This window comes from Tetrao urogallus, assembly GCF_951394365.1.
Source record: "Tetrao urogallus genome assembly, chromosome: 7".
NCBI classification, from domain to species: Eukaryota; Metazoa; Chordata; class Aves; order Galliformes; family Phasianidae; genus Tetrao; species Tetrao urogallus.
The window spans coordinates 20480501-20536448 of NC_136820.1; the positions used below are offsets into that span (position 1 = coordinate 20480501).

General features: G+C 36.7%; 1 protein-coding gene across 4 annotated transcripts; it reads left to right on the plus strand.

Annotated features, from left to right (window-relative positions):
* Positions 1-9022: 9022 nt before the first annotated feature.
* OSBPL3 (oxysterol binding protein like 3) lies at positions 9023-52741 on the plus strand (the record flags this gene model as incomplete). Of its 4 annotated transcripts, XM_079538634.1 has the most annotated exons (22): positions 9023-9115; positions 19375-19491; positions 19736-19789; positions 19998-20111; positions 20669-20839; positions 24386-24512; positions 25258-25361; positions 25502-25594; positions 26203-26359; positions 28489-28619; positions 33269-33376; positions 36132-36266; positions 36930-37023; positions 39137-39387; positions 41444-41581; positions 44250-44313; positions 46581-46659; positions 47871-48015; positions 49568-49712; positions 50314-50440; positions 50979-51101; positions 52645-52741. In XM_079538634.1, the coding sequence occupies 22 exons, from the start codon at positions 9023-9025 to the stop codon at positions 52739-52741; spliced, it is 2667 nt and encodes an 888-aa protein (XP_079394760.1). The 4 variants fall into 4 exon arrangements, with proteins under 4 accessions (XP_079394760.1, XP_079394762.1, XP_079394761.1 ...); XM_079538636.1 differs by lacking the exon at positions 33269-33376; XM_079538635.1 differs by lacking the exon at positions 25502-25594.
* Between the last annotated feature and the right edge of the window lie 3207 nt (positions 52742-55948).

The following is a 55948-nucleotide window of genomic DNA, read 5'->3' on the forward strand; positions in this document are numbered from 1 at the left end:
TCCTACCAGCTCTGTTTGACTAGAGTTTTTAAAGTAATCCTAGGAAGATTCAGGTCTGTCTTCAGCAGCAGTGAACTGGAGGATGAGGTAGCAGTGGTTGCAGGGGCTTATATTGTTTTAGCCGGGGAAAAGAGAAATTTTATGGTCCCTTTCTTGAGTTTGATGTAGCCTTTTAGCCTAGTTGGAGACCTTCATCTCTTGCCTGCATCATTTCCTGCTGACTCAGCTGTTGCAATTGATTCTTTCCTCTGGTTTTCTTTGTTTGGGCACAAAACACTGCACATAATCATGTATCTCACATCTCCCTCTAGGTCTCTTTCAGTTCATCTTTATTCTATGCCACAAGGATAGTATTGCAGAAAACCTGATCTGTGGAGCCTCTTTCCTGGCTCCCACTGTCAAGGTGTTTGTTACGGTCATGTATATGAATGACCAACTGTATAATAATGACTGTAATAATGACCAACTGTATAATAATATACTAAGACAAACAGTGATATACATGTCTTCCAAGAGAATGATTCAGTCAGCAGCTGCTTCTCACTGTTCTTGTATCTGCATATGTGTACATGACGTGTTTCCAAGCAAAAGGACAGTCACAGGCATCGTTCAGTCTGTCCTGGAAGAGCTCCATCCCAAGCCTTAATATATTTAATTTTCATTTAAAAGAAACACATTTCTGTGTATGCTTTATACTGGCTTTTTTTTTCTTTTTTTTGATCAAAAGGTCAGAGTTAACGAGCTCTTCCTTCTTGGCATTAACAGCATCAATCCTTGCACTTGTAGAACTAATTATCCTCAGTATACCTTCTAAATGTTAATTGTTTCTTGCAACACTTCTCTAAAGTGTCAAAGTTTGTTCACAAATTGCTGTGTTCAGAAGCATGATGTAGAAAAGTGGCCCTCAACATAAAATGTTAGAGAAGGTGAACACTGATGCATTTACCAAGCCTGTTCTTTTGTCAAAATACTACACATCTTTGATGTTTCAAGCAACCTTAATGTGAAAGACAGTCTGTAAAAACCTAATTTCTACATAGGCTTTAGAAGAAAGCTGTAGCTCTATCTGCAGCAATTTGTAAAATTATGCTAAGTTGATCAGGAAACCTGACTTTTCTGTAGTCCACAGTCATTACACTTGGTAAAGTGTGCATACAAACGTGTCTTTATCTGGACAAGAACTGAGTCTTGTTGCCATGGTCATTAAAGTTAATGAGATTAAATTTTTGAGCTAATAGGCCTACTTAGAAAAGAAAAACACTAAGGGTTCTCAAAATGAAGTGTTGTTTCCCTTGCAATTTCTTTCGCTTAGAAATTGTGAGTACACTAAACATGTGTGACAGCATCATGGGAAATAAACAGGTATCTGCAAGGGAGAAATACTAAAAGCTTTTTTAGAAAGTATGTGATGCTGAAGTATGAAAATTTAAACACCACATCAAACAACAGAGGAGGCATGTTAGGCTCTTCTGCTCATTAAGGAAAACATCTAACTTTCTGCATAAGATTAGAGGATCTCTGGGTTGTGTTTGTTGTTCATACATACAATGTGACATCTTCCTTCAGGCCTCTGTTAGAATAGTTCTTGGGCCGCAAAAGCTCTTCTTCCAGTAATCCTAATTGCTGTTCTACATGAAACCACGGGTGACTGAAGTTTGCTTTTCCAAAGTTAAACCAACTAAGTCAGCTGGTTTAATAAAACATATTACATGATGTCAGCCTTGGTAGATTTATGCATCTGACAGCATTATGTAGCTTATCAGGTCATAAAGAGACAGTCTGGTGCAGAATTATATGGATGCCTGCAGTGATTTCACAGAAAAGTAATGTATTCTTCCTGATGTAGAGACAGCATCGTCTTAAGATAGTGAGTTACTACATGCTGGCAGACTGACAAGAAGGCTCTGACTTCCAGAACACTGTGCCTATCAGAACTGAATCTAAGAAAACAGTGTGTATTTCAGTAACATTTTATTAACGATGAGTGTTGAGTTTTGTATTTTGTTTTTGAATAAGCCTGGAGAAGTAGTGGAATATCTTTGTTTCGGTGAGCAAAGCAAAGTTTTAAATACCAACAGTAGATAACGGTAAAATGAGAGGCATCCGTGCTTGTGCCAAAGCTCTGATGGTAAGCGTTTCCTCTCATAGCAGCCCTGAGACCATTAGCAGGTGATCTTTTCCAAAGATTTAGTACAGACTGTGAAATGTTATTGAATGCCTGCTCTTTTTCTTACTGAAACAGAAAGCTTTTTTCTCACTCCCATTCCCTCATCATCCTTTGTCTTTGGGTTCCTGAAACCTTCTCTGCATGAATAGCATTTCCATCGTGAAGAGTCTCACTGCTTCTCTATTACTTGAGGTTGACAGCCCTCCCAGCGCTCATTAGCACTGCTCTGTGCAGTGTGTGTGCTCGCAGCATAGCGTTTGATCACAGCTCAGTAGCTTTTACTTTCCTGACAGGAAGACTGTGGACCTGTCTGTTCCAGCATTACAAAGTGGCTCCTGCGGTCCCCAGGCTTGTGGCATCTTGGTCATGTGTGTGAGTTGTACGTGGAGCTGGAAGGGGGCATGTGGAACCCCATTCCTTCTGGCAACCTGTGCAAAGGAGCACAGAGCTGCCAGCCTGGCTCTGGGCAAGAATCCCTCCAAAAGGGGCTGGGGAAGATGAGGAATTAATTACTTAGGATGTGGCTGTGAGCTAGGTCAGTTGTATTTGCAAATGCAGTCACATTCTCGACTGTGATTAGAAGCTGGGTTGAAAAGGTGGTATGGCAGCTAACCAATTAACATAATAATGCTGTCGTTGCTAATACTTATTTTGCGTAACATCACAAAGATTTTTTTTATCGTATCTGTCTAGAATATATATACAATAAGTTTCACAGAAATGCAATCTCTCACATCTCCTTAGGGAGAGGGGCAACAGTGTCAAGATTAGATGTTTAAAATTAATTATGTCACAAGCAGTATTAAAGTCAATTTCAACAGTAGATATGATGGAAAGGTGATATTTTTACTTATACTTACATTTTAGGATGCATATTAACCTATTTCTAAATTTAAGGTCTTTCTAATACCAGGTACTGAATTATTTGCCCCCAGAGTTATTGAAAATGCAGATACTTGCTTTGCTTTGGGAAAGTCTGACTAGACCTGACATTGAAGCATGTTCTTCTTGGTGTCTTACCTGTGATACATGGTAGTGGATTGTTTCCAGGTGGTTGAGTTTGGGGTTATTTGATGATTTTGTTGCTGCTGTTTTTATTTGTTTTCTTTATGCTTGGAACATGCAGGATGTTCTTTCACTAGGTGATGAATATTATACATGAAAAGTAATCCAATGTTAAATGTAGTATGTTTGTTCTTTGTCTGGTTTTCTCCTTTTCCCACCATGTGTCTCTTCTGATTACACAAGTAGGACGATTTTGTTTGAACTAAATTTTCCTCTCTTGGGCCATTGAGTTAGTATGATTTAATTACTTACTACAGTAGCCTCCTTAAGGAAGAAAACAAGATAGAGCTAACTGTTCCTTTGCATCACAGAATACCTCAGAAGATAGTATATATCTGTGGCCAATGAAAGTGTCTGCTCAAGTGCTGTGATTTGTATGGTGTGTAGGACAGCATGTAACTGAGGGAGGGTCTCAAAAGCTTCCTGTTACTGCTACTTTACTTAAGTTGTTCAAATTGTTGCTTTCAAAGATAGTTTTAATAACTTCTTTCTTTCTAACTACTTTATATGTGCAAGTTTTCTCTCTCTAAAGGAGATAGCCTTATATATATTTAAATATATATCTAAATATATCTATATATATCTATATATATTTGTGTACTCTCCCTTTCAACAGTATGAATGTTACAGTAATTCAGGAATAGCAACTACCTTCCTAAAAAAGACATTCGCAGTAGCTGTACATGGTTTATCTGTTGCCTATATATAATTCTTTCTTTTTGTTTTTGAGCCAAATGGGATTGTTGGATAGATTAAAGCTGACAATTTGAAGTATGACAGAGAAAGCCATGAAAACGTTACTTGAAAAGATTATTGCTTTCTTTATCCAAGTGGACATGAGTGAATGTAACCTAATAATTTAATAATAGATACAGAGCAAAGGTTTCAGTGTGGATTCTTTTTTAATTCAATGGAAGTCACTGTGTTGCTTGCAGCTCTGACTTAGATTGCTGTCTTGCACTTGCTGTGTCTACATGACTTTCATCAGACTTTCTGTTGTTCTTGTTCTTCTATCCACAAAATCTCTATTGTCTACAGTGATAGTATGAGATGTACTTTTGATGTTGATTCAGCTCTGAAACAGCTGTCTTTTTATTCTAAAGCCATAACAAAAATAATTGCATAATGTTGATTTAGTACTGCAGACTTCCAGAATTTTCTAAATTTCTGCCTTTCTTCTTTTGTGAGACATGGGATTTTGTTGTAAGCTTATTGCTTTGAGAATTGCTGGAAGTGAGTTATGATGCTGGGAAGTCATTTTGAACCAGTGCAAGTCAGGACAGCATAGGACAGTACATTTATATTTTTCAGGTCTTTCTGTTGTACATATGTCTACATTTGCCTTAATGGATTTTGAACGATAAGTCTCCTAGAAACAGATAATAAGTTCAGGAAAGTGCTGTTTATGGGTTTAAGATACAGTAGCTATAAATAATATTTGACTCTCTCTTTTCTTAGTTCTTTAAAGTGCACCTGCTGAGGTCATTTGCTGGAGCAGTCTTGGCCTACTTTTGCTGCAGTTGACTCAGTAGAGAAGAATTAGGCCAATACTTAGCACTTGTGAAAATTCCTGTCCTAAATGTATTTGAATTTGCCTCAGCCTTGCACTTCTGATTTGTCTTTTTGGAACAGAACAAAGTAGCTGGTGCTGTATGCTTCAGAGGAAAGGTGGGAACAAGCATCATTAGTTCCAATGTCATTTTGTGGCATGGGGAGGAGCAGAAAGCAGTGAACCTGAAGTAAATGGATCATAATGACCTCGAACCATGAGAGTCTGCTGCGATTTTAGCTTAGTTTGCATAATCCTGATGGTTATGCCTGCTTTAAAGTCTTAATTGCTCGTGTACCTTTGTAGACTTCAGTTCTCCAGGTAATGTAAAATATGAGTCATCCTAGAAAGGCTCAGTCATTGCTACTGGCAGCCAGAATATGAGAGTCTATTTGGGATGCAGGATCAGTTTTTTTACACCTTTCTGGAAGCACTGAGTTGGTTATTGTTGAAGGGCAGCCATGTCTTCTTTTTTTCTTTCTGAGCTGAAAGGGAATTTCAAAAAGGAGCACAAAGCAGTTGCTGGAGGACACAGCAGTTTTGACAGATGGATTGGGGTCATGTTCAGTATTCATATATAAAATTTCATGTTCAGATTTGGAATTCTCGAGGTAATAATTTAAATTAGTGTGAAACATTAATAAAATATTAATAAGACTTCAGACAAATGGCACACATCATTCTTGCCGTCTTTGGGGCCAGTAAAAAAAACAAAACAAAAACAAAACAAAAAAAAAACAAAAAACAAGCCTTTGTTCATGTAGTAAATTAATTTAAAGGAATACAAGAAAATTGGAAAGCCCTATTTTGGAAGTAGACTCCCAAAATACTTTGGGCATTCTCTGTCAGATTTATCCTACCTGTCTCCCACGGGTTAGGCAGCTGAGTCAACTCATTTGAATTCTAGAAATGTTCCCCTCTCTTGTTGATTACAGAAAGACAAATGACTTTGCCAAAGGAGATCTGAAGTGCTTGGCTGAGTGCCCAAAGTCTGTGTCTAGATCATATCAATGTTAGTGAGCAGAGCAGTGCAATAAAAGTGGGCCTTTTCAAGTGAGTCATTTGTGGTGAGTTGGCACACATTGGTACTGAGATAGGACTGGTCAGGATGAGCTTGAGTCTGGTGCCATGGACAAAGTGCTGTGATCACTGGATGCATTCCTGGAGCACATCTGCTGTCCTTTCTCCAAAAGGAATCTGGTGTCAGAAAACAAAAAGAAAAAAAATCTTACATAAATTAAAACGATGCTCTAAGACTGTCCTAAGTTTAACCCAAAATATGATCAGAGGTGGTGATGAGGAGGTTTGCAGAATAAGCGTTCTTCCAATCTGTTCTGAAATGCAAATGTAGCCATGCTTTTTTCTTTTTTTTTTAGATTCTACAGAAAAGAAATGATTATAGAAATATTCTAAACCCACCTGGATACCTACCTGTGCAACCTGGTCTAGGAAGCCTGATTTGGCAGGGGGATTGAACTAGATGATCTCTAGAGGTCCCATCCATCCCCTACAATTCTGTGATTCTGTGATTCTTCTGATTATGTTTTTGTATTAACACTGGTGAGACCTCCATTTTATTTTTCCATTATCTTCAGCTTTGAGGGTGTAACAACCACTTTGCTGTGTTCAGATGGACAAAGGGGATCTTGTAATCTAGCTTATCTGGGCATATGCTCATGAGGTACTGATGACAAGAAGTGCATTTTGCTATGATTTAGAGCCTGTTTCTTTTCATCAACTGTGCCAATCTCTGCCAAAATGTCATGTAGTGAACAATGAATAACAGGTGCGATATTGATTACCTTAGTCATTTTAGACATGGAACAGTGAAGAGGACCATGTTTGCATCTGGATAAGTAGTGAACACTAGTTAAACTCTTGCTGTGTGGCAATTTTGAGGGGATATTTGAACTATGAGTTTACAGAAAGCTTTTTTACGTTCCTATCATGAGTGTTTGATCTCTGCTCATAAATAGAGATATTCCATTAAACTGTTTTACTAAATGCACTTTGAAACTAATTAATAAAGTTATGGTTTATGTTTTCTCAATGGCTTAAACCTTTTAGGAGAGTTAGTCCTTGGTGAAATGTCACACAGAAATTTATCTTTCAGATGGGAAAAGTCCATACCTTCTCCAAGGCACAAGCTTCTAATCTCAGCAGTAATTTCAGTACAAAACTTGTGTGCAAGGCCTAAATCAGGTCTTGTTATCACATCACTGCGCTGTTCTGTTTCTTTTAGGTTCTTGCATCGTGATCACTGGCTTTGTGAAACAGCCTTAGCAGAGCTTGCTTTCTCACTTGATTTTTGGAAACTGGAGATTATTTCTAGTACTAGAGGTCACACTTCAAGTCTGGAGAAGGGAAGGCTCAGGGGAGACCATATAGCAGTCTACAACTACCTGAAAGGAGGTTGTGGTGAGGTGGGTGTCAGCCTCTTCTCACAGGTAGCAGAGATAGGATGAGAGGTAATGACCTTAAGTTGTACTGGTGGGGGAGGGTTCAGTTTAGATATAGAAAAAATTTCTTCTCAGAAAAAGCAGTGCTGCAGTGGCACAGGCTGCCCAGGGAGGAGGTGAAGTCACTGTCACTGGAGGTGTTCAGGAACCATGCAGATGTGGCACTAAGGTACATGGTTAGTGGGCATGGTTGGGTGGGTTAACAGTTAGACTAAATGATCATACTGGTCTTTTCCAACCTTTATGATTCTATCGTTTGTTACTTTGCATAGATTTACTCTAGGGGTAATTGAGTATTGCTAAATAGATAAAATAAATGCTGAGAGACCAGCTAAAAAGAGAGTAACTTGGCTGAACTGTGACAGCAAGCTGTATTGCAGAAGAGGCAGTGTAGGCTGCAAAATGTCTTTGTTCAGAAGTTGGGCACCACAGCCTACAACACTTAGGAGCATGGTTAACTCCAACATAGTGTTGTTGCTGTCTTAAATGCAGCACCAGTTTGTCATGGGTTTTTTTGCTTGTTTGTTCTTAAGACAAACTAGAATTTTTAAAACAAAATATTTTGCTAGAGGTCTTCAAATACTGCTTCTCTCTGAATAGGAGTTTGTGACCCTTCAAGAAAAAATGAATGGATAACTCAACAACCAGTGAGCTTAGTTCAGGGCTTTTCTCACAGTGCAAGCAAGCAGGAGGGTTGTGAAGTAATGCCTCCCTGTTTTGGAAATTAATTTTTTCTTACCTGTGGAAGTGTCTTACGTTCCTTACATCCTCAGTGATGGTTTTGCACTGTTTCTCCTGTGCGAATTCCTTGCCCAAGACAATAAAATCTGAAGTGAGAGACAATTCATAAAGCTCCTCCGCCACCCCAAGTTTTGTAAAGCATTACCCTTTTGTTATGTCCTCTGTTCCATTTTAAAAAAGTGCTGTTACCATGACAACTCTTGCCCACACTGGAAATCCATTATTAGGAGTTTCTGGCTTGGGTTTTATTTGCACATGCTGCAAACAGCACTGTTGTTAAACAGACTGCTGGTTGTTCTTCCAGTCACTGAGTTAGGTGGGTGATGTGACAATAGCTACAACTTTTTGATTGCAGGTAAGAGTAGTCATGAACAGCTCTGCATAGCTCTCTACTTCTGTGTATTGCTTGCATTGTATGTTAGTTTTTCTTTACAATCTGAAGCCATGCTTACTTGTTTAAATTATCAAATAACTTGGAAAAATGTTTTGTTTTTTTTTAATTTACTTAACATCCTTTTTGTGAGACATTTGATTAGATGCTTTCTCCTCATTTCAATAATGTTTTGATCTTTTTTTTTTGTATATTTGGTGTATTCTGTGTCTTTATTAGACTTCTTTTTGTCATTGGATTATGAATTTAAGTCTTAAAAATGATGCTTGATGCTGCACTTTGTCTTCTGCATAAATACTAAGTAATTCTTGCTAGTCCTGTTAGATAATAGAAAATTTATCGTGAAGTAATTTTTCTGTTAATTTCTAGTAGTGTATAGTAATGTTGTCAGCTTGCATTACCAAAGGCTATATTATGATTTCATGATTTGTTCTATGGGACGGCAGTAAAAGATTGTGTTGTATAAATTTGGCATTTTGTTTTTTTCTTTTTCATTTTAGGAATTTCTATGGGATGCAGATCATGCTACTGGAATGCACTTGGGTAAAGGATGTGTTCTGCATTTCTCTCAGGAGTCTTCCAATACATTTGCTTACTTACCTTTTAATGACATTCTAAGTGAACTGATGTGAAATAAATGACCTTGAATCATGAGTGAAGAAAAAAACTTTGGTGTATCCCAGAAAATGTTGTCTCCTTCAAGAAGCACTAGCAGCTGCTCCTCTAAGCAGGGAAGTCGACAGGTAATGCAACCAAACTGAACTCATTTACAAGATTGGCTGTTACTTTTGCTTCTGAATATTGGTGAATTGTTAAAATTCTGTTTTCCTATTTCTTGTTTTATTTGATCACTTCTTTGGTTTCTCTGTTTTTTGTGTGTGTTTTTTTTTTTTTTAAAGTTCCGTAGTAGCATCTTGCTTTTAGTGAAATGCACTGAACCTGTTTTACAAATATTACTTTTAAAATAGTGTATATAACCTACCTGAATAGCAGGCTCTTGTCAAACTGGAATGCTGACAGCAAATCTTTGTAATGAAATATTACTGCTGTGGAGGCTTGATCCTGAAATCCCAAGTCCTCCCTGCAAGATAACATTTCTGTGGTAGAATATTGGGTAACAGCTCTGCTTATTTCAAGTTTTCAGGGAAAGGTTTGCATGAAAGAGAATGCATTTTTCCGAAACTTGACATTGAAAATGTTCATGTGAGTGCCTGTGTGCTGGTTGTTGTAGTAGAAACGTAGTTAAGAAAATACATATTTGTATAACATAATGCATCTAGATGCCTGATTCTGTATGAAAAATGAAGCCATAAATTGTCTTCTGCAAAAGTGATCATTTATGCTATTCTTTCAGCCTTATAGCGAAAAGCTGATTGTAAGCATTTGTACTTGATAAGTGAGACTGCTGAAGACAGCAGCTTTTGCATGTGGGCAAGAATTATTGACCTGTAGCACTGCTGAAAATCAAGCTTAAATACACTCAAACCATGCTTGCAAAATGATGAGCAATACACCCAACGTACATAAACTTTTATTTGTACAGATGCTACTTTAGTGGAGCTCTTGGAGCTGCTTCAGGTTGAAATGTTAATTGGAATTGAGCATCCAAATCCCCTTACAGCTTTGGAGAATGCAGCTGCATGTTGAAAGAGCACCTGCTTTTCTGGGCCTTCTGACCCCACACCTACAGTCTGCAATTCTTGCATTTTAAAGTGCTATGCTTGTAAGAATTGCTGTGCTCTTCTCATGCACTAAGCAAGTAAATCCTTGATTTCATGACACTTTTTCCTTCAACATTATTTTTTATATCCTCAGTATGAGATTACCTTTAAAGGCATAATTTAAAACATTTGGTATTGTCTGTTCCAACAGCTCCAGTCAATCATGTGCTATCACATAGTATTTAAATAATAAGATTTGTATGAGTGTGTCTAAATCCCTTGGTGCATTACAAAGCCAGTACAATCACTGTACTTATGCAGGAGCAATTTATACAAGAAAATCACTTACTGCCATTTAACATGTTAGAATCTGTAGAAAAGCTGAGGCTTTTTATAGTATTGTTGGTGGATCCCATTTCTTACCCATTTTGTTCTCACCTGTACCCTTTGGAGGAAAGGAATAAATCAGTAAGGTTTATTATCATCTTGTCTGTCCCCAGTGTTTTGAACCTTCATCATCTGTACAAAAATGCAAGGTATGCCTGACAGGTGTGGCAGATAGAATTTACTGTTTTATTTGTATTCCAGGTGCATCTGTGCTCCTTGTCAGGCAGATGGCTAAGTTGCCTCATACACCTATCAGGTCAAGCTGAATGAAGGTGTAAAGTAGGTTGTTTCCCAGTCTATTTTGAAGGTAGTACAGTTCATCTTTCTTCATACCAGGCATGGTGATAAATATCTCCACTTTGATTAAAGTTTCAGTATTACAATTTTTATGGTCAGTCACTGCAGTACCAAGTAAGTAACTGGATTCTTTTGCATCTAGGCAACCTAAACGAGTCCAATGACTTGTCTATGTTTTCAGGAAGTGTTAACGATAAGCCAGCTTGCATGAGTTGGGGCAGCTCATGGGACTTGTATGCTGAGAAATAATAGCTAAGCAAGGCTAAAATTTTTGCTTGCTTGCTTTTCATATATACCCTGAAAATTTAGAAATATTTGTTTTTAGAAATAACATGAAATTTTTAGTGTCTTTATGATTTCACTTTTTTAATAAAGACTTCTTTGTATGGAAGTCTTTGATACTTATCTACCCTTTTTCTTATTAAATATAATAACTTCCAACCTCATCCTATAGCTTTGTTTGCATCTGCTGAAGTGATCATGAGGTCTTAAAATAGTCTACAATGCTAAAACAAACAAACAAATCTAAATTACAGTTTTTTTCAGGATTGTCAGTGTTGTATGGGAATTGTTAAATCACAGCCTGAAACAGTGATTGAGCACCTGGTGAAAGGACACAGCCAGCCCTGGGAGCACAGGTGAAAGCAGTTCATCTGTGCAACCAGAAGGCCTGGAACCTGGCTCCACCCGTCCTTAAGCCTCATGTAAGGGCTGGTTGCCATAAGGCAGGGATCTCTTCCAGGAGATCCCTCCTTGTGGAGAATTCAGTGAGCCCTGATCCTTGGGATAGGTAAGCAAACCTTTCTTTCTTTAACTGGATTGTGGCTATCATCCTTTTTTGGGTAATTTAGTACTGGTTATCTCCCCTTGTGTTTCTCTATACAGGCTTATGTGTGTAGCAGTGTACTGTTGTTCTTTATTTTATTGCCTGATGTTTTTTTATATTTTTCATGTGACTTTTTTTTTTTTTTTTTTTTACATTGGAGTAGTCATGCAGCTTACAGAACAAACTGCTTTGCTGGGGAAAGCAAAGATTTAAATAACCTGTGCAGTACGCACTCTGGATGTTTACTTGAAAATAACTTATGTGGGTCTTTTTTCCCATATGATTTTAAAATTCATTTGTTAATTATAATTTGCTTTGATAGAAGGTTTCAGTGAAAGTTTTGATGAATGTTAATCTCTGCTGTGTGCAGAAAGATGGTCCTTTAGGTCTAACAAAGTCAATCCATTGCAATACTTACTAGCCTGGACTCACTAGTGCTTTGAGAGAGTCTCTAGTCTTGCAATTTAGTAAGACCTGCACCTTCTTAAAGGGACCTTCTCTTTACTAGTGTAGATTGTAATATAATAACATAGAATTGCCAGAATCTTTCCATGACAATGTAGAGTTCAGTTGTTTTCAGTCTCTTCTCTCCTTTCTCGCAGAGGAGTTCTTGTCACGTTTCATTGAATACTATTGTTTTTATCATTAATTGCTCCATTTTCTTCTCAGCTTCTTGTACTAGTACAAGTTGGAGCTTTGTCGACTGTCCATAATATCCACCTCCTAGTAGGTGTTGTCAACCAGGTGCCTAACAAGACTGGGATGAATAAGGTCGCCAACTGAGAGTTACTTGTGCTTCTCCTCTGCATGTTAGTTTAAATAGAAGCAGAGGTGTACTGTGTAGAAAACAGAAGCAATCTGAAGTTCTATAGAACTTCTAAAGTATCTCCTGTATGAAATATAAAAAGTATCACACGTACAACATGTAGGCTTTGTTTTTTTTTTTTTTCAAAGCCCTATTAGAAGAACAGTATGATACTGTTAACTCCTGTATTAACAGTGTTTTGAAAGTTTAAGTGATTTTGCCATGTGCTCTGTAGAATGTGAAGTGAATAGTTGATTTTCATTTTCTTTCCTTTATCTACCAGTTTGATGGAAGGCTTTGTCAAACCTCTGTGTTCCTTTCAAGCACCATCAAAGCTAGGCTCATTACTTGCAAGTTAATGACAGATTTGCCTGGGTGCTTTTTTCTGTGCTGCTGACTTGACGTGGACATGGTAGTTCTTTTAATCTAGTTAAGTAAAAGTGAATGCTGGAAAAATCAGAAGGAGGGCTCCTTTTTGTTTGTTTCTTTTTTTCCCATAGTAGTGGGATCTAAGCTTCCCCTAGTCCTAAAGCCCATTGAAAGTACAATGGCATCAAGCAATAAGCAACGTGAGATTGGGATGTGAAACCACGGATGTGTAAGGCTGTCCCTGGGGTCCCAGTGGTTGCTAAAATGTAGTTGTTGCTCCTCACAGAGCGACATGCGTCAGCATTGTGGAGCATAAATGGAGACCTGTGATACTGATGGTAGGCTGCTGTGCCACAAGAGTTGATTGAAACAGACCTGCAGGACTTTGAGAGGCCTGCTCCTGCCTTTTGCTAAACTTGGTGTCCCTTTTCTGTCAGATGCAATGCATTTGCAGCGTGAACTGAAGATGCTAACAGTTAACGCTGTTCCACTCTGTGCACCTCACCTTGAAGCCTCATAATAGGTTAGAGGCTGCTGCCGCGTCCTATCTCTCTGCCTTTCTCTGTCAGTCACAGGAGGGCCTGTCTTCTACAAAGTTGCAGCTCAGACTGTTTTGTGAACAAGGAAAACTGGTATTGGTCATTACATTTGAACTGACCTACGTGCAAAAGAAGATATGTTGTGATAATAATTTCTAAGTCTAATATGCTAATGAACGTTTTAAATAAATACAGTAGGGAAAAGCCTTATGAGAGGAGAGCTGCTTAAAAATACTCCGTGTTCTAAAAAAGAAAATTGAGTAATTTCTGCCAATTTTATGAACCGTAACAAATGCTTTAGTTGCAGCTGATGCCAGCCCTTATCCTCCACAAAGCAAGCTTCTATTTTTGGCACTTTAAAATATTCGGTACATCTGACTGCATTTTATACTGGAAGAGAGTCTGACACTGTCATCTCTTTCATTTGGGAAGTAGTAAGTGCAGGCATCAGTCTGAGAGCCGTTCAAATTTGTTACTTCATTCTTTCTCCTGAAATAATTCACTTGAGGAGCTGTATGTATGCAATATTGCAGAAAACAAGAAGGCTTTTATTAAATATAGAAAATTACTGCAGTTACCTAATAGCAGATTTATCTCTAGAGACTGAAGTGTATGCGTGTTTGGTTTTTTTCCTTATCCATAGGAACCCTTCAACTATAGTGTGAATTCCTCTGCTGATCTAAAATGAGCATCTTTGAACCTGTGATACGTAACAATAGTGCTTCCTCCCACAACCTTGAGTGAAGTGTCTGCCTCAGGCGGCAAATGCAGAGTTGATCATTTTGTGCAGATACTGGTCCATAATAATGCAAAATCTTTGGTAGGGTTGTAATCTTTAAACATTACTAGTCTGGAACTGGGCGTTGTTAATGCAATTCAGCTGTTGTTTTGTTTTTATTTTTTCATTTCAGGAGGAGGTGGGTGTTGCAAAGCAGTAATGTTTTGTGGGTATTTGCCCTTAATTTAGCATGATGGTTTTGGGGTATCTTTTCCAGTTCTCTATGTATGGTAAGAATCAATAAAATAAACCATAATCTGAATGCTTCCAGTACCTTTCAGGAAATCCTGTATTTCCAATTTGCTCCTCAGATATTTCAGACAGATGAGAACAGATAATAACCAACCAGTTTGATTAATTTGTCTTCATTTTAGAGTAAGCAGTTGTTTGGGTGTTTTTTTTGTTTTTTTTTTTTTTTTGCTTCTGCAGCAGCTGATGCTTTTTACTCCTTAAATGTGGTGTCAGATATCTTGAAGAATTAAATACTGATGAAAATCCTGGTAGGGTTTAAAATCTGAACAGATCTTAAAAAAAAAAAAAAAAAAAAAAAAAAAAGTCACAGTGCAATGTTTTGGAAGCTGTGGGAGTTAGAGGCTCAGATGGGAAAGGTTCTAGCCAGAAGGTGCCAACAGAACCAAATGCTTGCTGTTATTGCAGTGTTGAGTCTAGTAGTTATCCAGTGGTTTTCCAAGCTGTTCTCTGAAATATTCATTGCATTTCCTTGGTTAATAAAGTTGATTAAATAGTCCTGTGCTTTTAAAAGTTCTGAACCTATATCCAGTTCATTTTATGAACTTTTAATGTAAAGTTTGCAATTGAATTGTGAGGTTCGCAGATTAACAGAAATGTGAGTAGGAACCTTGCCATCACCTGAGATTTGGCCAGCTGTTGGTCCTAGTCAAAGGGTGCTCCTACTTCTGCTTTTCTTTCTGTTTTCACACTTTTTCATTGTAAAGGTGCTTTTTGACCAGCTTGCTGACTAGTAGAAACAGTGAGAAATGCAGATTTTGTTCAGGAACAGGGAAAACCTCTTATGCCTGGACTGCAGAAGCTGCCCAAAGTAAACCTTATTTGAAATACAGGCCAGGAATATGCTCTATATTTAAAAGTTTTACCTAAACTATTGACACAGCATGTATTCCAGGTGGGAGTACTACAGCTCTACTATTTCTCGGCTGCTTTCTTTGTCTTTACCTCATATGCCCAATGTAGAATGGATCTAATTTCAGCAGTCTCTTTTTTTCCCAAATTTATCCCTATTAAAAAAGTGAATCTGGATTCTTGCTTTTTTGACTGTGCTCAAATTTGTTCTTGTCTCCTACAAGTAGACTGCTCTGTTAACAATATGCTGTGTTTAATCTTAAGCAAAGACTTTGAGAACTGGATCCAAAGTTCAAGAAATGTGATTCATTAGGCAGAACAATAAGAATACTGAAAAGGTCATACTGCTTGCTAGCCTTGACTGCTATCAAGTTGGTTTTCAATGGAAAAAATTGTTTGTATACTGCAGTGTAATATATTTTGAATAAGGCAATGGAAATAACTTGCTTGGTAATCGTGTAATACAATTTTTAAACTCTTCTGGCTAATTTCAAGAAGGAAAAAACAGCCGTGAACATGACGTTATTCTTAATGTTCAAAATGTTCCTATTAGTTCTTAATTAGAATCATCTTTCACTTGTTCCATCAAGTTTCATTACTTTTTAATGTTTACCTCTTTTCAAGTCCCCAGTTTGAAAAGTCTCATGTCAGTATTAGTTTTTTATTGGTTCATTTACAGAACATATTTCCCAAGGAGGGGTGATTTTATCCACCTGTGGATAGGGAGTAGCAGTAAGTTCAGTAGTTACTGACAATATAAATTGTAGCATTGCACTGTACTTGATATTTTAAGAGGCTGCTCAGGCATCATAGACTCCTAATGCTAGTAATTATAAAAGTGTTAATTAAATAATCTTCAACTAGAAAAAGAATTCCAAACTCACTGTAGAAAGCATTTGGTGGCCAAGCATTTCCATTTATGGTAAAAGAGTTGGTGGAATATCATTTATTTTTTGCTTTCGAGGTTGAAAGGCTCTGTCAAAAAAGAAAAAAAAAAACCACCTTAATTGTGGAAGCTTATAGCTGCCTTTGTACTTCAATAGCTGTCAAGCTGCAGCTAGCAAGCTGCAGCAAACTGTCACTACAAGGGCACAAGCTGGCTCTGCTTCATTCTCTGATGGCTTCACCCCACAAAAGGCTCACCCTGGTGTCTTGCAGCAGAGTGTGCACTGCTGTGGTTCGTGATGAGCTGATAAGCTGGCAACAGCCCAGGGAGCCTTCTGCCTGCCTTCAGCACATTAACTCTTTGTGTCTGAGTAGCTTCTCTCTTCCCTGACCTGATGAGAATAATTCATCCCTAAGCAGGGGAGAATCCATGATTATTCAGACTCCTATGTGAATCCCAAATAGACAAAAATGAATAAAGAATATGGAGCATAACTTCTTGTTTTCCTAGGAAAAATAGTAATTCTATATAGAAATTTATATTTCTATAGAAATATATATTTCTATATATAGTAGACATGAAATCATGATATTTAAGTAGCTGTCAAAATATTCTAGATTGGAGGAATTAAAGAAGCATAAAATGCATGCTATAATAACTTCATTTAGCGTGACTGCAGTTTTGACTTACCTTCAGGTGGCAGGTCTGGAGAAGAGGGGGCTTGGAGAGATCTTCTTGCTCTCTACAGCTACCAAAAGGGAGGTTGTGATGAGATGGGAGTCAGCTGCTTCTCCTGTGTAACTAGTGGTAGGACTAGAGGAAATGGTCTCAAGTTGTGCTGGGGAGATTTGGATTGATTGTTAGCAATACTATTTCTCTGAAGGAGTGGTCAGATGCTGGAGCAAGCTGCCTGGTGAGGTGGTAGAGTCACCAACCCCAGAGGTGTTTATATGTTGTACTGGGGGACATCATTTAGTGGGAGATATTGATGGTAGGTGAACAGTTGATCTTGGATGTCTTTTCCAACCTTGGTGATTCTGTGGTTCTGTGATAACTATGTGATCTGTAGAGTGTTGAATGATGAGAGCTGGTCAAGCCCATTTCTGATGCTTGCATTCTTTTCTGTAGGATTGGCAGAGTGAACACAAGTCAGAGAAGCTGACCAGCTTTGTAGTTTGTTCCATAAAATGCAGTGCAAGGAAGATAATAGCAAAATAGTGGAGTGCTGCCAGTAACATCTTGGAATAAGAGGTTGTGTTGATTAAGCTGTTTAATGTATGTCTTTTTGAAGATGATTTGCCATTTTGTCTTTTTACTCTGGTAATAGGCATACATAACCTGATGTAACTTCTGTTGGGTTTTTTTGTTTGTTTTTTGGCTGAATTTGAAAGATCCTGGAGATGGGAGCACATCTAATGCCTTTGTTAATTTTTGTTTTAAAGTTTTTGAGTCAGTAAAATCTGGGAAGGGGAAAAGAGAATACTTCATTTTAGCTTAAATGAAAATGACTACAAATACTCGCGTAGTATTCTCTTTTCACCTAAGTGTTTCATAGTGCTCTTTCATATTGTTAAATTCTACAGATTACGGCTTTCCGCTTTTTCATGTACATATGTATATAGCAATGATACAAGCACATGAAATTTTCTGACAGTTTTTACTAATTATGGATCTGTGAAATCCCATGATAGCTGGTGATAAGTCGTTCATGAGGTTTCTGATCAGAAATCTTGAAATTTGTGTTATGTGGTCATCAGCTGTTTTTCAACAAAAAAGAATTGTAAAAAATACTCTCTCTTTTCTGCTGGGTGGTTGCAGAATATTTCATACAAGACTTGCTGATGGCAAGAGACTCTTTTAACTAGAGATGTACATTATTAAACTGGGGGAATATTTTTCTTATACTCTCCTCACCATGTTCCTCATCATATTTCAGATAAATAGGTTCTTAGCTTTTTGTTTCTTTTTTATTTTTCTAGGAAGGCTGCAGTTCATAAGAAAATACAGATCCTTGAGCTACCTAGTATAGACAAAAATGTGCTATAGTCTTCAGAGTCTTTTATTTCTTTTTCATAATCTGCAAATACATCTTTTTTTAGTATAGGCTGTTTCTACACGTGACAGCAGAAATCTTTTTATGGTAAATTGTGACCAGGCTGTGTGTATAGGTATGTACAGGTAAATCATAGGATGACTTACGTTGCAGGGAACCTTAAAGATCACCTACTTCCAACCCCCTGCCTGTGGGTAGGGTTGCCACCCACTAAATCAGACTGTCCAGGGCCTCACCCAGCCTGGCTCTTTTATCGTCTTCCTCTGAACCCACTGCAGCAGCTCCCCTTATTTCCTGTGCTGGGGACCCCAGGCCTGCACACAGTACTCCAGACAGGACCTTGCAAGGGCAGAGCAGATTGGAACAATCAATTCCCTCTCCCCACTAACCCTAACCCTTTTGATGCAGCACAGAATACAGTTGGTCTTCCTGTCTACAAGAGCACACTGCTGGGTCATGTCCAGCTTTTTGTTCCAGAACCTCCAAGTCTTTCTCTGCAGGATTCCTCTCAATGAATTCTTCTCCAGGTCTGTATGTGTCTGGGATAGCCCTGGCCTGAGCACAACCCTTTCTCTTGGCCTTGTGAAACCTGTTAAGTTCACATGGACCCACTTTTCAAGCCTGTTCAGATCCTTCTGGAGGTTCTCTTCCTCTTGTTGTATCAACTGTACTGCTCACAGGAGCATGCTGCTGGTTCTTGGTCAACCTGTGCCATCAGAACACCCAGATTCTTCTCCACAGAGCTCCTTTCTAGCAAATCAGCCTTTAAACCTGTACTGATGCATGCAATTATTCCTCCTCAATGTAGGACTCCACATTTGCCCTTTTTGAACCTCATAAGTCTCCATCTAACTCTCCAACCCATCCAGGCCTTGCTGAATGACAGCACAGCTTTCTGGTGTGTCAGCCACTTCTGCCTTTGCATCATTGGCAAACTTGCTGAGGGTGCTCTCTATCCTTTCATCCAGGTCATTGATGCTGTGTGTACTTCTTCGCAGTGTAACTTTTATTCAGAATTTTTCAGTCTTTTAATTTCTTATCTAATAGAAAAATGTTGATAGTAGATGACTTATTAAACAAGCCTTTTCTATTTTATCATCACATGTTTATTTTACTATTGCATTGTTATTATTTACAGTTTCTTACCTTTATTACTATAGACATCCAGGTAATGAGGTGCTGAGAAAGTTATTAATGATGGAAACCCTGTAGTTTGACTTTTTACTCATCTTGGATCTGTCTTAGCAGTTCTGTTAGTTGGAGGAAACAAGATCTAGATTTGTATTTTCTGTTTAAGCAGGACAGCTGGGAAATTGTAGAAGGACTCCGGGGAGCAATGAATTGTACCCAGGAACCACAGAAACAGGAAGGCTGCTTGCTGAAAAAAAGAAAATGGCCTTTGAAGGGCTGGCACAAGGTAATAAAGGAACATCTGTATGAAAGCCTGGTGCCATGTAAATGTGACATACTGAATGTGTTGTTACTGGGGAAAAAAAGAAAAACTACTAAGGACACGGAAAGATGTTCTCTGAATAAATGTGCGGGCGTGTTTCAGTGGTATTTTTTTGGTTTTGTTTGCTTTGGTTGTTTTTTTTGGGGGGGGGGGGGGGGGGGGTTGGGTGTTCATGTGACTTTTCTTTTAATTCTCTTCTTTTTTGCAGAGATACTTCTTTTTGGACAGAGGGATTTTGAAGTATTCTAAATGCCAAGCTGATGTAAGTGATTTAAAACCCTTTAAAGCCAGTATAAGGTAACAACAGTATTTTATTTTATCTGAAATAATAATTTCATATTGCTAGTAAAGAGAAGTAGAGTTTCAGCAGCTCTTAACAGAAGAGTGAATGCAGAAGAAGGATGATCAAAGCAGGTAATGTCCATCTTGAAGTATTCTAGGGTTATTGTATTCTTTTCTATTTTCTGCAGATAGAGAGAGGGAAACTTCATGGCTGTATTGATGTTGGACTTTCTGTCATGTCTGTAAAGAAATCAACAAAATGTATAGACTTAGATACGGAAGAGCAGATATATCATCTGAAGGTAAGTCTTTAACATTGTTCAAAATTTGCTCCCCATACTTAGGAGTATAACAACATGAAGTCTGTGTGGTGAAGATCACGTCTATTTTTAACAGCAGGAGATCTATTAATTTCACTTATAGCTTAACTTTTAGTCTCAATGGACTAGTTTTACGTTTCATAACATGAGAAGCTTTGCTGTTCCAGACTCAGTAGTACCCCACTACATTTGGTGGTAGTTGAACCTTGATGAAACCTCAAAACTTGCAGCTAAGAAGTGACAAATTTTGTTTGCGTTTTTTTTCTCTCTAGAAATTGCTAAGCAGTGGGTTTTGCATTGCAATCATAGCTCTGATAACTGAAGTTTCTTTTTTGTTTTTATTTTATCCAGTGACTAATTTTGTCATGCTTAAGCTCATGCGTAGTATCTTCTAGTAGGAGAAAAACTTTTAGAAAAACTTTCCTGGTATTTTGCCAATAGAAGTCAACCAGGCTAGCTATCTGATGAGTACAAGATATCTTAGTTTCTTTGCTAACAATTTTGAATGTGGGTGTTGTAACATCTGAAATTTTGTATAGGTGAAATCTCAGGAGCTGTTTGATGAGTGGGTGGCAAAGCTTCGTCATCACAGGATGTATCGTCAGAATGAAATCTCCATGTTTCCTCATGACGTCAATAATCTTTTCTTCCCAGTATCTACTACTGTGGATTCTGGCCCTGGTCTGTGTGATTTGACTCCAAGTAGAAAGGTAATAGTGATGATTTACAAACAATGAGCTTTTATCAGTAATTAAATTAGCCTGATTTGTTTTGAAGTAAAGAGCATAATGAAAATTTGTATGGGTTTAATTTGTGGTCTATAAAGAGCAAAATATTATTATCTATAAATTTACTCCAGCAAGTACTTTTCTCTGTGATACTGGTAAATTTTTTAATGTTGTCCCAGTGTTTTAAAGAAGTAAATTATATTTTCACAATGACTTTTAAAACTGGATATTAAGTTGGAATCCTCATGATTTTTGACTGTATACTATTATTTGTCTGATACGTGCTGGTGAATGTTAATGTGAGTCACAGAAGAGCACTCAGTTATATCTATATACATTTCCTCTTCTCAGATTTCCATTTTTTTCTTTAGCTAGTAAAACCTCTCCCTTATACAGTAATACATCTGACTGTGGTTAACTTGTAGATAGGGATTACTGAACAGCTGTAACCTAAGAGCACTATTTACATCTTGTGAGGTAGCCTCACAAAGCAGTGATTTTATTCAGCACCTGAACACAGTCTGTCTCCAGCACTTTGCATATTGACTGACTGATGTTCACAAAAGAAATGCTTCTGCTGTAGTGTAGAACCAGACCTCTTGAGAAAATATTTTTTTTAGCAATATTGTGCTGTACTTGCTGTAACTGTTTTCTGTCAACTCCACAAATATATCTTATGCAGCAGTCACTTCTTTGTTATCCTACTGCCTAAGGTATTCTGTTTCCTGGCTATATTGCTGTACAGCCTGAGCAGGCTCATTTCACACTACCTGTAGTTTGAGGATTTTCTTTTTACTGATTTGATGGAACTCCTCCTGAGCAGTCAGCAGCACATTTATCACTGTGTACTGAGGAGTCTCCATCTGTCAAATTTTAGGTGGATATTTAGGAGTGCTTTGTCAACTTATCCAGTATTTTTTCTCACACATCTTTTTTGCCTTCAAAGATGCACGGCACAGTGCATCCTCTGCTATTAACAGGAGAAAAAAAAATGTAGGAAATAAATGTGGAGTGTTTATACTTCCCCTTCTGACCCTGAAAGACTGTTAAAGATGAGACAGCATCTCTTATTTAGCTAAGTGTGCGTCTCTGGCTTGATAAAAGTATAATAGCTGCGTAAGACTAAATCTGTGCTGCATTACAATGGGGGTTGAATAGCTATAGTATCATTTGGAACAATGACATTCTGAAGTTTGGCTGTAGCTGTGTGGAGCTTAGGGTCTGTCTAAAAGGTCCTGGTATGAGAGAATATTTGCTACTGTGGCAGGACAATGCTGTAGCTGAATAACAATTTATTTTTTTTTTTCACCAAGCACAAACATGTGCCAGAACTGCTTATTGCTATTGGCTGAGAGGGAGGGGATCTGTGCACAATGGCAACTGAAAGAGCAGACTTGCCCTCTGGTAACAGCAGTGTTCAGCAAAGAGCAGTGTGTGTGGCTTTGTGCAGCCAGCACCTCTGTGACTCTGACAGCCAGTCTGCGAGGAAATGGAAAACCTTCTGGGGCACTCGAGTTCTTTTCTCCCAGAAGACAACTTGGATAGAGGGGAGTACTATGTTGAGGGCAAAAATAGAACATAACGATGTCCATTTATCTCTATGCCTTTGCTCTCAAAGAATAATAGAAAATATATAAAAAGGATCTGCGTGACCAGCATATGTAAAATCTGTGCTTGCTGTCAGGTTATTAACTATTTCTTCTTTAGCGTGAGAGACTCTAATTCACTTTTAATTTATTAATCCAGATTTGCACTGCAAAGAAGCCCTGCTTATTTTCATGTGAAAAATAGAAGGGGATAGTTCTTAAGCTGCAGTTAATCACCTTAGCTCTGCTGAAGCTAAATGGAAGTTTGCCAATTTACACCAGCCCTAGGCTAGTGTTCTTTGATATCAATCCAGTGGATAAATATTTTGGGAAAAACATAACTAGTGAACTTTGCATTGCGTTCTGTTTGCCTTTAGAGACACCTGGTCAATTTTCACACTTTTTAAATAGCTCTTAGGGAATGAATATATGTATCTATGTATATTTATGTGAAATTCTTGGATTCTAATGTTCAACCATACTGATTACAATCAAAATTATGCTAACTGGAGCTTCACAAACTCTCTCTTGACTGTTTCTTAGCAATGTCGTCTTGTTTCTTTGCTGTTAATTATGCCCTTCACGTATACATGTTCTGGAAGAGAATTGGTTATTTTGCATTAGATAAACGTGGGATTTTTCTCCCAACGTCAACACATTCCTTATCTTTAAATTCAGTGCACTTCAGCTTTGAAAGGTACTAGAATCATTTGTGTTTATGTATGTAGATGACTGCAACTCATACTGTTTTATGTAGGAATAAAACAGCTGAGCTGCATAGGTTAATTTAAAAACTATTATGTTTATTAATTCTTCCTGCTATTACATGATATATAAATTGATGAATGACATCACCGACACAGTATTTTGCAACTCAAACTGAAGCATGAATTATTAACTTTAGAAGGCTAACTATGAAAACAGCAACAGAATGAGAGAGATAGGATGTTTCATATGAATAATTTTAAAACAAGTACTCCTAAGTCTTGGTAAAAGATGGGCACGTTTTGTAAAATCTGTGTTTTAGAGAAGAGCCAAACAACTTAGCTCTTCAGTGAAGTGGCCATGTAATGGCAGATAAGGTGAAATTTTAAATAAAATATTGACAAAGTATTAATTGCTTTGTGCAACTTCCTGATGTATATATTAGTAAAAGGCAAAAGATTTAATAAAGTCTAAAAAATAGTTACACGTTTGTATGGGTACTATTTGTTGTTACATTAGAAAGAAAGCAGCTTTATAAGCCACTGTGCACTGGTATAACCAGTATTGGGTGGAAATTTCTTTCCACTGGGAACTTTTTCACTGTGCTGCTCAATTAACTCTTACTCATCGCTTTCAGCATTTCTTGTAGCATCTGATAGTGAGCACTCCTGAAAGTTTGAAAAGGATTACTGAGACATTGCAAAGTGATAGTCTTTACCAAAGTAAGGTCATACATGTATTAAGGTCTATCAAGTTAAATCCATACTGAAGTCATATGACTTAGAGTAAAATTTTTAGAAAGCATCTAGGATCGTGCTTTCTTCATTGAAAAACAACTCTAAGCTCTAAATAACTATCTGCATGTTACATCTCAGTTACCTTTGGGCTTCTTCAGGAATTGTATAAGAGGAAGAGAATGTGCTGTTTTGGTTCTGTGCCTCATGTGGCACTTTAAATGTATTAAATTGATTTAATTGATGCAGAGTTCTACCTTTCTTCAAACTTCAGTTTTCAGCAAAATTTTATTATCCCTTTTGTATCTGCTTTTGTATGTTATGTCCTAACAGTGCACTCGATGACTATAATGCATAATCCAGTTCATATGCTTTTTTACCGCCGTGCTGCTGATGCCTTCAGTCCTTGTCACTGATTGTGGACCTCAATTGTGGCTTGTCAAAATCTGTCCTTACGAGTTTATAACATTATTTGTTTATTTTCTTGTTTTTCTCTGTAACAGGCAGGAAGCTTGACCAAACAAAACTCGCTGTCAGCTGGTGGTAACTTGTCATTTTCCTTTTCGAGTAATGAGTCCAGGATTCCATCTTGGCTGCAGTCTTCTGAAGACATGGAAAAATGCTCAAGAGGTAATGATATTTGAAGGAAGAAGAAAATAAACTGATATTTCCTTTACTACTTCTTGACAATGACACTACAATAGCATAAGTAGTCATTACAGTTTTTTCTGAAACGAGAGGAAGGCGGAAAGAGGTAGCTGTTGATTTCCTGCCTGCTTGCTTGTTTTCAAGAGAGCTAGTGAATGAAGAGGGTACCGGTTTGGAGGATCTCTTAAAGGAACCTATGTATTCCAATGTATTTTCTTTTACAACCATTACACTTGTTAGTAAAACTCGAAGTGTCTTAAACTGGGTTCCAAATCACCTTCTGCTCATACTTTCCTGAAATAATAAAGATCTCCTGTATGTTGGTAAAAGTGTCTGCATCATGCCTGTTTTTTTACCTACTATGAGGTGTTTCATCTCTAGCTCTGCATGAACTGTTCAGTCTCAAAGTCTATGGCATTTTTACCATCTCCACAGGTCTCTAGTTTGGGTGACTAGTCCTATATGGCAGTAACTCATTTTATCTTGTATTTCTACAACCAACTAGGACAAAACACCATATATCACTATACAGGCTTTATAGAGGCATTTTAATATTATGAAGACAGAAGGATGCAAGCTGTTTTACCCAGTTGTCTAATACTCTGTTTTTTTTGTCAAATAATAACTTAAGCCAGCAACAATGAAAATAAAGCTAGCCTATAAACAAAAAACTTTCATTATATTTGTTACTTCAGAGCAACTGAAAATATTCTTCTGTTCAAAACAGATCTGTCCACTTGTCATGCATATTTACTGGAAATGAACCAGCTGTTACAGAGCATGGATGTCCTTCACAGGACCTATTCAGCGCCTGCTATAAATGCTATGCAGGTTTGTTGTTTAAAAAACAAAAAAACCCTTTTCCCTTGCTATTCCAAAAAGCAATCCCAAATTCTAAATGATCAAATTATTTACTCTTAACTTTGCTACTTTTATGACCATCCATGTTTTGTCTTGCTTGTTATTAAAAGGTTGGATCTTTTGAAAGCCCAAAGAAGGAAAAGAGAACACATAGGAGGTGGCGATCTAGAGTTGTTGGGAAAGAGGCTAAGGGAACATTACAGGTGACTTCAGTCCTTTCAGTAGCCCATCTTTTCTTCAATTCTTATTTATTGATAATTTCTTGGCATAGCCAGTTTAGGAAATAAGAATCCTTTTGAAGTACTGTTTGATTCATTTTATGCAGTGGTATAATGTACAAAACACTAACATGTCCTTGTTAAAATCTGCAATAGGAGCTATACTAATTTGTTCAGGAGATAAACCTGTTTTTCACTCATTTTTTCTAGTTTGTCTCCAATTGGGGGCATGGGAGGTGTATCTGCTATTTTTTCCTCTTTTTAGCAGTACCTATTTTTGCAAATTCTCCAGGTAGTTTTTTTTGTACTTGCATCCAGTGTGCTTGTTATTAGATGCTTATAAGCAGAGAAAAAAAAATACTATTGCATATGTTACAACTCTCAATGGACTTCTTTCTTGGAGTTTTGTCAAATCTCCAACTGTGAAATCTTGGGCAAAATTTTGTCAGTGTTTTCATCTATTCCAAGCCTTTTGCTAATGGTAGTTCAGTTAGCCTTGGTGTCCCAGATACAAACAATTAAAAATAAAATTCTTTACAGTTTGTCTAAAAAACAAGACAGAGACGATCACAAATTTACTGTTATCCTTACAGGTGCCTTCAGTATTTTCTGCCCCTATGAGACTACATGCTTCCAATCCTAACTTATCTACAATAGATTTTGTAGAAGAGAAAAACTACTCTGATGGCTCTGAAACATCATCAGAATTTACTAAAATGCAGGAGGACTTATTTCATATTGCACATAAAGGTGAATAAAGTCTGTTTTTCATATTTTATATCATCTCAATTTAATGTGATTTCTGAAAACAGGTCCTTTTTAATATTTAGAAAAAGCACAAAATGCCCTCCCTTTAATTCCCTTGTGGGACTGTGAATGTTGATGTCTTGAGTCTTTTGAACAAAATGACTTGTCCCATTTTTATTGTTTATGAAGGGCCTCCCTTTGTTTAATATGCTAGATCAAGATTCTGTTTGTTGCCCAAGTGTAGATGAGCACAAGTGTGTGTATACTAATGTTGGCTCACAGTATTTGAGAGTTCACCATTTGCTGGTGATGGAAAGGTTGCTATGGTAGTAACCTATTTTTAGTGAATACATAAGAGTAAAATCATGTGAAGCCGCAGGAGGGGCAGCTTGACTGTAAAAGTTTTGTCTCTTGAAGTCATTCTTCATAGAAATACTTAGCCCTGTCACCCTCAGACCAGAAACATTTTTATTGTTTAAGTGCATTTATGTCTGAAAGACTTTTGGAAGGATAGGTGTTGCTCCTTTTTGCATAAGATGAGTTGTTTGATGTTACCAGTATGCATTCTTTCATTGTTTTTGCCCTCTGGTGCTGATGTATCTTGATTCTGCTATGGAAAGAATGTATCTATCTCAGCAGTAAACTTTATAAAGTAAATTGTAATCAAAATTGATGCATGTTTTCTGAAACTAGAAAAGAGGGTGGGAGCACAGCTGGAAAAGTTGCTATCTACAGGAGCACTTGAATTCTCCTGTTCAAGATGATGTTAACTAAAATGTCTGTGTCACAAGTTTTGGTTATATTGAACTATACACTGAGGGGACAAAGGACTACGTGCTATTTAATACAATACATTTTATTAAGAATGCAAAAGCTACTTTATACCACCACCTTTCTGGAAAAAAAGAGAACTTATTCTTTAACATTTGATACAGCTGAAATGTATCGTTAGTACTTTATTCTATAAAAGTTCTTGAAAATTTATGTTAGTATACCAGCTATTAAATGAGATGTAAGGTCACTGAGGGTTCTGGTCATGTCTCCTACATGTGAAAGGCTAATGTAAAATAGATTGTAATGGACACATCTTCCTCTTCACCCCCCAGGAAGTTGTTATATTTCTTCACATAGATAAAACTGTGAAAATTAGTTTTGATAATGGTTTCTGATGATGAAATACACTTAAGGATTATTTTCTTTTTAAGATTAAGTTATCTTACGTGAAATACTCAATAAGGTAATAATTATTCAGATTAAATCTGGGAGATATAAAACATGCCTTGTTCTTTACTCTTCCCATGCATCTACACTCAGGGTGGTTTTTTTTTTAATCTCCATTTCACTGGTAAATTCCCTGATAAATTTTTTGCATTTCCTATTCTTGTGATTTTATTGTAAGACTTGAACAGTCCCTCAAAAATCTGCTAGTTCTGCAGAATGATGAATGTTGAGATACTACATAAACATTACCAGAATAAATTTTTATTCCTCATGGCTATGTAAAAGATGTCTCAAAAAAACCTTGTGTGATCTATTATCTAAGTTGCCTGTTTTGGGCTAGTGAAAAGGACTCAGAAAGAAGTGGGAGCATCATTGCATTCAGGATCTCAGCTGTTGAGTCAATAAATCATCTAACAAGCTGAAATGTCACTGTACCCAAAATGAATCACCACTGTTAACTTGTGGTGAAAATACTAACTCTATAGCTGTGACACTGTATGTGTTATAGCTGCCTTCTTGATTGATTTATTTTTTTCCTTCTCTCCCCTCCCCCACTGGAATTCATAAAGGAATATGGAGTAGAATCATGACCATCTGAAGATTCAAGCTAATTGGGAAACAAAAGCAAATGAAGAGCAGATGTGGTTAGTTAGCTTTGTTGCCATCTGTCACAAATTAATCAAAGCAGTTTTGACTGTGGCTAATATAGTCATCGTGTTAGCATTTACCATAAACATTTCTCCTGGTTAAAAAAAATAAAATCTGATAATATTGAATAATATACTATCCTGGATCTCTCAAACTAGATTCTTGTTTCTATCGCCATAAATGATGTTTCATTGAAATATGACGTAAGTGCTGTGTTATGTGTAGCTGCTTTTAACCTCATTTTTTTTACAAAATGGTTCTAGTGTACTTCACCTTGAAGTCAGCTTTCAGCAGCATATCTACAGAGAGGGAAAAGCTGAAGCAGATGCTGGAGCATGAGGCATCATCATCTCCATCTGCACAAATAGTTGGCTTGAAGAATGCCTTAACGTCTGTAAGTGATATGCTGAAGTTCAGCAAGCTTCATTATCATCAGTTATTACTTTTAAATTTTATAGTAGTTAATTTCCATTTTGTTAGTGTCTGCTCTGTGCTAAAATTTACAATATTGAAGAATAATGAATCATGATTATACATGGTATTTTACAAAGACTGTCTTTCCTAAATGGTAAAGGTACTGTGAAATCATGAAGACCTGATAGATCACACTGTGCCCCTAAATAAATCTGTGTTACTTGATGCTAAGTATGAGAGTTGCTTTGTGACTGAGTCTACTTTGTCTGGATCAATCATTCCATTCTGATATGCTGTGGCTTTTCCTAAACAGCACCAAGCATTTGCTATAACTTGGCACAAAATAAAGAAAGGAGCAGCTGAAGGCACTCGGCTGTCCTTTCTATTGCACCAGAGCTTTGCTGCTCTGCACCAAAATACTGAAAAACAAACTCAAGTACAGCTTGTTTATATTGGCTTCCACCTTCATCTGTTAGTCATCTGAAAGCTGCAATGGATTAGTTAGAACAAAATCGTAAATGACAAAAGATTATGCTCTTTAAAAAGTTGGTTGGATTTGGTTGGTACGCTTTTTTCAACATGAACTGGTCTCAAACAGTTTCAATACATCAACAGTAACCTGATTTCAGAACAATGAGGGCCATCATTACCATGATCTTAAAATTTCAGTCTGTGTTTCAAATTGCTAATCAGAGGCAGGAGTGACTTTGGTTAAATGTGGTATAGATCTTAAAATTAGTTCAATATAAAAGCTTGCTTTGTATTACAAAAGTTGTGTGTGGTTATAGCATTTTAGGTTAAAATATTTCTTTCCCTAGACATGTAGATGTTGTGATGTCTTCATAGAATTTGGAGAACAGTGGAGCTTGTTGCATAAAACTACATTCACCCATTTGTTTTTGGCTTTCAGCTGTTCCACTTGGACATCTAATTGGGTGACTTCACTTTTTAAATGTAAAATTTTAAGCAAATAACATTGGAAAAAAATCGGTTCTAAGGTTTGTGAACTGAGTGAACAGTCAGCTAAACCTAGATTCTTTTTTAAGTGATAAAATTCTGTTCATCCTCTGTCTTTTAAAAATCGTGCTCTTTGTTCTTATTTGTTATTTAATAACCCTTCTGTACCCCATCCAGATGCGATTTCTGAACTCTAGCAGTTCCAGCAGAAGTAACATCTATGTGAAAGCTATTCTTAGCCTTTAGCTCTGTAAAGCTGTGATGCCAACAGAAACTTTCTCACCATGCACAGCAGAGAATCCTGTAGGAGAAAAGAATGAGCTTCCTTTGAAGTGTTCTGGAAACACAGATATGATAAACTCTAAGACTGTTCCTTTCAAGAGAGTCTTGTAATCATGACTTCAGTATTTGTTTTTTATTAAAATTTTTATTCAGTTCATAAGGACCAAAACTCATACAGGTTGAAAGCTATCAACTGTTAGGCTGTTTGGTTCTTAATAATCTGGTAGGGGAAGAAATCAAAACAAAGTTGAAGTGCATAAAACACATTTTTCAAAATAAGCATCTCTGCCTTTGCTTTTCCCTTATCAACTTGCTATTCTTGACCTCCACACAGCAAATAGACAAAAGTGAACAGAAAAAGTGAATGGAAGAAAGCACAAGAGAAGGAAGTGATTTTAGCATGAGATACAGGAAGGATATATAAATTCTTTATTGTATTAGTTTGATGATGTGGGTATAAGGTGTAAGATAGTCCACTTGAGAGACAAGTGCTAAATGGTAGTATGTTGAAGCTAGACCACACAAAGTATGTAAAGCCAGAGAACACTCTTTCTCCCATTCACCATTACTTCAGACCTACTGTCTTTCCTACTTCCAACAAAAAATACTGTCAAAATCAGAATTGGACAAAGTAAATGCATAAATTGCAATGCTCTTGTATGGCAGAAGTAGGCAGTAAGTCTTCAGTTTTGTTCCATCCTAATGGCTGGATTGTTTCTTTTAATTTTTGTGTCTATCACAGTCTCTGCTACAGAAGGGCTTTTTTTTTCCTAAATATTCCCATTAAAAGGCTGTCAGGACACACACTGTAAACTGTTTTTTGATTCAGTGTTAGAAAGAGTTCTGCAACTCTGCTAGCTGTAGAGAATGACTTGGAATGGACAGATTATCCTGTCTACTTTTGCCAGAAGAAATATTTCAAAATAGTAAAAAATCTAATTAGTTTAGAATACAGCTTAAAGCAGACTGCCATAGAAGAGATTTGGTATGTAAAGAACAAATCCTAGGAAAAGAATGTTACAGAAAAATCTTTTCTTCATTCTCACTTTTACTTTGATACAAAGCTGAGACCAAATACATCTCATGCTCTTGGTACTTCTAACAATCTAAAGATTTGCACAGATTTGAGACTTTGCAGGATGAAGAAGCACTAAACTTATTCCTCAGATTCCTCTCCAAAGTCACCCCTTTCCTTCAGCTCTACATCAAACCATTCATATTCTGTGGTGGAGCATATTTCAGATGCATCTTAGCAAGAAGATTCACTGCTGTGTTTCTGTATGACAGGAGAAATGTGAAGATGGTTAAGTGGAAGAGACCTCTTTTGTAGCAGTTTTTAAAGGAGAACGTGCTGAGATAAACAGAGTAATCTACGTAGCCCCATCAGAAACTTAAGTATGCTTCTTGGTTCTCTTGAAGAAAATGAGACAAAAAAAAAAACAAAACCACAACTGTTTTATGCTTGCTTATTCCTGTATTTGCTTCCCTCTGTGGTTAAATCAAACTTGAAATCCTTATGGATGATCAAAGGGCTTGGACATCTCTTCTAGGAAGAAAGGTTGACTGAGCTGGGATTAAATCTCTGGGGAGACCTTATTGCAGCCTTCTGATACTTGAGAGGGAGGGCCACAAGAGATGAGGAGAGACTCTTTACTGGGGTATGTCTTGATAATAAAAAGAGTAATGGTTTTAAATGAAAATAGAGATTTTAGGTAAGATAAGGAAGAAATCCGCTACTATGAGGATGAATAAGGCTCTAGAACAGGTTGCCTAGAGAAGCTGTGAATGCTCAGTCACTGGATGCATTGAAGGTTGGATGCGACCCTGGGCAGCCTGATCTAGTGGAAAGTTCCTGTGACAAAGTGGTTGAAACCATATAGTCTTTAAAATCCCATGCCATTTTATGATTTCATGGTTGACAGTCACCAAGAGGAGATAAGAGCTGTCCCCCAAGCATGCTTTTCAGAGGTCAAGTAAACATCCAGGAATTATAGACGTAGTCAAAGCAGCAGGGAAGCATCTGGAAAAAAAAAAAAAAATACACAAAAAAATAAATCCCTGGTTTCAGGGAATAAATAAGCTCATAGGGCCATCCAAACACCCCAGCAGAGTGAAGTCTTGTCAGACTCTTGGTTCAGGCTAATCCTCAAGCAACAAACAGGCTCCTAGAGCTTCTCCACCTTCAGTAGTTCCAACAGAGTATGGGGGAAAACCCACCTGATCTCAGAAGTAGTATTGTCTAAAGGATTGCAGTGGGGGCAGTGGCTGGAGGAGTGCTAGCTAGTCCATAGAGTGTGTGTTGTTTGAATTATTCTGTACAGCTGGGAGACAGTAACTGCTTCTGTGTAACTTTATGCTCCATGCATTTGCAAAAGAGTATATTACCATAAGTACAGTTGGTCTTACAATGCTACATGTAATTGTAACACTGAGGAATTGGATTCCTCTTTATGCATAAGCATCCCAGTTTCTGAAATGAAGCAAAGAAAGAGCTGTTTCACTATCAATATCGGTAGAGGCTTATTTTTTAAATGGAGTAAATTTAAAACAATGCTCATTATGCTTATACATAATTATAAAGCAGTGGAATATAAAATAGTATGGAATATTAAAAAATACATAGCACAACTTAGTAAATACAAATACATATTTTTCTCAGCAAAAAAAAAAAAAGCTAAGTTGTTGGTTTTTTTGTTTGGTTGGTTCTTAAGTATGTTGTTTGTTCATAGTTTTTCTGTATGGTTTGGAGGAGTCTTTCTCCCCTAGGGCCTCATTACATCCAGTGAAGCTTGCCCCCTGCCATTTCTGGAATTGTCTCTGGGAAAACAATGTCACGTACAGTGGTTGTCTTATATTCATTCAGAATATTTTCTGTTCTTGCCTAGTGCAGTAGTGCACTTCAGTTGAGGTGCAGCAACAAAAGTGGAAGATAGCTTTGTCTTACTAATTAGTCTGAAGTCTTACATCTCTGTTAGTGGAAGACAAAGGGAACAGTATATCAGCTTGATGAAAAAAAGTCACTTTTCAGTGTGGCAAGAATGAGAACATTTAGAGACAAGATAGAGGTGAGGGAAAGGAGCTTAAAAAAAAATGATGATGCACAAAATTCGTTCATTCTTAATTATATCACCTTGCACAATCTAGTAACTTGAAAGCGCCATCCCTGGCTCTTGTTCCCCACTTGTCTTCTCCCTCACACTGAACAAAAATAATTTTAGAGACAAGATACAAGATTTTAACCATTTATAACAAATAATTTGCTACCAGTAACCAATTATGTGTTTAATACTGCATTTAAAATACTCCTTCCCTTTCTTTTTACACAATGAAACCACTGTTAAATTAGTTGAGAGAACTTTATATCCCCAATATTTTTGTTAAATATTCCAGGCAATAGCACAAAACACAGATCTAAAAGACCGGTTACGCAGAATACATGCCGAATCTATGATCCTTGATTCAGCATCTAATGCAAAATCAAGTCCAGATTTGGTGAAGGTGGGTATGGATTTCCTCTTTCAGTGATCTTTTCCTCAAGCTCCTACATCTAGATGGTGTTACATTTTGTCCTGTTCTTCATGTCTTCCCTACAGTGTATTGTGTTAGCAAAATGGGTCCGCTTTTGTGATTATGAATCATTTCTGTTGATGCATCGTGTTATATTTAATTTCAAAGATTTCCCTTGTGAGCAGTTTTCCTGAGCATACCACCATTGCTTTTGCTACTGGCTCCTGGTATTCTCCCTCACCTCCTGCCCACTTCCCATTCAGCATGAACAAAGCTGCCTTGTCACCTGCTGCCAGTGGTTCTTTCTCCTTGCATTCCCCTGTTAACTTTCATGCCTGTCTGAATACTGTTAGCCCAGAACACTAACTACTGGTGTGACTGATTTAATGTTAAGAGCCATTAATAGACTTTTCATGAAAGAATCAAAGAAATGAAATGTATGGGATCTTCAGCCATTTAGTTCTGTGTGTTTGAGAACAGGGAGTCTTCTGCATATCCAGTTAGCCAGTTTGAGATGCACTGAAGTACTGGCAGTTTTTTGGCTCACTTCAGAATGCATATGAATGTGGTGTATTTATAGATCATAGGACCTAGATGTTTAAGATTCCAATAAGGGAAGCAAGAACTTATTTCTGATGAATTTTCCTACGTGCTAACTGATACAGAAACTTGTGCTGTGCTTGTTAGAACTTGAATGGATGTAGTGCTGGGTTTTATATAACATACTATTTCCTTTCATTTTTAAAAGGCAGTTTAGTCATTCAGTCTGTTCATTTCTATTTTAGTTCCATTTTAGAAGTACTGATTTTAGTCATATTTTGCCTCTCTTTTAAGGTAATTGATCATTTCAGTGTCTTTTGTTTTTAATCCCATAAAGTTTTTGAATAGCACTGCTATACAGAGAGGCATTAATGAATGAGTACATTGGTTTTTAATTTCAAGGGCAATCATCATGTTTAGTGGAAGACCTTGTAAAAGATATTGGATTATTTCTCACACATAGAATTATAGAATTGCTTAGATTGGAAAAGACCTTATAGCTCATCAAGTCCATGCTGTATGCACTGCATATGTAGTGACGAAATTAGCTTTCAAAATGTCCTTTAGGGCATTTGTTGATGAAATCCCTCTGGAACTTACAGACAAAAAATCATTTATACTGGAAAATTTTCATATTAGATTGTCTGAGGACTGCAATACAGTACTGTTGCTGTGAGGTCACTGCACAAAGCTTGGCTCTAGATGATATATCAGCTGCTATGATAGGCCTGTGGAAATTGAAGCAGTATTAACTAGTTTTTCAAGCCTTTGCATAAAATAAACATGTACTTTATATTTTGAGTCATTTATGGTGCAGTTCATCATGCACCAATTGAAACATGAACAAAGACAAAGTGAAGCTCTCATGTGATTAAATATAAAAACAAAGTGTTCTTTTATGAGCCTCTTCTGCTCATTTGGCTTCTGAGATTCAAAATAGAGTTGGAAACAATCCCAGTAGCACTGCTCATGCACATAGGAAATTTTTTTTTGACTTGCAGGCCAATGTAACTGCCTTCCCCCAGAAGAGTCAATTTTGAGGTTACTTCTTTCTTGTGGCTTTACTGGGATTATACAATTAAAAAAAAAAAAAAAGCAGAAATCTTCTGTAAGTAACAAACCAAACTGTTATCAATGTCACCATTATCAGCACACAGTGAATAACATTCTATATTGTAGTAAAACCAACAGAGAAGCCTCAAAAGATTTGTCAGTTTGATTACAGACTTCCCAGATAATTCATTAAGTGAGTTCTGAAAGTAAAGCTCTAAAATTTTTTTTAATTTTGCAATTCCTACAAAATTATGATAGCAAGGGCAGCCATGGTTACAAGTTAAGAATGCATCACGTACAGAAAGAAGCTTGAGAGCAGCTAATATGCTAATTTGGACCAGCCAGCCTTATTCCTTAGTAGGGATGGAGCTATGAGGGAACTACCAATACTCACTGGTAGTCCCCACCTTTGCTATACTACATTTGGCAACTCTGCTTATGTCAACTACCTATAGAGAGAACTTGGGGTTTCTGCAGGTGGAGGTCATGAAATCTGTACATTTTGTACAAACAGAACTTCAGCAGCAAAAGCAATATCATTGATGCAGCTTTGATAATATGCTGGCTTGAGTTGATACACAGTTCTTGGGTGTGAATATGAAGCTTTCTGAAGCATAGCAAGGAAGATAGCCAAGTGGAGATAGTCAGGAAAACATTGCTATTGCATAGAAAATAACTTCACCCCTCTGAATTTGTATGCTACTGCTTGACCAGACTTGCATTAAGCGAGGCCAGGGAAAAGAGAAAACTAGTATGTTTATTAAGATCAGCAAAGAATGAGAATCCAGCATGTAGTAAAAAAAAGTTGGGACTTTCTCCTTTGTGGGGATTTCTTAGTGATACACTTGCATACGTATCTGGCTGAACCTCTCAAATATCAATGCATTTTCACATTTTTTTTTGTCAGAGGAAGTAGTACATGGCACAGTATGAACTGATCTACTGAATTGTAGATTTTTTCTTTTTTAGTCTATTTTCATTTGGTTTTAAATACCCTCCTCAGAACATGCTACCTTTCACTAAGTTGGAAAAGGAGCATGTGCAATCTTCTCCCAGGTGTTCTACAACCCTTTAACTTATGTGACTGGATTTATATGTGTGAATGCTATTTGTAGCATTCTTCCTCTCAACACTTTGTATTTCTTTTAAACAGGAGAATTCAAGAGAAGAAAACAGAGGTCTGGTTCACCAGATCTCCAATGAAAGCAGACTGTCTATTGCTGACTCTCTTACAGAATTTTTTGATGCACAGGAAGTCCTACTGTCTGCTAGTTCTTCAGAAAATGAGGTCTGAGCTTTAAGGTTGACACTTTTCTTATCTAGTTCATTATCTGCTACTCAACATGTGGTCTTTCAGTGTGCTAATTGCACATCAGATGATTTGACAAAAATAAGTTACTATGCTGCTTGTGTTCATTTGTTATCTCTTTACAGTTGAATGTAAAAAATTGTGGAAAAGTCTTATATGCACATTGAGGAAAATGGCAAACAGGTAGCTCATATGCAGACACTGCATATATTGTATGATCTGCCTTGAGTCATTGTGCAAGAGCTAAGGAAATTCTATCACAGAAATATAAATATATATCTGCCCTGTAGGTACACCTTGGGGCCAAGACTACAGATACTAAAACTTAATAGCTCACTTCTCCAGGACTCCCTAAATTCTTGGTGTTTGATGTGGTGAAAGCCCTTCTAGCTCTGAGACCACGAGGATAAAGCACATTTTCATTAAGATAAAAAACTGAATTATCGCTGATGGTAATAATTCCCAAAGTATTTAATTCTGAGGTCCACTTAGTACTTTTCTCCAATGCTGAAATACAGCTTAAAGAGTTCGGATCTACAAGAAATATTAATTGCAGCAAAAAGTAACAATTTGTGTGCACGTGGAATTACTTTAATGGGTGTTAGTGAGTAACATATCTAACATATCTTATCCTGCACATAGGTATCAGATGATGATTCATATGTAAGTGATATCAGTGACAATGTCTCAGAAGATAACCTAAGCAATGACATAGAGAATGAAAGACAAACTTTAGGTAAGTTGAGGGTCTTATGATATGTTTTGGGAATTTGTTTCTTGTTTGAGGTATTTTTTTTGCGTTTTGTTAGAAAACATTTGATATTACAGATTGTGATATAGACAGCTTGTGTGGTCTTTTCCCCCTCTTATCACTTCAGACTGCTTTAGAGCAGCACATTCTGATTAATCTGATTAAAAGGGCCAAGGCACCATTGTTTAAACAGGATGGTGGTTCAGTATCAGCAGAGAAACACCAATGTGCTTGTCCTCTCAATTTCAGCTCCTTTTCAGATCTTTCATAGCCACAGGATTTTTCAAACTAGCAAGGCTTGCTGCTTTTGGTTGCTTTTTCGTTTCATTTTTCTCTAGAAATGAATTTGCTTCAATATAACAACCATGTTCAAATTTGTCATTTTTAGTAGATTTTATTGTTTAAAAGAACATGTCAATTATTTACTGTCACACCTCATGCCTGACCATACAAGTTTCTTCTCTGCTTGTTTTAATTATGACAGGCTTGTTACTGGGTGCACTTATTTAACAGTCTTGCTAATTAGAGAGAATAAAAAAAAAATAGAGGCAAAAGAATTGGTATAATAAACTAATTAGCTTTGTGCTTTGAGAGCATTTCATCTAATCACAATCTTCTTCCCGCTTCATCTGTGTTACATTCAATAATACTGACCAGTTGTTTCTTACTTGCAAGTGTTACCTGATCATCTCCAAGGATAAGTGGATCCCTTTATATTTGGGTAGTTAACATGTTTGGAGATCTGTTCTGTAATTGTTTAAAAAATGAAGATGTTTTGAAATACAGCATTGGTTTTCTTTTCCTCATAATCTGAATCTTAGAAAACTAAGAAAGTAGCTGTATTCATCTTGTAACAAAGATACCACCACTGAAACTATGCTGTGTGAGCAGCACCTCTGTGTACTTCTGATACCTTTTTCTGTGCTTTGGTCAGTCTACCTCTCCCATTGCAAACTGGATACCTTTTTTCCTACACGGTCTTTCACTGAGTTATGAATTGTGGGGTTTTGATAAAAATCTTTTGACCACTGCACTGTCAAAAGTCAGACCAGATGATAGCAGTGGTCCAATCTGACTTGAAAAGTCACTGATCCAAGCAGAAGGTCAGGTGTCTTAGTCTCCTTCAGTGTTGTTGTGGCTGTTTTTCCACAGGTCTTACAAACCAGAGGGGATTTCTTTTCATTAGGAGTGGGCAAACTACACTGTAGAGAGAAATCTCATCCATCTGACAAAAATCTCATTCGTCTGAATCAAAATTGATGTATAACTAAGCAATGTACCTGTTGCAGAAGCTCATAGCTCTATTTTAATTCAATAGATGTAATTTCATTGCACACCTTCAGCTATTTATTCTGGTCTGACTGCTTTGACAACTCTGGCCACCTCAGGTATTCTTGTGGTTGAGTCTTTTTTTTTTTTTTTTTTTTTTTTTTAAAATTAGCAAACCCTAAGTTCCAGAATTGCTTTAGTTCTTCTACCTGTTAAGCAATATATGCAATTAAATAAGCAATACACGGGTGTATCTAAAAGTCAACGTGGTTTAGCATTTTTAAAATGCTCAGTGCTATGGCAAGCACAGTAGGAAAGCCTTCATGTAAATCTGTGCCACAATAGATTTCCTTGGAAGCAGTATTAAAAAAAAAAAAAAAAAAAAAGGAGTTACTTTGGTGCTTGGATCTGTAATTTATTCCTTGTCTTCTGAGAAGTGGCAACTTAATTGAAGCTCTGTCAGGGAGGAGGTTTTTTGTCACTTAAACAGATAGGAATCTATCTCTGTTACGACTAAGACAGCAATAATATTTACTCTTTCAAATTCAGCAGAAAGCCTGAGTCTCTCTCCTAGCCTTTAAGGGAAAGGAGGTAGTTTTTCCTGCTGCTTTTCTACCTTCAGTTAACTCAGAGATATTAAAGTGATGTTTATTCTTTACCCCTTTGTAGCAGGCTATCTTTAAACCACAGGTGAAGTTATTTGAATGAAATGTGAGAGTGAAAGGTGGTTTTAACAAAAAAAAAAAAAGTTACATCTTAATGTATATTTGTAAGAGGGATAAAAAGTAAGTAAATGACATATTAACTCGTTCTGCATATTTGTTTTCAGACTGTATTTCTGAAAGTGGAATTGGATGTCATTCTAAAAGGAGAACATGTTTACCAGCTCCATGTCCCAATACTAGTAACATCAGCCTATGGAATATCTTAAGAAACAACATAGGAAAGGATCTCTCCAAAGTGGCCATGCCTGTGGAATTGAATGAACCACTTAACACCCTTCAGCGTCTCTGCGAGGAGCTGGAATACAGTGAGCTACTAGATAAAGCAGCTCATACACCTAACCCATTTGAACGGATGGTAAACACTTAAGATTCTTAATCAGTACAACCAGAAGAGAGTACAATGAAAAAAAAAAAAAAAAAAATCTGTCAAATACATGAAGGCATTCTACTCCATTTTTCTTTCCATCCAGCTGAGAAAGGCAGGCTCCAACATGTCCGTGTTTGTTTCTGTACCCACTAATTTTTATTCTGCCTAATCCCCTTTGCTTTGTTAAGGAAGCGTATCTCCTGAAGTGCCTTATCCTGCAAGGTTAAGTGAAGTACAAGTCAAAATCTGGTTTGTATCTTTTCTTCCTCCTTCCTCTTCTAGTTTTCCAAGAAGAAAAACTTGGAGCAAAGAAGAGTGAACTATTATGCTTCTCTCATGAGTATGGAAATTACAATACTATATATCTTTATAATGTGAAGTTGCCTAATCTGGAAGCAGTTCTCCATGGTAGATAGTGGGTCTTCTAGCCCTACCCTACTGTGATAGCTTTGTGTCAATTAAGTGAGCTCCATTTGTTTTATCAGCTGATTTTTTGTAATTCTGAAGATGCTACAAAGTGGTCAGGAACTCAAAACTAGGCACTGCTTATATATGTTGATTACTATATTGATGTCATCTTCCACTACCATAGAATCCTGAATTGGGAATTTGATAGATAACAAGAGAAAATTTATTTCAGTTGTTTGCTTCTAGATTCACAAGAGTTACTTAATGTGTATGCCTATAAATAAAAGATTTTAAAGCTCACTACATTCTCTTAAATAGAAGAGATGGATTGTACCGTACACTAAATTAAGTCTTCTGATCAATATTTCTTACTTTAAAATGAGACTATTAATGAATGTAATTAATTACATTATAAATACTGCTCGAAAAGAACTTGCTCCAACTCTACAAGGATCATAACTTTGTGTCTGTCCTTGGGATTTAGAGAGTGTAATACAATGGAGAGCATAGTAATGACAGCAAAATAGCAAGGTCCTAGATTGCAGCAGGTGAGGGTTTACTCAAATGTAATAGTCAGCATCACAGAGATAAAGGAAAACCACACTTACCTTTAGAAGGTTTCAAATGTGCAGGGGTCTCTAGCAAGATACCCTTACCTCCACTGCCAACATTTAAATGAGATCTGGGAAGGGGTGTATCCTTTCAGTCACTTAGGTGCATTGCTTGCACCTGAGTTCCCTTGGGTTGGTTCTGCTTTCCTACCAAGTGCTCAATTACTGCTTGGAGCCATGACTTAGCATTTCTGCTGCAGAGTGTGGCTGTTAATTTGTTCTTAGTATAGAACTCTTTTTTTGTTTTTGTTAAGAATAAGCGTTAAAAGAAAATGATCAGTAGGTCTTTGCATAGGAATGCAAATAAGTCTCTTCACTCCTTCCCACACCTAAGCATCTGGAAATTGGATTGGAATGTAGTATTCTTTGACTCCGAAAAACTCTTGAGGTAAAATTATTGTTAACTGTTGTATAGTAATTGCAACATTTTGCTTCAGAATAGCTCATTTATTAAGTCAGTTTCTGAATTTGTGAAAGGAACACGCTACTCTCATAAAACGTGGAAAAGGAAACGAAAAGGAAGAACAATGGTACAAGTTGCATTGAATGTAGCAAATTTTGTGAAAACTCTCACAGTATTTCCTGTGCCATATTTAGGGAAAGGATAGCGAGTAGATCCATAGAATAACAGACCATAACTGTAAAAGCCAATTACAATACAAAATCTGTCAGTGGTTTTTAAGTTTACTGCTTTCAATTCTGTGTGTTCCGAAATACTGAATTGTTTCAAACTGTTTTCAGAGACACTGTTTTCAGTCAAATAATTTGTGAAGTTTGATCCTATTAACTCTATCACTGGCCTCTTGAATGATTCATTGAAAACTGAAAAACTCTATAATATATGAACTAATGCTTAACTCCCAGGAGGAGGCATACACATTTGTAGTCTGCAAATAATGGAAAAAAGAAATAGGTGATGTCAGGATAAGGCCTTTGTTTATATTTTCTGTTAAGTCTGAATCTATTGAAAAAAAAAGTGCATGATTGTGATAAAGTAATCAGAATTCTCTGTGTGTTATTTCCAGGTATATATAGCTGCGTTTGCAGTATCTGCATATGCATCCAGTTACTACCGAGCTGGAAGCAAGCCATTTAATCCTGTTCTTGGAGAAACCTATGAATGTATTCGTGAAGATAAGGGTTTCCAGTTCTTTGCAGAACAGGTACTGTATGCTGCAACATTTACTTTTGCTATTTGATAGACTACTTAATTGTGAATGCATGGCTGGTATCCCCTAGAGCTATAGCAAAATACATTACTCTGCATCACCTTAGCCCAGCAAAACTCAAGGGATGCTATAGAATTATAAATGAAGGAAATGGCTTTGTTTATTGAGGAAAGGCAGCTAACGCTAGGATGGAATGTGACAATCAGTCACTGACAGTCAGAAGCAAAGGCTTGGCAGGCTGTTACTCCAGTAACTAGGTAACTTGTTTAAGTTTCTCATTCTGAAATCTGATCACTACAAAAGGCTTTTTGTTCTTGTCATGTTCTTTTGTGTGCAATCGTTTAAAATTTTCATAACAAATTGCCTTTTTTACAGCAAATATTTCATTCACATGACTTGATCAACCACCAGTATTTTCTATGCACCATGAATATTTATCCTCCCTGTCCAAATACTTTGTGGGCTAAGCCTGTCAAATCTGGTACCACAGCTTAGTAGCTGAAGGATGTATACAGCACATCAAGGTCTGACTGTTGCTGAAAATAGCCTTCCTGTAGTATGGTTATTAAGCATGGGTAAAAAATATATAATATTTGAACCAGTCCGGATACCAAAATTGCTAAGCTTGAGACGTAAGTTAAAATGAGGTAGAATTTGAAGAATCTGGTTCCTGTCAGAATGTAAGAAGGATTGAAAGCTGTCTTATTCTGTCTAGACCTTGCAACAAAAATTAGAAAATTAAAGTAGGCAAGGCTGTGCAGCCTAGAAATTTGATCAGTGAAAGCCTTGTAAGAGACTTCTATTATTAAATGAAAAGTGTTTTTGATGCACTTTGTACATCATGTTTTACAGAGGACAAGAAGCTGCACTATGTGATCTTTCCTTAGTCTAGGAAGGATCACAGACAAGTGAAAAAATAAGGAAAAAAAAGCAGAACAGTCAAGGCAAGAATCAAGTCTGAAGTTCAAGCAATGTGTCTGAATCTTTATTGTGTTTAGTTCTAAGTCACCAGTGTAACGTCAAATTGGAGTAGCAAAGCAGATAATAAAGTTTGGAACTTAGTTTAATGTAAGTTTGAATTAAAGGAAAAGATTTTCACCTAAGTATTAGACAAATCACTACAAAGGCTACTTTTCCTAAAGGAAATTTTTAAAATATGAGTGTTCTTGTTTTGTTAATAACTGTTGTTCAAATATGTGCAGTATGTAACACGAGTGATAAAGTTTTACTGTATTATTATGGGGTGGAGGAATATTTGGAAGGGAGGGTGGTATAGGAGGAAAGAAATTTCATACAGCTTGCAAGCACTGAATATTTCTTTTTGCATCAGGAGCTCTTATTTATTGCTTGTTTGAGCAAGCATTTTGATGCTTACTCTAGATAACTTGTTAGTGCAGGTACCATGTAACATGTGAAATAGAGAAGTAGAATGTATAAAATTATAGAGATCTGTTCTATTATTAGGATATGTTCAGAATAGCTCTACTTAGCTCCATGACCTTACTCTGGAATTATCACAGTTTAAGTGAGAGCCAAGTTTAACCTGGGAATTATAGTGACATCTGGGGTTAATCTGAACACAGTATGTAAGAGAGAGAGACAGTGTTGCTCTCAGTGGATTAGGGCATAGCTGAGAGTAATCAGTACTACTTTATTTCTTTTTTAACCATGTGAAGGTTGGTCAGGGAGAACTGCATAAAATAACAAATTTGCAAAATGAGAAACAAAGAAGAAAGTAAAACTGCATTCAAGTCATATGGGTGATTAAGAAATGAAATTCATAGTTGGAATTAGCAACTTGATTTGAAAATAAAGGTGTCTTTGTCAAAAGAACAGTAGTCGTTACACATCAAGGCGTTGGTCCTGGTCAGATTTTAGTCTTGTTCACCCAGAAGGGTGAATGTAGAGAGCTTTTGCTTTGTGCAGTCACTTTGTTATTCACTATTTTATTTGAACAGTATGCATAACATATTTATTTATTTACTTACAATGCTCACTTTGTTGTTTCAGTCCTTGCATTGTTATGTATGTGCTGTTATTACCCAAAGCTGATAAAATGCAGTGTGTGTGATTAGAGCTTCACACAAGAAAAACTGGATGTGTCACTTGTGCAGTCTTAAAATTGCTAGATGGAATTTCATGGTTTTATTTCTCTACCATTTGTCCCCTTCAGTGATGCTGATTGTTGTCCCACCCCACAGTCAGGGTTTAGTAAGGATCTGCTATATAGAAGCATTTGGCCTTTTGGTTTTTGTTTGTTTGATTGGTAACTTCTACGTTTTTGCTGTTTGCTTAAAGCACATCTTCTGTTAAAATATGAATGAGGCTTTCAGATGAAGTGTAAATATTACATTAGAGACAATGTACAAAATCCATGGTTAGATTTCTTTCAACAAACAAATTTACAGACCATTTAAACAGTGCTTGCCTTTGCTTTCAAGGCTTCCTACGTCTCAGTACATTACAAATCTCACTGGCTCCCCCTTAAGGAAACAACTGTAAAAGGAAAGTAAATGTTCAAATTGTAAATGAATGAATTATATGAATAAATGAATGAAAAATAAAGGGAAAAAAAAAAGGGGTAGAACAAAACAAAATTACTCTTCAGGGGTTAACATTTTTTTCTTTGTTTTTTTTTCTTTCTTTCATGTCTTGCTATTAGGTCAGTCACCATCCACCTATTTCTGCATGCCATGCTGAATCTGTGAATTTTGCTTTTTGGCAAGGTAAATATTCAGTATCATTTACTTTCACAGCCTTCATAATAATTGCACTGTATGTTTAACATGAAATATCCAGAAATAGGGAAAAGATGAATTTTTCTGCTTAAATCATAACAGAATGGCTATAAGAAATCCTTGGCTTACAGGTGTTTTTTTTTTTACTTGAATCTTCTGCCATTACAACTATGTGCATGTATTCAAAATCTGTTAAATAATTTTCTTGGGTTTTTTGTTCATTTGTTTATTTTTGGTGAGAGGTTTGTTTACAAAAGGAGAGTTGTACCTCAAGATATTTATGAAGACAACCCAGAGTAGAACTTGGATAACTGTGCATTGAATCCTAAGCCATGATAGATCTTGCAGTTCTGTTCTGAAAATAATTTCCAGAAATATGTATAACAGCAGGGACAGCACATTCACCGTGTCTGTCTCTTGTAGTATTATTATAGTGCATAAAATTTCATGCTGTTTCACTACTAACATTGTCTTCCAATAAATGGTGCAATGGAGCTTTGTTTGCTGTACAAGTCTAGTGAAGATGTCAGCCAGTTACAATACCTGAACAATCCAATATTTTTGGAGTGGACACAGGACATAACTATGCCTTTTAACTCAGTTAAAATCCTTTGCCCAGACTTTTGTCAATTCGCTGTGTAGAATATTATAGCCTTTAATTCTGTTAGGATCGGCTTTGCTGACTTGATTAGAGCTATTACAGGTGGAATTGTATTGAACAGAAATTGCAGCTTTGTCATTAGTCTAATTCTTTGCTTTGTAAACAGATACAGAGCAAGAATCCTGTTCTTAGCTGAAAAGCAAAGATGACCAAAAATGTGTCCATTTGCTTGTATATACAAGACTAGATAACAGCCTATCTCAAAAACTGAAGATACATTTCTTTAACAGATCTTGGAAAGCTAATGTCACTTAACTATTGTAACATGCACTTAGAGAACAAATTTGTTCTGTTAAAACAAGCACTGAGAGTCTGGTCGATTAGAGAGAGACTGAGGTCTGGTTCCAGTGACCCAGAAGACTCAGTCAGGGTGCAGCAGGGTTTGTTTTTGTTTGTTTTTTGTTGTGTTTCTAAATGTGTCTAGCTGAGCTTATTGGAGATCTAGACAATGATTTTTTTCTAATGTAAATGTAATCTGTAAATACTGTGGCCTCTTGTTACAGGGCTATATTAACTTATGTGGAAAGATCAACATTAAGTTAATCATAAAGGTATCTTGTCAACAAGATAAGTTCTGTCTGTGCAAACATCTGCCACTTATCATATCGTCTCCTCTGCTGAAAGGAGACAGCCCTCAGCTACATTGCTACAATAGTGCTGTCATTCCACCAGATACTGAGTGACCTTAGCTCCTGTTTCAACATAGGTACAGTTATTTCAGAAACTCTTCTCCCTTACTTAGGAAACTAACGCTACTTTTGTAGGACCTGTTTGCAAAGGACAATTGCATTGGAAGCTGTAGTTTGGTTTTCGTTCCGTCTTAGCATCTTTTTGAGACTGGAGATGATTTTTTCCTTTATTGTCAAATGAATCTGTGAATAGAATTGGAGATGCTGGTGTCTAGTACAGCAAGGATACTACCTTGCAAGCACTAAAGTCTCTGTGAAAGTTACTGTCTGATTGTCTAGCCTAATTTAACTCCATACCCCTTATGCTGTGCTTCTCTGTCCATGTTTATTTCACTTTGAAGTGAATTGCTCATTTAACAGCTTCCTCAAGATATTTTTATAAGTTTTCATTGAGATTTATCATCTTCTTTTTTTGGAGGAAATGATGCGAGACTTGGGTAGTTCTTCTGATTCAGACCAGATTTTAAAAGGCCAATTAAACTTCCAAGGGAAGTCAGACTAAATCCCTACCTGATTTTCTGCCCTGTGGATGGTGGTAGTTGTTATATTTTTGTATTTGGAATTTTCTTTTTGTTTTTTGAAAATGTCTGCATTCATTCACTAGCATTAGTGAATGAAGCATTACAGATAAATGTACACTGCCTACAGCTTATTTAAATTCCTCTCTTTTGAAAATGTTTTTAAGAGACGACTCTTAAAACTCTGGTGCTTTTCTATTTAATTAACCAGTAATATTTTGAATAAACACTGAATTGTTTGTAGCATTATTTTGAACACTCCTTATTATGTTACACTTCGTTATTTTGTGTTTCTTAAAGTAGAGCCAAGATGTCTATAGATTCACGCATGCCAGTGACTAAACCTGCCTTTTATTTTTTATTTCTTTTTCCCTCATCCTTTTTCAGATGTAAGATGGAAAAACAAATTCTGGGGAAAGTCCATGGAAATTGTTCCCATTGGTACAACACATGTAACTCTTCCAGCGTAAGTGCTGCGATCACGCATTGCTGTTCACACACAGACAACATAGAGGCTCACCTGCACTGAAGCTCCATTTTTGCAGATGAGAACCTGTACTGTGCAGATGAGACCTTTGGAAGAATTGGTGATTAAGATTTAGTTTAAAAATAAAGAGGGGAGAAAAAAAAAAATAACAAAATGGAAGCTCTAAATCTTTCAAAGATCAAGCTCTACATCTTTCAGATGTTATAAATGATGAGATAAAAGCCATCAATTTCATATGCTTTGGTGAAAAAGCAAAGTTTGTATTTTCATACTTAGGTTCAATTTCAAGCTTAGTGCATTTTTTAGTTACATGGAAAAGCTGTGTGGTAAAGGAAGCTGCAGATGTTTGGTTTTTTGTTTTTTTTTTGCTTGAATATGAATTTGAGGTTGGGAGGTTGTTGCTCTTTTGTGTCTACATTTGTACAGACCCTACCACTATGGGGTCTAGGTCTGTAGCTGAGGCTGACAGCTGTCCTCACTGCTTAAATAATTATCATGACAAATAGCACCAGTAGCATATCTGGTATTTATTATTCAAGGAAGTAAGCACTCACAACCACTACAGTTTAGGTTGATTTTTAAAAATAAAAATCTACAGTGCTCCTATGCTGGCTTGTCAAAGTGTCCGCTATAGATCAACAAATAGAATCACTCAAAAACTACCCTGTATCCAGCATAGTAACAGAAACACAGGTCTAAGGGTTGTTCTAATTAAATTTGTTTTCCAAAGAGTCTACAAATTTAATTATTCTGCCAAATTTAAGAAAGAAGAAAAGCAACCCAATAAAGTATCCGAAAGGCAGTGTGTATAAAAGATATTGTGTTCTCTTGTTCATAGTGGCTAGACTAAGCTGTGCATTCCAAGGCCTTTAGAATATGAGTGAAGGTTCAGAGGTACAGTAACCTATGGATTAGCACCCATTATCCCCATTAGGGCTGATGAACTGGAAAATTTTCTGATTCACGTGTGGTTTTCATGTGTCGTTTGTATCCCTGTGGAAAAAAATACCTGAATTGTTGCCATAGGCTTTACTAATAATAAACAGGTATTCAAGAATATTAAGGCTTTATTAAAAAAATTTGTTTTTGATATATTTTTTTTCTTTTGAGTTCTCTTTGAATTTTTTTCAGAAGTTTATAAGCTAGCTTAAATATGGCATAAGACTTCTCGTGTATCTATTTTGTTACAGTTTTAGAGACCATTTTGCATGGAACAAGGTGACATCTTGCATCCATAACATCTTAAGTGGGCAAAGATGGATTGAACACTATGGAGAGATCATCATCAAAAATCTTAATGACGACACTTGTTACTGCAAATTGACTTTCATAAAGGTGACTTTCAGTAACAGTAATTTTGGCAGTGTCCTATCCAGCAAACGCAGCAGGGGGTGGATGCTGTCTGCTGAAACTCAGTTCACCTGCTTACAAACTGTGTTTTCAGACAGTTCTGAAATTACCTGTGATTCTTTGAGAATTGTGAACTATAAATGAACTGCAGCTTACTAGGTAGAGCCAGGCAAGAAAGAAAAGCACACCCTTCACAGGTGATTCTAGATGAGACACAGGAAAAAAAAATTGAGAGGGAAAGGAAGAAATATGATCAAAAACCTAGTCTATGTTTGACAAGAGAAGTAGACACAAGGTGTCCACTGAAAGAGATTTACCATACATCTCCTACTAATCCATTGGTATGTGCTATGTTGCATTCATCCAGCAGCTATGGAAACAGTGCTTACACAGGGTGTAAGCTTACAGTGCTTACACTTGCAGTGCATTTTTCTAGCCCCTCTGCAGCTTGGAGGAGCCTAAGTGAGGGATTGTATTGTTCAAAGCTTTTGCCTCAGTATAATAAAGATAAATAGATAAAGATAATAAAGATAAAATAAAGATAAAGATAATAAAGATAAATAGATAAAGATAATATATCTTCTCTGGAGATGTTCAAGACCTGCCTGGATGCCTACCTGTGTAACCTGCTGTAGGAAACCTGCTTTGGCAGGGGGGTTGGACACGATGATCTCTGGAGGTCCCTTCCAACCCCTACAATTCTGTGATTCTGTGATAAGGCATTGATATATAACTACCTCAAGAAATGCCCTCAGAAATGCCCTCATCACTGAAATTGAAGTTAACTTTTGGCAGTAAATAACTTCTTCAAGAAAAGAAAAATTAATTGAAAGCCTAAAATAATGCCAGAATTTCTAACCTGAGAAACAGTTTTGCTCAGCATTGTAAGAAACTTACCTAAACCTGAGTTTTCTGTATCTGTTTGCTGGAGCAAGGCTCTGCTTTTCGTAGCTTGTATCTGCATGGCTGCATGGTCTATCTGTAAGTACTTCAGCATGCCCGTGCACCATGGTGCACTCAGCAGCAGAAAGAAAGTGAGCATCATCATTTTCCTGTTCTTACTTTTTTTTTCTGAATACTGTATGCTTTCTAAGAAGCATTAGAGTAATCTTTTTAGGTATTTTATTCAAAGTACAGTAATGTATTTTCAGAGTTGTAGTAGATTTTGGAGATGGAGAGACTGCAAGTTTATATATTCGATATTATAAACTGGCTAAAATGGAGGTCACTGTAACAGTTCCTTCTCTTCCTTTTCTGCAAATCTGGGGAGGATTTAGGTAACCAAATCAGGAATCAGTGTTATGTGTCATTGGACAAAGTTTAAGGTCAGCTGTGCTTCACCTAGTGCTGCCCCTAACAAAGGAAGAATAGATACAATTCTCAACAGCCCATTTTAGTAGGCTAATTTATAGTTGTAATAACAGTCGTAATTTATGTATGATATTGTAATGTGCACCTAAATGAATATTCAGAAAAAATACCATACAGCATGGCAATATCACTCTCACTTGATTTCTTATGCACCTTTTGATTCTAGGCAAAGTACTGGAATCCAAATGCACATGAGATCGAAGGCAGCGTCATGGATAAAACTGGGAATGTTGTGCATCGACTCTTTGGGAAGTGGCATGAAAGTCTGTACTGTGGGACAACTTCATCTCCAAATTGCATATGGAGAGCAAGTTAGTGACCAGAATGGCTAACATACAGAACTTAGAATATGCTTGAGAATATCTATTTTCTATCTATTTTAATCCACCTAGTAGACCTCAACTTCGTATTGCAAAGAATATTAGAATTTTTTCGAGGATTTAAAATTTAGACCAGAAAAATAAATCACTCAAATTATATTGGGAACTTAATCCCATGGCTTCTCATATTTTCCTCATTCTCCCTCCTTTTCATATCTGGCTATGAAGAAACTATTGAGGACTCTAAAAGCAAAGAAGAAACAACAAACAAAAAAAACACTTTATTTTGTGTGAACTATGGTGGTTTTCATGTATATTAAACTTTGGAAGATTGTACACATAGCTCAGTTCCATAATGAGAACCATATCTGAAGTTTCTCCAAAACCTTGTGGGGTTTTACCTACTGAAGTTTGAAAAATCACTATGATTGTAGAATGCGTTTCATCACTGCTATGCTTTGACTCAACTTATTCCCCCGAAATTGAGGCCATGATTCAGAGGTTTTGAAAAAGACTGAGGGGAGTTTGATGTTGTCCTTCTAAAGACAGTAACATTTAATTGGAATTCTAAATGTTCTTTTTTCTGCTGTAGATCCAATGCCTAAAGACTATGAACAGTGGTATGGATTTACTCAGTTTGCATTGGAGTTAAATGAACTGGACCTGCAAACAAGGTCACTGCTCCCATCCACTGACACACGCTTTAGACCAGACCAAAGGTAAGAAGTTTTTCCTCTTAAGTATCTTCCTCAAAATCTGTCCATTCACTTTATCCCTAAGCTTAGGCTACTTTGTTTAGATACCTGCAGAATGTTCCCATTTCTACATTAATTCTGTATCTGAAACAGAATTTTAATCACTAATCAATAGACCAGTGTTTTCTGGAACTGGTTTTGGATGCTCCAGTTTCTAGATAACTGTCTTTACAAAGATGTTACAGCTTTTCAGGGATTCTTTGTTGAGCATACTGTGTTTGAAGAACTGAAACCTGAGACTCTTGAAACTTCTTTCTGTGGGGGAATTCTACCATTGCTAATTTCTAGGGAAAAGAATCTAATACAAGTATTACTTCAAGCTTGTTGTCAGTTACCTTCCCATAAGTGCTTTTTGGTAATGTAATTATTGTCTATAGATACAGTTTATCTTTTAAACACCAAGCTGTCTTCTGTAAATATTAGATTCTGAAGTTCTAGAGGACCTAACAAAAATAATGGACTGAAGCACTAATTATGTTTTTTATCACTGCTGGTGGTACAGGCTTCTAGAAGAAGGGAATATTGAAGCAGCTGAAATGCAAAAACAGAGAATTGAGCAGCTACAGAGAGAACGACGAAAGGTGCTGGAAGAGAACAATCTAGAGCATCAGCCTAGATTTTTCAGGTATTATATAATAATTTGTATATAACATCATTTATTGAAATGTTTACTATCAATCTGGTTCTGATCTGCCATAAAGAAGGCTCCAGGTTTTTCCAGGTTTCTTCCATGTTCTTGATTTTTCTACTGAAGCACTCCAGACTTAGTTAAGGAATACAGGATATGCTTTTTTATTACCACATCCCTGATTTTTTTGTTTTAAATTTTTGCTCCAAAGGGAATTGGTATTTGGTCTCAGTCTGGGTTTGCCTGAGGAGTGAATGTAGCGTCTTTGATTCTTTCAAGCAAGGTGAAGTGTGGGTGGTTTTAGCTTAATTAGCTCTGCTGAACCTTGAATTCAGTGGGACTGCCTTGTGCAGCAGGGCTGGTTTTGAACATTTCCCCTATCTAATGGCAAGAGAATTGTGATTTAGAGGTCATTTTATTTCTTCCAGTTCTAAATCAATTAATAGGGGACTTCAGCTGTTGAAAGACAAGAATGAATGCTAGTGACAACATGGCCTTATGCCCTCCAGCTTCTCTGTTCAGGATGCAGTGAAAGAGTTAGACCCAAGATGAGTGCTGTATGGGCGAATGTGTCATAATTAACAGATCTGGGATACTAATTGTTTTTCTAGATAGACACAGTACTAATGAGGAGTAAGACTTGGAGAAACACAGAAATGTTTACAATAGATGCAAAAAGAAAATGGCTTAGACCTCTGCCTGTCAGAAGAGCTGGTGCGCTAATGAAATGGAGGCACACTTTCCTTCCAGGAGGCTAAACAGACAGAAGAGAAGCAAGGTCTAGTACTATGTTATTGTATATTCACAATGAGGAATGTAAATAAGGATGAGGACTTGAAAGCTGAGATTTGTGCTATATGTTTAAATAACAGAATAAAAAATATTATTACTGTATAGCAAAAATATGAGCAAGTATTAGAGTAGATGTGAATTACGCATTTTGCTTTTCAGTACTGATTTATTCCGTCAATAAATCACAAGTTCTGGTTTACTTAATAGATTAATTTGTTGTTTTTTTTTCAAAAATGCTGCACACTACATTAAAAAGATTGGAGCATCCAGGGGTACAGCACATAGAATAATGAGCCTTGCTTCTTGGTTGAGAGCTGTGTCTCTCCTTGTGTAACAGCTGTGGTGAGCCACCTTCAGAGAGGAAAAAGGAAACTTTCAGATTCCATTTCAGTCAGGACAGAGTCAATGACAGTTCAGGTTTTAAAAAGGCATATTCTTACAGAAGCTTATGCAAAGCTGCCTGATGGCATTTGAGACCATGAAGTAAACCTGGAGCGTAGTTTTCAGTGCTAAAGACTGACACAGGAGAGCAAAACAAGGGCGTTTTGTATTTCCCCAAGACCCAAACCTACCAATTAGCTTCACCAAGCTATATCGCCTTGTTTGAATGTTGTACTGAGCTTCATTGCAAATGGTTTATGGACTGGATTAGGTATCTGTATGTAGTGCATGCTACATTGCATCACACACCAAACACATAGAAAAGATAAGCTTTACGTTTAAAAAAGAACTGTTTAATCTTTGATAGGAAATCCAAAGATGACTCCTGGGTGAGCAATGGAACCTACATGGACCTTAGAAAAGAACCGGGTTTTTCCAAACTGGACAGTCCTGTCCTCTGGTGAAAGAGGAGCCAAGTGAAGATATTCCATGCTGTATTCCTGGATCTGATTTTTAAAAAGTATATATATATACTTTTGTATGTGTATATATATATACACACATATATTATATGTGTGTGGAGTGGTATGTGTGCAAGTGTGCATATCTTCAGAACTGTGCTGAATTTAGAATCTGATAATTCATTTGTTTTCTCTACTCTGTTTCAATGATTGTTTGAATGTACAAATACCCTAACTTCTTTTTGTAAAATATTTAATAAATAGCACTGAATGAACAAGTAGAGGGAAAAGAGGAGCTTTTACACTACTTTCCCAATGTGTAGTAATGTCAGTTAAGAGTTAACTTATGCCTTATCGAGTTGCATTGAAGACAGTAGCATCAGCGTCTCCTAGCTGTGCTGAGAAACGAGCGTTAAGCCTTATGACTCCAACTGTAAGTAGGCTTCCACAGTTCAGTGAGTAATTCAGCTGTCTATGGACTGGTCTAAATTGCTAAAACAGATTATCAGCTGGTGCTGAAATCTGAGTACAATCTTTTGCTGCTTGTGGAAAAGATTTAAATAAGCTTTTCTTTCTATTAGCTTTCTTACTAGCATTATTGGAAGGGGGAGTTCTGCAGTTACATCAGTGAATCAAGTCATAAATATAAGCTGTACCTGGCTAAAAGTAGTTCTAGAAAATCAGGAATCGCCAAAATTTTCCACTGAGAATCTTCAGATTTATAGTTGCCAACAGGGCACGAGGAGATCTTTTGTATATAATGTTTGAGCACTGTCTAAATGAAGCAGCTCTCTTTCTGCAGGAAGTAGTATGTATACAGAGCACGAAATCGTGTGCTTCCATAGCTTCATTTGTTTTTATTAACCTAAAAACTGCAACAGTAAAACTTTTTAAAAAGTAAGCAAACTAACTGATTGTTTTAAGCTGGAAATTTTTTCTTAGTATTTTGATATTTTCTACCTCTTAAGAAATAAATGACATATTTAAGATCTTATATTTAAAAAATGACCATCTGCCTTATGGAGAAATGTATGGAATCTTTGATCTTCCTCTGTTTGTTTGTTATATTCAGATAAACGTTCAAGTGTCTTGCACTAAATCAGTTGCATCTCTTTCCTGTAATTTTATACATTCGGATAGATTTGCGAAAGCACTAAGTCTCTGATTAAAATATAACAGGAAAAAAATGTAGCAGAAGTCTTGCTTTGAGTCAAGATTATAGTAATGGGCAGTATCTTCTTTTCCATGAAATCACAATGCTTTGTTCATTAACAGAATAATTTGCATTCCAACCTATCTGCAGTTCAAGCCTGACTCATGATTCTTCAAATCTGTTCTGTGTATCTGTGACTCTCTGTCATCAACACGGATTTCAGGTGCAGATCAATGTCCACCACCACTCTTTTTTCTTACATACCATTTCAAAAAAATAAACCCTGTCTATGATAAACATTGTTAACGTGAACTATGACTGGAACATATGGACAGTGCATGGGTAAGAGTGATTCTTAGAAGGACAAGTAGCTTAGAAAAGCTTACAGCTTACTGTGTGCTGCTTTGTTCTAAAGAAAACCCATCAAAATTGATCAATATAATACTTGTAACATGAAGTAAATACTATGAAAACTTCCATTTTAAACCAAATCTGTGGTATCAATTTAGATGTATATTTAAGTTTTGCTTTCTGCTACCTTGAAGCTTCACTGTGTCCCAGGCAGATAAATGTTTTCTCACTGTTACTCACTTTGCCCAGGAACTCTGGGCTCACTATCATTTCTGTAATTTATCACCAAAAATGTTAGTATATTTTCTTATACTTAATGTGTCTTTTAAAAACTCAGCTAGCACTCCAGCAGCTTGCAACAAGGCATGTTTCAAGTCAGCATGAAAACAGAATCTGGGCTTTTATTCAGAAGGGAATCTTAACCTTTGGGAGCTGTTTGGCTTTTCAAGGAAAATGAAGATCTCTTCATGACTTGAATCTTTCTTGTTTTATTCTTGTATTACCAAACTTGACACAGAAGCGAGTGGATATTTGTAATTATCCTTGTTGTTTGCAATTACCATCTATAACTAATAATTACATGCATTTAACAACAAAGGATGGTAAGAGAAAGGAGTGTAAAAATGCTTTTGAGAAAAGGAGTAACATTTGTGATGGATGCATTGAACTTCTCATTGTCATATTTGGCAGCTGTTGTGATTATTGTCTGATCTGATTGCTGGTTTGCATTTTCTGTGAATGGAGTGGATTTCCCCATACTTTGTCATATGAACTAATAGTTAATAGCATTCAAATAAAGGGGCAAGGGACAAAGTTAACGAACTGTAATGCATTAAAGTCTGTGGGTGTTCAACAAAACTCATCTCATTTTGATGTTTGAGTCACAGTTTTTGAGAAATCCAACTGGCATTGTTTTCCTGTATCTTACAGTCTGAAATGTTTAAAAAACACTTAGTTAAAGACAAGGAGCAGTGAACTGGGAAGTGCCTTACAGAAAATTTTAGCAAAATTCCCTTATCAAGAAGGCAAACATCAGAATTTCACTATTTTCTTCAGTAAAATAATGCCCAAGATTATGCTAGGCTTTTATCTGGTGTAACCAATGGTGAATGATCCTCTGGCCAATATTTCCAGCTGCAGTATAGTTGTCCCTGCCTATGTTTGTATGAAAGAGTTGGGTTTAATTGCTGAGCTTCTGTCAACTATATATTAAGAATTGGAAAGAAACTGCCTTGATGTTATTTCTGTGTATTTCTGTTTAAAAATATATTAATCATTCACAAACTTTAATATACTCTATAGTTATTCTTGGTGAAATATGAAATTTGGTTTTCCCCAAATAACTTCCATTTTCTTTCAGCAATGCACTAGGAGATCTATTGTGTTTAGTAACTGACATTTCTACCCTGAGTGGTAGAAATAAAGTATTAGATGACTGACTGCTTTCTTTCCTGCACAGCAGTGATTCCCAAACTGTACCGCTCAGTGCATCAATCTTAAAATTTCCTGAGGACCATTGCCTCCTGTTTTAACACTTACTTGATGACTTTGTAAGCAGTGCTTAAGATACTGTGGGGGGACAGTTTGAGCACTACTCATCTAGTTCTCTCCTTCTCTGTGCACCCCTTCACAGAGCAAAAAGCTTACTACAAATTTACATCAAGGTAATGGAACAGCTCATGCCTTCAAGTGTTACGACACTGACT